At 36.8% G+C, this 62,892-nt stretch overlaps 4 protein-coding genes across 4 annotated transcripts; 3 read left to right on the top strand and 1 right to left on the bottom strand.

The window, feature by feature from the left end:
- The first annotated feature begins 19,359 nt into the window (after nt 1-19,359).
- LOC103328501 (putative serine/threonine-protein kinase SIS8) lies at nt 19,360-34,433 on the top strand. Its single transcript, XM_008230898.3, is given in 18 exon segments — nt 19,360-19,681; nt 21,707-22,084; nt 22,481-22,684; nt 22,961-23,149; nt 23,303-23,562; nt 23,695-23,814; nt 24,017-24,106; nt 26,322-26,347; nt 26,350-26,416; nt 27,180-27,272; nt 29,447-29,543; nt 30,877-31,105; nt 31,553-31,676; nt 31,832-31,851; nt 31,969-32,125; nt 33,528-33,816; nt 33,945-34,017; nt 34,141-34,433. Coding segments are annotated over 17 exon segments (2,370 nt in total). The 5' UTR covers nt 19,360-19,681; nt 21,707-21,835; the 3' UTR covers nt 34,224-34,433.
- MAX2 (RNI-like superfamily protein) lies at nt 34,216-37,077 on the bottom strand. Its single transcript, XM_016793561.2, has 2 exons — nt 34,579-37,077; nt 34,216-34,474 (listed from the first exon to the last, which is right to left on the bottom strand). Exon 1 carries the CDS (start codon nt 37,007-37,009, stop codon nt 34,625-34,627), a length of 2,385 nt encoding a protein of 794 aa, XP_016649047.2. The 5' UTR covers nt 37,010-37,077; the 3' UTR covers nt 34,216-34,474; nt 34,579-34,624.
- Nucleotides 37,078-47,285: 10,208 nt separating this feature from the next.
- LOC103328500 (cAMP-regulated phosphoprotein 19-related protein) lies at nt 47,286-50,198 on the top strand. The gene is made up of 7 exons (XM_008230897.3): nt 47,286-47,451; nt 48,291-48,387; nt 48,570-48,632; nt 48,730-48,777; nt 48,878-48,931; nt 49,692-49,749; nt 49,890-50,198. The coding sequence occupies exons 2-7, from the start codon at nt 48,331-48,333 to the stop codon at nt 49,931-49,933; spliced, it is 324 nt and encodes a 107-aa protein (XP_008229119.1). The 5' UTR covers nt 47,286-47,451; nt 48,291-48,330; the 3' UTR covers nt 49,934-50,198.
- A 2,224-nt stretch (nt 50,199-52,422) lies between these two features.
- LOC103328498 (uncharacterized) lies at nt 52,423-53,839 on the top strand. The gene is made up of 4 exons (XM_008230894.2): nt 52,423-52,663; nt 52,756-52,800; nt 53,009-53,466; nt 53,552-53,839. The coding sequence occupies exons 1-3, from the start codon at nt 52,538-52,540 to the stop codon at nt 53,456-53,458; spliced, it is 621 nt and encodes a 206-aa protein (XP_008229116.2). The 5' UTR covers nt 52,423-52,537; the 3' UTR covers nt 53,459-53,466; nt 53,552-53,839.
- The last annotated feature ends 9,053 nt before the right edge of the window (nt 53,840-62,892 follow it).

Here is a 62,892-nt window from a genome sequence, read left to right as displayed (position 1 = left end):
ACTCTCAAATAAGAGAGATTTTTTGTTATGAGAGTTGTTTCATTCAAACTTGTAAAAGAGGTTGGTTTGACCCTATGAGGTGAGAAGGGTGTCTTCCACCTTATGTGTTAGAGTGGTGTGCTCTAGCTGTGAAGGAGTGGTGTGCTCTAGCTGTGTAAAGGTTTCAACTCCACCTGCAAGGACTTTTTCCAAAATAATGCATCGAACTCTCAAGTGATGTGCTTGAGGACTTGATGTAGGTCAGTGGACTGAACCAATATAAATCTTGGATTTTGAATCTCTCTTTCCCTATCTCTTTATTATTGTGCTTGTAAATTTAGTTATCCACATTTAAATTTAAGTTTGCAATTAACCTTATTCACCCCCTCTCTAAGGTTGATTCCGTAGGCAACAGATTCAGTTTCAAGTGGAAAATGCCACTGCCATTTCCCTAACAGTGCCTTGTTTATGACCAAGAGATTACCACTACCCAACCCTCCCTTCTCATTTGGCTTAGAAACCAAATCTCAACTAATGTGATGGTCATTCTTACCTTCACCCTATACTCACCCACATGAGCATTATTTTATCTATTTTTATAGTCACTCCCTAACGCATTTTGAAAAGAGATAGGTAGTAAGTGGGTAAGCTTCCCAGAGCATATTGAAACAAAATTAATCTGCCCCCTCTTGGAAGGAATGTTGATTTATAGTTTTACAATATTTTCTTAACACTTTTCACAAGGGTAATGATTTCCCCACTCCAATTTTATCCACTTACACTCTTTTTTTAGCTATAAAATGAGTGTAAGTTGATAAAATTGGAGTGGGGAAATCACCACTCTTTTGCAATTGGGTCCTAGAAAGTTGCAGCCCTTTGATTTCTTCCTAAAGGAAGACGCAAATTGACAAGACCCGCCCCAAATTTCCTCGGAATCTGAGATGAATCCCATATTATTTCTGACATCTTACCGATGCCGGATCCGCTTACTAAGAACCAAGACTTTCTACCGAAATTTCGGGAAAGTCTCCCCTATAAATTTGACTTTTCCCAAAATTTCAACCTGTTAAAATCACAGTTTATATCCCAACTGGCAGCATGCATTCAAAACAATTCAATAGTTTACAACAAAGGCCCCTGCCGGTCAATAAATTTCAAACAGAACCACATTCAACACTCACTTAGTCCAACGGGAAAATAAATATTCGTTCAATCAAGCCTCGTGCTAGATGGAGGCAGGCATGTACATATAAGGCATATCACCCCTTCTCCGTTGGTCGATGTGAGATGTTACACAAATATTTAGATGACTATGTACTGATTCTGCAACCCCCACGACTTAGCGAGTCGTGCTAACTTATCTTCCCCCATGTTGATGTCCATCAAAGAACATTTGCTCCTCTTTAGTTTGAGACATGATAAAACACAAAAGCAATCCATCATCGATAACAAGTTGTCCCACCAAATTTCATTGTCATATAAAAAGAAAATTGTGTCATCTGCAACTTTCAATACTAAAATAAAACACTTCAATAAGCCCAACATCCTTGGCCCTTTCCAGAAAACAGCTAAGAATGTCCACTTTGATATTGAACAAAAAAGGGGAGAGTGGATATCACCTTGTCGAACTCTTCATGATGATCTAACTTTACATCCTGGCCGTCCATTTATTAAGATTAAGAAGTTGGTTGACTTTAAACAACCCATGATCCACTACCTCCACTCAACCCCAAAACCTTTCTTTTCCAAGATCTGAACTAGAAAGTCTCATTCGATGAGATCGTAAGCTTTTTCAAAGTCAATTTTAAACACTAACCTTTCCTCCTTCTTCACTCTTGTTTCTTCAACTACCTTATTGGCCATAAGAACTGTATCTTGAATCTATCTTTGTGTCACAAAAACTCCTTGAGATTGAGAAATGGTGCCTCCAATTACTTCATTTAGTCTTCAACCCAGAGTCTTCACATTATCTTGTACAAGCTGGTTGTTAGGCTATTATGCCTATAATCCCTAATCTATTCCGAATTTGCTTTCTTTAGAAACAAACAAATATAGGTTTCATTGGTGATTGCATTAATAACCCATATCTTGTGAAACTCTTCAAAAACCCTCCCAAAGTCATTTTTAACAACATCTTAATGACGTTGAAAAACAACAACCAAAAACCATAAGGACATAATGATTTCTCAATACTACAATAAAAAATAGCATTTCTTATTTAGTCCTCTTCGAAAGGCCTCTCTAACCACCTTGTTGCTCCTTCATAGATAGAATACCAATTATTTCCTTCTAGTTTTCAGCTTACCTCCCTGTAAGTGTCATATTTGTAAATTGGCATTCTCTACCCTCAGCTTCTTTTCTGTGCAAGCACTAGGATGTTTTTGGATTGAGTCCTGAGTGAGGTTATGAAGTTGGTAAAGTAAGAGTGATGCGAATAAAAGATTGAAGATGCCCATAGCCGAGCATTCATCATCAAACAAGGCTTCATATGAATTTAGGAGAGGTAAGTTAGACTTAGATACCATGCATCCATTTCTAGGTGGTTAGTAATTTGGAGTAAGCTTAAAATGTTTTAAATTGAATTCATGCATTCACAAATCTTTTGGCTTTGGAAAAATTAGGATGCAAGCTCGAGGGGAAATATGATATTTCAGTTTTTCAGTTTTGATTTTCATGTGTTTTTTTAAAGAATCTTTTCCTAATTATGTTGGGTTTTCTGACATCTTCCTAGTCTTAACTAAACAAGTTTTAAACCCTATTAATACCTTGTTTTAGTAGACGTAAAATTTACAACTCACATAATCTGAAATTGGCCTTTTTATGAACTCTTAAGATTTTCCATCATCTTTTTTAGAGTTCATTAAGCATAACATCATTAGGTTGATTAGATTGTTCCTTGTGAATCTAATCAACCTAGCACCCATATCATATCATTCTTTTCATTGGAGTGTTCGTGCCTTAGTGGTGATTGATGATCGTGGAGGTTCGTGCCACTATCAAGATCAACATTGTGGAATCAATTTAAAGATGTGTCAGAGTAGTAGCTAGAGAGTGGGTTGGCTACCACTAAGAGATAAGTGTTTGAGTCAATTAGTCTCTTTTGTGTTGCTTTTTGTCTTAGTGGATTGGTTTATATTGATTGAAACGACCTGACCCAATTTCTACTTTGGAATCCGGGTCGAACCATTTAAAACGACACTGGTGGATGTGGGTCGTAAATGACCAAAGTGCCTGAAAACAATAAACAAATTGAAAGACTCCAACTCGTGGCTACACCTGATAACTGTCGGCTGCCTACATACCCTTTCGAAGGATCAAGTCACACGTAGTTCTTTCCTCTATTCGATCACATAGTGGCGGGCCTAGGAGATACTGCTTCTATCTGGACCGCAACCTATAACTAACTACCTGCTCATCCCATAATAGGATTTAGATAACTCCAAATCACGGCTCAAGACTCCTATCCTAGGTGTAACACCCTATTTGGAGCCACTTTTGTTCTTGGAGCTACCCCAAAAACTGGCCGGAAGTGGCTGGAATCTCAACTCGAAATCCTGGCTAAACTTTGGATCCAAGATCAAGTATATTTCTGAAATCCTATCCAACCAGCAGCTAGGGCTTGAGAAATAGATGAGTTTCCATACCTGGATCACTGGAAATGGTGGCGGGTGATGGAGAACGAGCGGCAGTTTAGGAAAAACTATCCAACTACGGCGGTGGATTGGGGCCACAAAGAGCTGGGGCTAGAAGAGAGAAGTCAGGTGGTTCATTTGGGATCGGTTTTGCTTGAATCGGTGGTTGAAGCTGAGAAGAATTACCTCTCGAGTCTGCTGCTCCAGCCCCCTCCCTCTGGAAATGCAGAAATCTGGGTTTAAAACTAACGAACTTCGAAATATTTACGGTTATGCCACTGAATTTCTTTTGATAATAACTTATTCGTTACAACTCCGATTTGAGTCCACTCGTGTCTACGAACTCGTCTCGCTGCGCTCTACGCAACGGTATAACTGAAATCCCCAAATTCCTTCCTGGTCAAAAAGTCAACTTTTAAACCACTAAAATTTTCTAAGGGTATAATGGTCTTTTACTGGAATAAATTAATAATTAACTATTAATTAAGGACCGTGTTGTTACATTCTACCCCCTTATAAAAATTTCATCCTCAAAATTTACATACCTTTTACTTGAGAGGGTGAGGGTATTGGGCCCACGACTGCTACTCGGGTTCTCAAGTCTGCTCTTCTAATACTGCACTCACCACTTGTATCTCAATAACTGTATCTATAAGGCAATTAATAAAATCCGAAGGCAACACATTTATATCTAAATACTTGGGGTGGCTTAAGAAAACATAAAACTCTGAAAAGATCTTATAACTAACTGAATTTCTGATAAATTTAAAACTCTGCTGCCATTAATCTGATATTTAGCTAAAATCCTATGAGTGTCCGACACTTGGCTAATGCTGGGCACAAAAGACTAATTTTCCTTTCAACTGAAATTAAATGAAATTCAAGTGTGACTTCTACCAAAAATTCGGCTGAGTCTCTCCTGTAACTGAACATTTCCCAAAACATTCTACCAAAACAAGCATATATGTTTAAATATATATATATATATCTGCTGCCAGCATGTAGCGAATTATATCCAAAAGGAATCAAGCATCGTAACACTCAAGTCTCAGGTTGCAACAAATCAAATAAATCAATTTGCTCATAAGATTCATCTCAACCTTCGGATCAACAATAATACACTGGCAATCTCAAACATTCTAACTCGTGTATTCCTATTTATACATAACTTACCAAACAGTAATTCTACTGAAAAACATTGAGTGTATAACTCATCCTGCCTGTAATCCTTCTTTGGACTCGGAGATATCTAGTCAACTTTGATCGCAATTCAGCTCCCACAGTCAGGATAACTCTAAGACTCGTGGGGCAAAATATGCTAGAAATACTTGAGCTGTTTAATATCATATCCAATAATAAAAAGATAAAGGCTAACAACTTAAATAAAATAAAATAAGATAAATTAAAGCAAACTTGACTAAAATAAGTAAAGTTCATAAGTAAATATATATATATATATATATATATATATATTCCATCTATTACTTGTAAAACATTTGTGATGTTTAAATAAATAATGGTAACTGTATAAAATCCTTAATTTAGTTTAAAAGCATCTCAGAACTTAAATTTTCTCCACCTAGGCGTAACCCCATATCTGATCCGTCAATTCCTAATAACCGTTAATTCACGATGTCAGTCAATTCCCTGGCGGTCTCGGTGACATAAAGTCAACCCGAGCCACCTGGCGAGGACTCGAGGACCGTAGTCGGCTGATCCATTGGCAGTCTCGGAGACAACATCTCAATCAGAGCATAAGCGGCACCACGCGGTTGGCGTCTCAAACTCGTGGGGCATGAACTGTCTCAAGGCAACTAGGGGTACCCCTGTGGTGGGTTTGAAAATCATAATCTGTTATTTACATAAACTTTCAATAAATTGGTTCTCAACTGAACTTAAAATATATATATATATACATAATATGTTTTTCATATGAAAACCTCAGCAAATTTTTCAAACCCTTCGGATGTCATTTACTCACCCACGCCAATGAGGTAAAATAACAAAATAACTGTCTAGCAATTTCTTAAAATAAGAATGCACATGTAATGTTGTGTCTACAGGAAGTTAACCTAATGCTCTGATACCAATTGAAACAACTGACCTAATTTCCACTTTGGAATTGGGTCGAACCACTGTTAACGACACTTGGTGGATGTGGGTCGTAAATGACCGAAGTGCCCTTAAAACAATAAACAAGTGAAAGACTCAACTCGTGGCTGCACCTAATAGCCGGCTACCTCGTACCCTTTACGAGGATCAAGCCACACGTAGTTCTTTCATCTGTTCCTAATCATGGCGGGCCTCGGAATCTGCTTCTATCCGGGCGCAACCTATAACTAACTACTGCTAATCCCATAACAGGGTTTAGATAACTCTAAATCACGGCTTAAGACTCCTACCCTAGGTGTAACACCCTATTTAGAGCCACTTTTGTTCTTGGACCTACCCCAAAAACTAGCCGGAAGTGGCCGGAATCTCAACCCGAAATCCAGCTAAACTTTGGATCCAAGATTAAGTTATCTACGCTAGAAATTTCTGAAATCCTACCTAACCAGTAGCTAGGGCTCGAGAAATAGATGAGTTTCCATACCTGGATCACCGAAAATAGTGGCGGATGACGGAGAGCGAGCGAAAGTTTATGAAAAGCATCCAACACTTTGTTTCTTGGTTTTAACTAGATCGGGCCACAAAGAGTGGGGCTAGAAGTGGGAAGTCAGGTGGTTCATTTGGGATCGGTTTTGCTTGAATCGGTGGTCGAAGCTGGAGGAATCACCTCTCAAAGTAGGTGCTCCAGCCCCAGAAATGCAGAAATCTGGGTTTAAAACTAACTGACTTCGAAATATTTATGATTATGCCACTAAACTTCTTTTGATCATAACTTCTTCATTACAACTCCGATTTGAGTCCACTATGTGTCTACGAACTCGTCATGCGGCGCTCTATGCAACTGTATAACTAAAATCCTCACTTCCTGATCAAAAAGTCAACTTTTAAATCACTAAAATATTCTAAGGGTATAATGATCTTTTACTGGAATAAATTAATAATTAACTATTAATTAAGGACCGGGTTGTTACAGGCACAGTGCCCATGGTTTTTTTAATCCGTGTTAAAATTCGATGCGTACTTTATTTTTCTTGCTTGGTTATTTTATTGATTTGGAACTAAATTTAATTGGATTAATTTTAACTTGGTAATATTAAAATTGTACTTAAAACTGATAAAAGCCTATTCAGCCCTTCTAGGCTATTGAATGGTTGAGCCACACAATTTCAGTCCTTGTTGGTTGTATAAAGATTCTTGTAAAATCTTGACAGTTCTTGTTCAATTGCTTCATTATTGTTAACAAAGCCTCCCTCCTCCAACTCCATTTTGTCAATGAGGTTCTGTTTTCATCTCCCATTTGCATTTTTTTATGAAGGAAACTGGTGTTGCTATCTCCTTCCTTTGCCCACTCAACCTTGACCCTTAACATAAAAAAACCTTTCCTCTAGAATCAATAATTCCTCAAAATTGGCTCACAAGCCATCTTTTTCTAGTTTTAAGTAAAAGGGGAGGGCCTCCCTCACTTATGTATAATCTAATTCATGAAGCCTTGCAACCACTTCTTGTTTCTTTTTGTTGACATAGTCAAAAACTTATTTATCCTTAAGTTTCTTGTACTTAGGAGATGACCATATCTCCTCCTAAGTAGAAGAAACTTAAGGATAAAGAATTTTCAGTCAGATCCAAGGCAAAGAGCAATAATACTTCTCACAAGGCATCAACTTTGGCCTCGCGTATTTTGAATGGTGAGTATGCTGAAAAATTGGGAACTTTCCTTTCAAAAATGAATGTATCTAACTTTTCTTTCAAAAATGAATGTATCTATGTTTCCAATTAATTGAAATCTTTTGTTCACTCAAAGGCAAGTACTAAAACTCTGGCAAGATCGATCAAAAGGCAAGGCTTGCAAAAAATTTATCCTCCGATCACTTCTCCGCCCCCCAATTCGTCGACTATTTGCTCTCAACAAGGTCAAAATGGAATTTGATTATCACACCAGACGCTCTGCCATCACCATTATGATTTGTGCTTCTCTAAACTGCATGGTCAAGAAGTTGGACCTTTCTATATGTCCATATGACGATGAAGTCGATGATCAAGGTAACTTCTAGCTACCTGTGGAAGTATTTACACGTCATCATCTCAAGGTTCTGAAATTGAGTAAAGTGAAAGTCATTGTGCCACCAGATTCTCGCCTATCTTTCAAGGTTGTGCATGTGGACATCTCATATTATTACGAAGAATCCTTGCAAGATTTCTACATAAACTGTCTGAACGAACATCCTGATGAAAAACTAAACTTTGATGTCAATTCGGAAAGTCTGAAGGCTTTATACATTAAGGTGCAATCATCGTTTAATTTTGAGGATGACAACGACAACCTAGATACATATAGTTTTGTAACTAATGCACCAAATTTGGAGAGCCTTGTCATCGATGAAGACATCTTGGGGACTTATGAAATGGAAGAAATGTTTTTCCTATGTTGGACCAATAATTCAAGTTGGGTGGCAATATCTAAATTACCCCAATAATAGAGAATTTATTGATAGAGCTTTTATGATAATGGCTGGTTTGACTCATGTTAGGTGTCTGACCCTGGGCGAGTGTACATTTGGGGTGAGACATTACCTTTTAATTAAATGTTTTAGTGGGCGTTAGTGCACTGATTTTATTTTGGTAAACTTTTTGGTATTTAAGAGGTGTTTTTAATCACTTTCTTGTTATTTTCTTTCTTTTTAGCGAAAGCACTAGGATATGTTGTACACTTGAATTATCTACATGATCATGGTCATGGTGTACTAACTTGGGATAAAGCGGAAGTTTGGATATTCTGTAGGCAGACATTCCATGAGTTCCATCATTTGACCAACTTGAATATGTCAATTGGAAATAGTCATGGTTGGAATCTTTTGTCATACTTACTTAGGTTTTTTTTTCTAGTTTGGAGACGTTCCGTTTGGAAATGGTGAGTATATCAATTTGTTTTTACTTTCTTTGTACAAAAGGAGCGCAACATTTTATAAATCTTTATTTTTCTTTTCTATAATTTATTGGATTGGCAGGTTTATGTACATGATGTGCATTGAAACAATAGATTTACATGGAATTCACCCCAAGTGAAACCAACATGTTTGATGGAGACCACCATTAGTGTTGATGTGACCAAGAGGACAAAAAGGAATGCCATTGATAAACTATCTCCAACAAATTTCTACTGAGATTCAAAAGTTCCAAATCATAATCAAGTGATTTAGTAGCGCAGCTGGTGTATTTCTTATGTTTATTGAATTTTTCTGGAATGTTTAGGGTTCTTGCTCTATGTTTCTTTAATAAGCAAGTGCATTTGACACTTATGATGATACCTTGGGTTATTTTGAAGTTGAATTTGGATTGATAAGTCAAGCATTGTCTTGATAATTGTTAAATGAAATTTGAATTTTGCTGCCAGTTTATTAACAGATTTTGTCACTCCTAATGATTTTCTCCCTTGAGGAAGTATTAAGGACGTGACAACTTCGTTAATACATTAAGAGATCTTAAAGAACAACCATTGTTGTTTTGTCGCTCAACCTAGAAAATGAAGGAGTTTCTTTGAAACTTTCAAAATAAATAAGGATAATTAAGCCTATAAGTTACATCCGTTGATCTATGAGCCATGCAACACATCCCAAATAAAAGGAGATGTGAAAATTCCTTGCTCCAACGTGTTCATAAATTAGAAAAGACCGATGGTCAATCTGAATTCAGAACAACTTGGACTTAGTTCTGAACTCTCTAGAAATATGCCTAATAGGGATGGCAATAATCCGCGTATGGTAAGGTCTTTGGCCCTAACAGGGAGAATTTTCTGGAGGAAAACGGGGGCTGATACAGGGATCCCCATTTTTAAAAATACCCCATAGGATATGGGTCAAGGATGGTATTATTATCCATATCCCCGAATCCGGCCCGATAAGTGTTGTATTTATTTTAATTAATAAATATATATAATATAATAATTAAAAAGTTACCATAATTCCTAAACCCATCTCATGTACAAACGTTCCTTATTCCAACTCCAACACAACCATTCACCTTCTCGCTTCCTAATTCTTATATCTCTCTGACTCTAAGCAATTAAAGTTTGAAACAAAGTTCTAATCTCGTTTTTAATATATGTCATAATCAAGTCCAACCTTCACATCTTTTCCTTAATCTCTATCAGAATCAAGTCCTTCACATCTTTTTCAATCTTGTATTTTCACAGAAACCCCATGATTTGAAACTTCAGAAATTGAGGCAATTTGATATTTGGAGAAGGCTCTTTTAAAGGTGATTCGCATAAGGTGCTTTGCATAGGAACATTTAAGAGTTCAAGTTAGTGGACAATCAACTCAAATATATGCATGCCTTTAAATGTGGTGAAGAATTATCGCACGTAGTCAGTTCTTGAATTTGGTTTACTTTGTTTAAGGTACCATATTTTTTATGATGATGAGCAAACAAAGTGATAAACATTTTCCCGTTCTTAGACAATTGTATAAATAACTAATTAAATAATATTAATTTAAGTTAGATTAGTACGTTAAAGTAGCATGGCTGTTGTACAACCACATATTCTTCTTTTGTCCATTCAATTGTTGATTTTCTATGTTAGATTTATAGATAGTGGACTTAATTCACTTGTATGATCTTTTAATTTTATATTTGACAAAATTAAATAGTAGGATATGAGTTCCATTAATTTTTATCATATTTTTAATAAGTTTAGTTCTTTGTGTATGTACTGATTGAATATTAGGATATAATTTCAATCTAATTTTCTTCTTTTAATCAACTTATGACTACATTTTTTTTTGTTGCATTATTCTTTCTTTTTTTAATAGGCAAATGATAATTTTTTTTTTTGGCTAGATGGGTGACCATAATGAAGAGATTCAAGCTCCTCAAACCCCAAATGAGGATCAAAACAACTCTATGCGGCAAATTGAAATATAAAACAACCCAACACCAACTGAAAATGAAAACAACACTGCAAAATCAGGTTCAACTCAAGTTGGTGTGAATAAAAGGAAACGTAGATCTCCAGCTTGGGAACAAAAGTGGAATTGTCATCACAACGAATGTGTGGATATCGAATAATCAAAAGAGACGATTCATGACTATCACATTACATTTCATTGATGATGCATAGAATCTACAAAGCCATTGTTGAGGCCCAAAAAAGTCACAGGAAGCCTAAAGACATTCAAAACCTAATATAACATATAATGTTGGTCATGCGTTAATTCAAGCTGTATTTTGTGAATTAATTTATTAAATAAATATATAAATAGTGTACATGCCATGCAAATCAATAATATATTTTTCCTATGACAATCACCTACCAAGCTCACATGAACCAAAGTCATGTGGTTTACAGGGCTTGCATGAGGGATTGTGGTGTAGAATGTTACGAAGGTCCACAAGGCCAACGAAGCTCTTGGATAATGGAGACTTTGGGCTAGCTACTTGGGAGCACCAAAGTCCGAGCCCATTACTTAGAGTTCTCCAATGTGGGTGAGCAAATGAGATATTTTTCAAGCACTTCCTTTTACCCATAGGAAATAGTCATTTTCCAAATGTCTAGCTTTACCCGTTGGAAGCAAGCCTTTTCCAGCACTCTCTATTACCGCTGGAAACAAGCCATTTCCAGCGCTTCCTTTTATCCATAGGAAATAATCAGTTTATGGTACCTAACTTCACCTGCTGGAAAATAGCATGCCCTAGTACTCCCTTTTAGCCACTGGAAATAGGCTGGTTCCAGCACCTCCCTTTACCTATTGGAAATAAAGGAAAACCCCCACCTTCTATAAATTGGGAGGCATTTCTCAGCCAAGATCAATCTTGGTTGTTGCAAGCTTCTCAACAACCATGAAATCTCACCTTTCTTCAGTTACTGCAAGCATTCCAGCAACTTCTAATTTTTCTTTGGCCAACACTCCCTTACTCGGCTGCCGCAAGCATCCCAGCAGCCATCAACTCCCATAAATCATCACCTAGCTCCAACCTTTTCCTTCCTTCCAAGCTTTAAACATCATAGCCTTCAAACCTCAAGCTTTTCCTTTCATACTCCTTCTCTTGAAACTCTTAAATCCATAAAGCATCACCTAGCTCCAAGCATTTCCTTCCTTCCAAACTTTAAACACCATAGCCTTCAAATCTCAAGCTTTTCCTTCCATCCTCCTTCTCTTGAAACTCTTAAATCCCTATAGCCATAGCCACAAACAACAAATTATCAACACCAAACTCAAACATATCCAACACCAAGCCAAGCACATGCATTCTCATTTGCTAAACTTGTGGGTCTTTAGCTCCCACACTCCAAGCTCTCATGTCAAGCTCATGTCAACATCAGCAAGTCATCTTCAACTCTTCGTCGAGTTGCAGGAAACATCAATACAAAACACGCAGCTACTGGAAGAAGAACAAAGTACTCCCCTGTGACTTGCTTCTCCCTCGGGATACTTTGGGTCTAGTTCTCACTAACTCAGACAAAGGGGTAACAAAGTCTTCATTCATCACTCTATGGCGATCCAAAAATCAACAAGCCGGATGAGCCTTCGGACGAAAAAGACCCCAACAGCCGTCTAATAAGGTAATTTATTCTATTGTTCTTATTTAAATTCTCATTACTCATTTTTTACAATAATTAGATTGTGACTTATTTGGTTTTCATTATAGGTTCATATATGTTCCATGTCCACACAGAGCGGAGGTACTTGTGGATCCTTTATTAGAATGCATGTTTGGTTGGAATCTTGACCGTAAGTTGTCTACCTTAACTGTTTCTCTACAAGATTTGTTATACTTCACTTATATTAGATAGATGTTTATTCCACATGTGTTGTTGTGCTCATATTTTAAATTTGGTGGTGAGAGATGGCTTAGATGTGATTAAAAAGAGTATTGAGAAAATTAGGTATAGTGTTGCATATTGGCTAGGAACCCAAAAAAGAGAGGATAAATTTATTGAAGCAGCCAAATAATTGATAGTTCCAACCATTAAAATGTTAGAACTTGATTGTAAGACTAGATGGAACTCTACTTATTCCATGCTTAAAATTGCAATGATATACAAAGATGTTTTTCCTCGTTTGAAGTAATGTGAGCCTTTGTATAAAGAAATGTCCAATGAAAGTGATTGGGCAAAGACAAAAGAGTTTGTTGACAAATTGACAATGTTTTATGATGCGACTTTCCTTTTCTAGGAGACCAAGTATCCTACTGCTAATCTTTACTTTAAGAATAATTGTGCTATTATATTTTCAATTTATGCATGGCTTGTTTATGAACAAGAAAAGGTACAAGCAATGACATTACAAATGCAAACAAAAGTGTGAGAAATATTGGGATACGATACACGGTTTGATGGGAGTTGCAAGTATTTTGGATCCAACGTATAAGACGAAACAAATTGAGTTTTTGTGCCCTCTCATATATCTAGAGAATGCAACCCAAGAGATCAAGAAATATAAAGATATTCTTTATGACTTGGTCAAGGAGTTGTTGGAAATACAGTAATCAGCGACTATTTAAAATAATACAAATTTATAAATAAACCCAATCTTAGACATGTATTTATAAAAAAACTCAAACACTATTTAAACATAGAAACACACCCAAAATCAACCACAAAGTCAACTTTTTGGGTGTGTTTATAAATGGGTTTTGAGTGTGTGTAATAATGGGTTTTGGGTGTGTTTATATGTTTAAATAATGCTTGGGTTTTTTTATAATTTCAACATTTTGGGTGTTTTAGTGAAACTCCCTTAAAATAACTATATATTATCAATATGAACAAAATAGATACAAACTGTAATACAGAATACAGTAAACAACAATTAATAAAACTGACTTGGATTCGAGATAAAGGCTTGCAGATTTGATGCAATGTCCTAAAGACAGTAATTTCATCCCTCGGTGCTTGAAGTTTTACAGGTGACTGCCTTCTAGGATTCAACTGTCTGTATTTTAAGCCCTAGCACTCGGACTTAGAAAACTTTGTTTCTTTTCCTCTCAGACAATGTGAAATGCTTGTAGAATGCTTTTTTTGTATCTAACGAATGAGGCCTTGTTCGATTTAAATAAAACTCTGAAACCTTATCAGAATAATCACAATTGTTAGAAAACAGTTAATTAAACTAATCCGAATTAATAAAAAATTATTATTTCGAAACCAAAAAAATTAATTTAAATTTGAACGTGCCCAAGTAGTGCCCCAAGGCTCAAGGCCCATCTTTTTTACCATTAAATATTATAGAATTTTATACAATATTCAAAGCCCAAATAGTTTTTGAAGCCCAATTTGTTTCCACTTGACCCACTTCCATTTACTAAGTGTGAGACTTCCACACTTATAAAGACCTCACTCTTTCTACTTTCTACCAATGTGGGACAAAGGCTCTTGAATTTCATTCAAACTTCCAACATGAGTATCAATCAAAATCTCTAGAAAGTCAGCAAGAGCAACCTGAATCTTCAATTCACACATCTTCGTCAATGGTATCTATACCTAAACTTGATTTGGTAAAGCAATTGGATGTGTTTCTTTCTCATTCCACTATAACCACATATGTGAAATATGAGTTGGATCATTATCTCAAGGAATCTCTTTTACCTAGGAATGATGATGATGATTTTGATATATTGTGTTGGTGGAAATCAAATGCGATCAAATATCCTACTTTGCATGATATTGCTAGATATATTTTGGTCATTTTTGTATCTACGATTTCTTCAGAGTCTTGCTTTAGTACAAGTGGAAGGATTATAAGTCCACACACTACAACTGACTTCATTCAAAAACAATGGAGGCATTGATGTGTGCTTGTGATTGGTTATGAAGTGCAATTAAATGTATTGAAATATTTTTGTGGTTATAATTTTCAATTTAAGTAAATAAAAAATTTATTAGTATTTGCTTTTTTTTTTTTTTTTTGTTATATGGTTAGCTTCAAGCTCTAATGATAATGAAGCTAAAAAATCACTGTTCAAGATGAGGAGGTTGATAACAATGAGGAAGAGGTAACATTCTCATATTAATCGCTCTTTTTTAATGGCTTTCTCTTATTTAATCATTAGCTTCTAATTATCTTTATAAAAAAAAATATCTTTCTCTTACGTTTTCTTTTTTATTAGGAGTCTACTATTGAAACATAGAACATGTCTTTGTTTTTCGATTGAAGCTAAGAATAACAAAGCACATGAGTCTGGGGGATTTCATTTTATGAAAGTGTAGTTTGTTTTTCATATTTATTTGTGATTGGTTTTCTAGTTGTAGACTTGGATGTGTTTGTGCTTACTTTAAACTATGTTGTGGAATCATTTGTTTTTGTGAGATTGGGATGAACTTTTTGTTGTTTCTCTTTTGATGATGAATGAGTTGGATTATAAACTTTGTTGGATGGTGAAGCTTTTGACTTTTTATTATTATATGATTTTATTAGTCTTGTCAAACTGAATTGATATGATTTTGAGTAGTTGAGTGAAATATTATAGTTCAATTGATTTTAATTGTGTTGAATGATAGTTTAAGGTGAAATTGAAGTGTAATATGGACTGTTTAATTTTTTTTATATAAAAAAATTTCGGGTATTTCAGGCCTGGTTTGGGACTTAATCCCCTTATGGGGACGGGGATTCCCGAAAATGAAAAACCAGGATGAGGCCGGGGATGGGGATGGTATTGTTATACCCGGCCCCTAATCGGCTCGTTGCCATCCCTAATGCCTAACCTCTCATTCCCATGAACACCATGCCCAGCTGCATCACTCTCCCCAAGTGATTCACTCTCCCTCAGTGTTTCTCTCTCCATCGCATAATATCCAATGCATAAAAATATAAAATTAAGTAGGACAAAATGTATATCAATATCCAAATTCCCTTCATACCTACTATACTGCCTTCACTTCACACTTTCCCTCTTAGTCATGGGAGTATGTAGCTCAATACCTATGAAACAAAAGTGCGATCTCTAAAGAACAACTCTGGATTTTGATATTTAATTTGCATAACTGCTTAAATTTACTCAAAGAAAAATTCACATGTTGTGACATTGGCTACAACCACACAAACATCTTTTACTATTGTCAACTTAAAATGACCATAAATCAATAATATGTGAAAATTGGAAGATGTCCTCTACTTATTTGTGCTAAATAAGAAAAAGATTGATTAGTTGAGAAGCTTTGGTACCATATCGTGAAGTTAGAGATTATCATTTGGCTCGTAGCTCATGAGACAAAGATGGAGATAGATTTTTTATTTTATTTTAAAATGTTTATAATTTTTAATAATTATTTTTGTATAATTTGATGGCTCATCTACTACTATGTCAATGGTTAACAAACTTCTTGACCAAGAGACTAATGAATGCATGAAATTGTTAGAAAAATCAAACTTCGAGTATAAAGTTGACAAAAAAGCAAAAAAAAATATTTGCGTAGTAAAGGTTGAAACTTGGTAAACTTTTGGATAGTAGAAAACCTTAATATTTTCATTTTCAATTAAAATTACTGTTATCGTATTTAAGTATATAAGGAAAATATTTTTTTAAGCATGAAACTAATAGCCATTTTAAAGTAAACTTTTCCATTTGCTAAACTATAATTAAAAAATAACTGGATAACCAATCTCTTCAATTTCATTCAAGCCACCACTCCCCTCTTTCTCTCTTCCTCTCAAACAAACATACAACACACAATTTGTCTAACTTGTCTTTAAAAGAAAATTAAATAGTTTTCTTGGATTATTATAGAAATCAAACAATTTGAACTATTTATGAACTTGGGTATTCGATTTAAAGTGCTTACAATAAGTACATTCAATATGGGCAAGGACGTATTCACTCTTAGACTAAGTTTTTGGAAACAATTTGGTGGTAATTTTTAGGAAATTCATCTTACCAAGTGAAAATTAGCCTACCTCACCCTTGCAAAATTGGTCCACTACAACTGAACAACTCCTTATACAAGTTATACATAATGAAAGAAAATATAGCCAGTCCTGTATAAATTTCTAACTCCGCCCTTGAATATGAGTTTGTCACAATTGCCCAAATAATGTTAGCTTTCTAACTAAATGAAGTGTTCTTACATTGAAAATTAATGAAGACACTCAAAGGCTTGTTATAAGAGTCGCATCCATACCACTACTAAGGTTTCAAGGTCTGCATAATACCTCCTCCAAGACATTATAGCTTAGTTTTCTCTAAAGTACTCATTATCACAATGTGCGTTTTTTAAGGTGAAAGGAGAAGTAAACAAAGAGAAAATAATGGAATTAAGTACAACTTGAAATTTGGATTGAAGCTATTTATTAAACTTTAGATAGGTTAACCTGAAAGCTCAAAGGGAATTTCCTTGAAAGTTTGAAGTTAGGCTGAGGCTATCAGTTGACATTTACTCAAGCCAAATCTTCTCCATGTACTGTAACATATTCATCCATTCACATGTCAAATCTAATCTTCATTTGGCATATTTCATTATCAATAACCCAATCTATCAAATTTGAGTTATCTCATAATAAAAAATAAACTAATCAGTAATTATGCAAATACCAACTAGTCCACCAATATTTTGATATACTAATTTATGTGCCACATGACATGGCAGTGTACGTCTTTTGCCACATCATTTATTTTTATCTCATTATCAATAGTTCTAAACTATCAAAATTGAATTATCTCACAATAACGAATAAGCCAATTATTATTATTATTATTATTTTTTAAAGGAAGATAAATGCCATTAATATCCCAAGAACAACACAAAGGAAATGGCATGTTAAGAGTACCCTCATTAAAACCTTCTGAGGAAAACCACATAGGAAAACCCTGAGCAAAGAAAGAGCACCACACATGCACTAGACTAACAAAAGAGTCCAGACAAAAGCACAAACACAAAATAATCACCTCCAAAACAACTCTACCATACCAACACACATAAACTAGGAGAAACCCATCGAAAGAGTACACCAACGCCTCCCAGGTTTTGTCAAAGAAGGCATCCTATGTAAACATAGTCCTTTGTACGTCGCGAGATTTGTCCAACATGCAATGGGTCATAACCAATGGAGCACCAAACGAACAAACCACATGAACAAAACACAAATAACAAACTAAAGCTAAGAGAAGCCCATCGAAAGAGCACACCAACGCCTCTCAAGTTCTGTCAAAGAAGGCCTCCTATGTAAATATAGTCTTTTGTATAGCGCGAGAATTGTTCAGCATGAAATGGGCCTAACCAATGAAACACAAAAAACGAGTAAACCACATAAGCAACACAAAGTAAATAAGAGCTATCATGGAACGTCAAAAGCCATCTCCTAGTTTCTTGATCCAGAACCCCAATTGACAAAAAGGAGAGACCAAGACTGGCCCCTTAGCCTGAAGAAATTTCGGATGAAAGATATTCAGAGTAGGAACATTCATTGGTTGCCAAGCCCATGAACGTTGCCAAATCAATTGTTAAACCTCATTTAAATGATAAGAAGACCTTTTAATAAGAAAACAATTCATTAATACCAAAATTGTCACACATTCACACCACAATTAATACAAAATTAACTAATACGAAAATTTGCATATAGGTGAGAGCTAATAAACATGCAAACAATTGTCAACTAACAGTTATTAATGTTCATGAACTCCACAATATAGATTCTCATTATATATATCAACATTTGATATTCACTCAAGCACAACACTACGCTCAAAATTTGTCTACGTACCACATGCATGAATGCTATGTGTAACATTTACTCGTGCACAACGTATCAACAATTGATAGTTGCTTACGCTAAAAATGGTTTGGGTTATTTTATTAGGCAGGTTTTGACAATGGACCTTCCGCAAGTTTTCCTTGTTACGAGTTCTCCTTTCTCTTAATGTTAAAGTTTAGTTGACTTCTCCCAACATCGTAGGCAACGAATCAATCACGTTGCTGCGATCTCTGCATCTATATGCTAATAGTGATGAGAGGTAAAAGTCTTTATATATGTATTGATTAAAATATAAAATATAGTCGGTAAAAGGATTTGGACAATGATGGGTGAACTTAGAGCTAGCTTTGTCACAAGTGGTAGGAGAATAAATATCAAAGTAGAGAGAGTTACAAATTTGCAAGACTAGCAACAGAGACTAAGATAGTTGAATATCATCACCAACTTGACCTAATAAAAAAAAGGCACGTGGGAAAAGACCTAGAAGAGTTTGAAGTTTGAAGTTTGAAGTTTGGCTAAGCAAGCATAGGCTAAAAGCCCCATGGGGCTATTGTATTGACTGATTTGGTCCACCAAAGGTGTACTCTTGGTACTAAAAGACAGGTGGTGGTGTTTGGTTGTGGTTGTTGTTTGTCCATTTACATCTTGTACTACTTTCACACTTACTTTTTTTTATTTATTATTATTATTTCTTTCTCTGCATTAATTAAATAATTAATTGGTTTGAATTCTTATTTTTCAATATTAATTTGTGAAAGATTAGAGATTTAAACGAGAAAAGGGTGTTTCACGCGGATGATGGTGTGTGGATGTTGGTGAGCCACCTTCTCTGCCAGCTGGCTGTCGGGGAGAGGTCCCCAGATCCCCCCTCGCTCTGCACGTGACTTACCACCTCACACACGCACACTCTCTCTCTAAAACCCCATCGCTTTCCTCTCTCTCTCTCTCTCTCTCGCGCTCTCGCTCGCTCTCGTTCATTTCTTCCTCGTTTGCATCACGCACTCGTACTCTCTCTCTCTCTTTCTCTCTCTATATATATATAGCGCGGAGAGGTTTCTCTACCATATTTCATCTCTCTCACATCACTCTCTGTCGTCCTCTCTCTCTATGTGTACGTATTTGTATACGTCTATATAGATACACAAATTTGGTTGTTTCTCTCTGGGAATCTGCGAGGGTTTGACGTAGGGGATGAGGCTTTAGATGAGGAAGAATTGAGATTCAAATGTTATTGCAACAAAAAGGGGATTGGAATTCAAATGCTTGGATCTGCTGGTGGTAAATTTTTGCTTTGTTTTTAATTTTGTTGTAATTTTTCTTGTTTTTATTGATCCTGCATTGGTTTTATGAAAATGGTTAATTTAAGTGTATGTGCGATGTGGAATTGAGTTTTCTTGGATTAGTGGGAGCTTGATTTAGATTTGCATAGAAATGTGGGACTCAAGTGTAACTGTATTGGCGATTTGAAGTGACTAAGGAGGAGCATTGTGTAATTAGCTATTTCTGAAGTGGTCCAATGCGTAAACTTACCTCTTCATGTGATATGAATTTGGAGCAGGTGGTAGACTAAGCTTGAGATTGTAGGTTCTTTATCTTTTCTTTTTGGGGAGGGATCTTGGTTGAAGTTTGTGGATATGGTGGTGATCAGAAAGGTCTTTACTTAATAGTGAGTGGTGCTGACAAAAACAATCTAAGTGTTTGTGTGCTGAGGTTTTGTGGGTTGGGATGTAAGAAGAAAACTGTTTTTGAGGAGGCAGTTATAAGGTTGGCTTTGCGAGCATGACATGGGTTTCTCGTGATATTTTTGTCTCTCAGTATGCACTTGTTTGGTGGCAATGGGCAGGACATGAGGTACAGAAAAAGGAAAAAAGCATCGTTATGCTATGAATGTCTACAACTGAGGGGATTATCTTTTGCTATTGATACATGAATGAGGTTTCAGTTGCACTCTAGTGTATTACTTTCGAGTGGGTGTGACTTAATAAAGTGTTTAGTGATGCATATTGCTTTCAGTTTCATTGATGCTTAACCCTAGAATGTGTGTTTGACCAAAGAAAATAAAAAACCTAGAAGGTATGTTTGGAATGTGCTATTGGTTGGTTATTTTCACTCGTGTATTCCTCAAGAGTCGGGGTCACTTTGGTACTTCCCATATTTGCTAAAATATTAGGTGATAGAATAGTTACTTGAATAGGAAATTATAAAACTGAACTTTCCTGTATGGCTGGTTGTCATATTGGATGTCCATAAATAGTGTAAAGAAGCATGGAAACTTAAAAATAAAATGAAAACCCCATGATACACTGCCTATTTATGGCAAATTTGCCAATTTAAAATGAAAACCCCATTATAGCTCATCAGCTTTCTACTATATTTCCATGTTATCTCATTCCATTAGCTCCCCCAACTGTCAACACTTCTCTCATGTAAACAAGTTTTCCAAATTGTTTTAATCTCTAATGTTTTTGAGGTGTGTGAGCAGCAAGGACATATAAATAAGAGTACATATAGAGGACAGAACAATGTCATTCTAACAGCCATGCATCATTTAAATTGTACTATAACCATCTATAGGAAGGTAAATTACATATCCTTTGAACTTGTTCGAAATAAAATACATTACACATTTCCTTATCAAGTTCCACTGAAAGACAGGATATGAAGCTCAAAAAAAAGAAAACAAGAATGCAAAACAGATAATATTGTAAGAAGAATGTTTTATAACATGTAAAGTCTTATGCCTGACACAAAGGTCCTTTTCTCCTCAAATACATTACTCTTTTCCTTTATTTGTTGTTTTAATTAACAAATGTATAATCATTAATTCATAAAGAAAGCCATAATGTCTTTGGTGATCGATGGAGCAATACAAATATCATGAGACATAATTTAGAGAAAGCTGTCTAGTTGTTTTGTTTCGCATTTTTCTTTTTAAAAGTGATATCAAGCAGTTTAATTTCAAAGAGATGTCTAATATCTTTGTTGATTCACCAACTATATTTATAAGGAGGGCAAGACTGAACAATGGGTTTGAAGATTACTTATCCTTTGTTTTAGCTGTTATGTGTTGTTCCCCTTTACTTTTATTATACCATATTCAGGGCAATATATTTTTCCTTTAAAGTGTTTGCACTTTTACATACTTTTGACAAACTCTTACTTCAACGGGATTTTTGGTTATTCTGCTCTACTTTGGTGTTATTTTCAGAAGACTGTCCTGCCTTTCTATAGTGGTCAATGATAGTCCCCTTCTAAATTGTCTTTTCTTGGATGTCAAATTTTGACCTTTTGTCTATTTTTCAGGTCTTATGGCCTCCAGCCTGAAGAAATCGGTGGAATTATGTTTTGTAAGGAATGCTGTTAGGTTGAAGACATCTTTTATGGGGTAAGAAGTGGGGGAGAAATGGTTTTGAATTTCAGATATTTAAATACATGGAGGAGACACGAGATGATGCAGGGCCAGCAGAGCAAGGGCCTCCAAATGCTTCATGGTGGCCTTCAGATTTCGTGGACAAATTTGGATCTGTTTCTTTGGGTTCCCATGAAGAAACCTTGAGTAATACTGAATCACCTAGAAGTCCGTACCAAGATGTGTTGTCATCTCAGACAGCATCACAAGTTCTATGGCAAACTGGAATGCTTTTAGAACCGATTCCCAATGGTTTCTATTCTGTCATTCCGGTGAGAATTAATTGTTGGTGGTACTTAGTTGTTATTTTCTTAGTGTTGATAATTAATAGCTGTTGTTACTGTTGCTTCCTGTCACATCTTGCCTGATTATGGTTGGAACCTGTGTGTCTAAGAGATGAATGTCGCTGTAAAGAAAATGGGGCACCCTTGTTTTTCTTTCCTTCTTTAAACAATTTTGAGAAAACAGTCTGATTGTTTTTTTTTTTACTATCCTAAAAACGATAAGCACCTAATGTGGATCACTTGCTTGTTCAAAGAATAGATGTACAAATGCAGATAAGTGAAGCATTGTTTAAATTATTATTGTCTTTGCTTATATTTTTTCCTTTTTACCTGTCTATGAGTGATACTTCATCGTGTCAATTGAATAAATCTGACAATATACAGGATAAAAGGCTCAAGGAGATCTTTGATGATATTCCTACTCTTGATGAACTTCATACAATTGAGGCAGAGGGTGTGAAAGCTGATGTCATTCTTGTAGATACTTCAAAAGACAAAAAGTTGTCCATGCTGAAGCAACTGATTGTGGCACTAGTGAAAGGATTGAACTCAAATCCAGCTGCAATGATAAAAAAGATTGCTGGACTGGTGAGAAATTTACTTGTTTTTCTAGATGTACTTTGAAGTTACCTGTGCACTTATTTTCTCTGTTTGCTTCTTTGATGCCTTTGGTCCAGTGTTTTCAACTGTCAAAGACTGCCACTTACAATGTTGTACTATTCATGTTTCTGTGATCATAACCAAGATGAGTCATGAGCATGATGCCATGTAGATCTGTTACCTGATTCTGGTCCGATGCTTTAATACATGTTTAAATTATTGTTATTAAGAGATGATTTAACTTCGACTGCAATGCCTATACAGGTTTCAGATTTTTATAAGCGGCCACCTGTGGAAAGTCCAGCAAAAGCTGCACTAGAAGAAACCTCCCACATGTTTGATAATCGAGGAGTCCAACTTTTGGGGCAAATAAAGCATGGTTCATGCCGTCCTAGAGCAATCCTGTTCAAAGTTTTAGCAGATACCGTAGGTCTTGAAAGTAGGCTAGTGGTGGTAAGCTTTTTGTTTCCATGGACATTGTACGATTTCCAGCAAAAGAATAAGGAAATTGTCAAAGACATGTTATAAGTTATTACTCCTTAATCACATGTAGCACTGAAATTTGAAAGGCTGTCTCTTTTCCTCCTTTTTTTTCTTTTCTATCAGGGTCTTTCTATTGATGGGGCTGTTGAGTGTGTAGATTCATATAAGCATATGTCTGTGATAGTTGTGTTGAACTCTGTTGAACTATTGGTCGACCTAATGCGGATCCCCGGCAAGCTGTTACCCCGATCAACCAAGGCAATCTTTATGACCCATATTTCTGCGGCAGGGGAGAGTGATTCTGCAGAAAATGATTCCTGTGATTCACCACTAGAACCAAACAGTCCCCTATATGGATTTTCAGAGAGAATGGATCCTGACAGGTTAGCTGATGGGGTTTGTAAATCCTACATGTTTATTGAACTTGGAAATTTGGAACCTGTGATGCTTCATGTTCTTGTTGCAAGCATGCATTACAAAGAAAACTGAGTTAATTTAAATTTCTTCTGTTGCAGTGCTGAAAGAGATGAGAGCCTTCAGTTCCGAGGGAGATTTGATGTGCCCTCAAATGTACAAGGTCCTTCATTGCGAAATATGATGTTGCGACCTATCACTTCCATTGAAAGAAAACTGAGGTAATTTATATTTCCTGTCTTGACAAGTTCAACTGTAATTCTTGAATGACTTGTTATGACCTTCCCATTCTGTACGCTTTTTTTATTATTATAATTATTCTTCTCATTAACTTCATCCTATTATTGGGCATTTTCTGGATTTTTTGAAAGTTCGGGAGACTCTTGAGTTATTTGTTATTGAATAACTTTTTGAATCCATCAGTTTATCACATAGTGAACCCAACATTGCAACTTCATTTTGGCGCCGTAGTCGAAGAAAGGCCATTGCTGAACAGCGGACTGCTAGTTCAAGGTTCTTCTTAATCCCAATGTGTTTTGTAATAATGTCTTTCAGATTCAGTTTTGTTTGTTTTGAAGATTCAGAACTCCCTATTGTTCATGATCATAGATCATGTTTTGGTGTGCGTCTAGAATCATAGTACCTCCAGTTTTACTTTTGAATAGACTTTGATTTTTTTTTTTTCCACTGCATGGTTTGGTGACAGTTGGTCTAGTAGGAACTTGATTCTACTGAGTTGTTTTTGTGTGCACATCTAATTTTTTGAGAGCTTGATATCTGAGGAGCTTTGTTCAAAATGTAGTTCTAACTTTTATTTAATTGCTTGAATGCGTATGACTAAGTTTTAAGACCATATGGGTTTATCTATTGATGGTGAATTGAGTGGTTGCTTGTTATACTAACCTATCCTTAGTTTACATTGTGAGGTTATAGGCTTCAAAGATATATGGTATGTGGTGTTAAAGGATCAGTTTCTCTTTCTTTTAATTTTTCTTACTTTTTCAATAGCTTATGTTTCTGCATCTCTCTATGGTGGCTATGGAGACCAAATTTTGTGCCTCTGTTTTATCCTGATTGCTTTTCAATCCCAAGGGAGAGATGGCTTTCTTACGTACTTCAGTTTAGGTTGGATAATAGGATTAAGTTTGTTTTACAGTTTTATTTTCATTTGAAAATGATACTACTGAAGAAGTGTCTTGTGGGAGGAGGGATGGGAAAAAATTGAAATTATATAAGCTAGTTTGACAATAAGCTCAACCTGGTTCTCCGGAATTCTGCTGTAGAGTTTCTTTATGTATTAAATAAAGTGCAGTGATAAACTTTTGTTCCTGCTGCTCGGTTTTCTTTTTCTGAAGATAACAAAGTTTGCAGGTTTAACCTCTATCTATCTATCTCTCCCTCTCAAAAATTTGTCCTGTCGTTAGCAGAAATTATATGGTTTGCACCTCTCAAGAGTATTTCAGGACTTTTTTGGTCTGGTCTCTTCTTTACAGATGGCTTATTGTAAGAACGTGGAATAATGTTCGTAAATTGCTTCTTAATGGTATTAAATTTGTAAAAATGTTCAAGGTAATTTGACCTGGAGCTAGATATTGATTTTTCAAATTACTTATGCCAAATGGAGTGTTGTGTGTGTGCATGTCCGGCATGCTTCTGGGCTTGTTGCTCTGGATAGATGACAATAATACTAACAACCACTAAAAAAGAATGCTGTGTGCCAATTTCTCTATGATATTTTGATCCAAACCATGATATGTTTAGAGGAAAAGGATAGGCAAAATTTGACCCTGATATGCCCTAACATCTGAATTACTTTGATAATTTAGTTTTTCTTGGGTATGGTTGCTGACTTGTATTCTCAACCTGTTTGTATTTTTTTTTAATCATTCATTGTTCAACACTATTAGTTAGTGGACAGGTGAGTAAATGCAGATTCAGTATCTTATTATGGTTATAAATGAATGCTGCAATAGTGAAAGGATATTTTATTTCGGCTGATGGAAAAGCAGTGACCCTAAAATATAGGTGACTGAATTTGGCATAGTGTTGTGGACGTTGTAAGTAGTAATGACGGGTTTGATGAGATAAACTTTTGTGGTTCCTTCAGGTCAGTTCCTTACTAGGGTTTCTTGAACGGTTATCTGTACGATTATCCTTTTTCTTATTTTACACTAATCCACTGTCTTAAAGCATGGGATGAGAGTTAGTCCAGTATAAAAGTAAGTTTTGTTGGTGGTCACACGATGTGTCCAAATTTATTAGTGACCTAGATTATCGAGGCTGTAAAAGTAAAATTTTGTGACTATAAATTTAAGATTCAATCAATACACATATATATGGTGCCATATTTTCTCTTAATCTCCCAATAATGCCAATAAGATACTGAGTTCTTGGTGAAGTACATGGTCTATATCAATGGTGACAGTTTCCAATTTTCCAGGTATATTGATGCTATTCTTGAGAAAAAAGATTTAGCTTATTTTTCTTTTGCCATATAAATAACATGCCCGCTTATAGAAATGCTTGCACTTTTTCCTCAAACTTCAATTTTCTGCTCAGATGTATATTTTTTTTCATTTATCTGGTCTCCATGATTTGCCATGATTTTGTGCTTAATTTGCTGGGTAGGATGTCTAAAGTTGGTCCAGAATTGCTTTTTACTCTTTAAGTCGTGTTGTTGCATATAGTTGTCGTTGTAGTTATTTCTTTTTATCTTTTTTGGTTTCAGTCCAGAGCATCCTTCATTTCGAGCACGTGGCGGTCCATGCTCAGTGGTGATAGGAAATCTTTTAGAGATTATGCTGATGACATGCCTACCTCAAGGTTTTATATCTACTGATCCTATTGTACCCCACTATATGAAAACTGAATCTTTGATGAATGCTTTAGTGAATTATCCACAATTTTCTTGTGTACTGAGGCAATGGATATTAATTCAGGTCTTATTCCTTAACCAATGAACAGTATTGAGGACCTCAATATTTTCATGTTTACAAGATTGGGAATGGAGTTGTATCCTGGAATGACAATGCCCAGGGCAATTTTATGTGGTTTTTACCATGTTCGCTTAACTGACGTGACATAATCACTAAATCAAACCAAGCTTGGGGCCCAAAAACTATCCCTTGTTCATTCAATTAGTCAGAGAAAGACCGGGAGAATGCAAAATTGATCCCTCCGTGACTTGAGGGTTTCAGTTCTATGCAGATGAAAAGTGAAAAACATTGGAATAGACTTCATTCTATCAACATGCATTAGATATATTTTCTGTGTTATCTTGTTAAAATGTTATTATATTCCACTCATTGTCTCTTCTACTCAATACCATTAAACTTTAATCTTCATCAACCGTACTTAGATCATTTGGAGATAACTAATTGATGTAGAAGTATAATGTGCTGAGCTAGTTTCATTCCTAAGAGGTTTGATGTTATGGTCTGATGAAATTTTGTATTTGTGTACTTTTGTGTGTTATTAATTTTGTTTTAGCTTGTATGTGATGTTTCTTTCACAGGTCAATCTACACATCCTTAAAGAAATATATATCTGTGGTCTGAAACTACTTGTCTTCAATTCTTTATTGTAGCTACAGGTCAGATGGTACATCAACATCAGAAGCTCGTAGATTAAGAAGAAGAAGCATTAGTATTACTCCAGAGATTGGTGATGATATCGTAAGGTTGATGTTTGTTTCATTATTTTCAAGAGAAATGTTTGCTTCATTATGAATTGTTAATTTCACAGCATTACTCCATTGTGGTTAAACTGATGTTTTCCTCCATGTACTTTTGCATTCATTCGTTCTTATTGGTTACTTTTTTATATAAAAAATTGTGCTCAATAAACTTTTTCTCTTTGAATTTTTTGTTCTTTGCACCTTCCATTTGATTTTAATTGTTTGGATCAATGTCTTTACAGTGCATGTTCTTATATTAGAGGTAAGTATTTGTTGAAAGTATCTGAAAGTTATATCAGAAAGAGGTCCCAGGATTCAATGAAATTGTAATAGGAGGACAAAAGCCAACGAGAGTGTTCTCAGAGCTGGAAATAAAAAAATAATCTCAGCTTCATTAATTGACCAGTAAAATGGGCATTGATCTCTGATAATCTGAAGTGCTTTGCTATCATAGTTTGCTCATGTGAGGAGCCATGGTGATGCGGACATCGTTAGTTAGTTTCCTAGATTCTCTAGTTTTCCAGATTTCACTTGGATTTTAGTTTCCAGATTCTAGTAGGATTTGATTTAAGTTTCCTAGTTTATTTGAATTAGTTCCTTGGTGGATTAGGATTTCTGTTTTAGTAAGGGATTTTTATCCTATTGTCTCTAGGTTTTAGTTTGCTATAAATACCCTACCCTCCATGTAGTTCTTTAGAGTGGAGTTGTTGAGATATAAAGAAAAGTTTATTTTCCAGAGATTGGAAACTTCTTTGGTGTGAAGCCAAACCCCTTGGTGCGAAGCCAAAACCCTGGAGTGATTCCAGACCTATCCTTGTTCCTTCTATATTCTGTTTTCCATTGTTTTCGCTTCCGCTAAACTACCTAAATCTACAATTCACCTGTGCCCTACATCACATGGGAAATTGCCATGAGGCAAATGATGTGGTTCATTTTTATTCCCTGAAGAAAAATATCTCATTTTATAGTTCATACTTCCTCATCTAGTGTATTATATCACTTAGTGTTAGTGGATTCATCTCTAGGAGCATGTGCAGCCATGGGAATCAATCTGTCAAGAATATATAGTTTTCTAATACAAAAGATTGTGTCACATAGCCTTATAGGCTCAAGGGCTTTTGACCTTTGTGGTGAGGATAGTTATAAGTTTTCTGAGTGGTATCAAATTATATCTTGTCCTGTGATATAAAGACAGACGGGGGCGGGGGGAAGGGGGTGTCTGTAGTACTCTTGACAGAAATGGATTGAATATGGTTAGTAAGAGGGATTGACAATTATCTAACATGGATTAAGTAAAAGAAATTTTGGGATAATGATGCAAAATTTAGAGTACCTAGAGCTAAATGGTAGCAAATCAATTGCAGCACCACAGCAAGCATGCCTACTTTTTCTTCACTATAACTTGTTTTACATGTACTCTTTAGGGTGATCCATCTTCACTGGTCTGGTATTTTGGACTAAGTGGTGCTTGTTTTTCTCTGGTTAGTTAGGTTTTTTCCTTTTTGGTCAAAATCATATTGTTAGTTAGGTTTAGTATGACTTTGCTTGTAGTTTGAACTTCCATTCCCATTTATACATTATTTTTACCTTTCTACAAAATTCTCATTTCCTATCAAAAGAATTTTTTTTTAATCATGAAGGTTATTTACAAAACCTCGAAATCTATCATGAAGATTATTTACAAAACCTTGAAGTGATACGATTCCAAAACTAGTACACTTATGTGCTGCTTAACCAATATGGACTAGTCAGTGGCCAAATTTCATTCTTAAGCCAAGTTCCTTGTAAACCTGATATCTAGCCAATTTGGCCTCTAGTGTATGTGTTCACATGGAGACATTCATAAGCTCTGGATAGAGAATTATGCCAGAATCTGATGGATATTTTCAAACCAGTACAACCCTTGGACCATATTAGTTAGGCTAGTTTGCACTTGTTTGTATTTTCAGTTTTTCACTTGGGTTAATTGTTGAACTAAAAAGAATATTGTTTGAATGGTGAGTTGACTACTTCAGTTTGCTGGGACTGTTGAGGTTTCTGTACACTTGGTATATGATGTGCTAATCTTTTTTTCTTTCTTAAGGCTTATGTTTTCTTGATTCTTTTAAGTTTTATTTTATCATATCTTTGGATATGTTTCTATAATCAGTAACTGCAGATCTATTGAACTATATTAGGGCTGTACGAGCAATGAATGAAACATTGAAGCAAAATCGTCTTTTGAGAGAGCAGGGTGATGATGACAGAAACATTACTTCTGGTCTTCAGAAAAATGTACGTGTTTTTATTGCAGTAGTGGAACCATGCCTGCATGAAATAAATGTTTGTTAATTTGTTTGTTAGTTTTGTTTCTGTAGCATCTTTACTATGCTTTTAGGTAGCTTAAAATTCTGTATATACATAGTCATTGTGAAACACTGTAATTTTGGAATTCTATTCTCATGCGCACGCACACACACACACACCCATATATTTTTCAAGTCTTCATTCATAGATCATCCTTGTAAAAAATTAGCCAAATCGAAAACAATGAAGAGATGATCTTTGAAGGAATACCTATAAAATAGACCGTTCAGATCACTGAATTTCAATGTAGATGTCTGAACGTTATTACCATGTGGACGCCATTGTAAACAAGGAGGAAAGCAAGGAGGAGTTGTAGGAATACCTATAAAATAGACAGTTTAGATCATTGAATTTCAATGCAGACGTCGGATGTTATTACCGTGTGGACGCCATGTATTTTCTACTATTCCCTGCTTTCCTCCCTGTTTACAATGGCGTCCACATAGGAGAAGAATATATACATATTAGAATGACAGCTTGTTTCTCTGTCATTAGATGCTTGGCATTTTTGACTGAGTTTGATCTTGCATCCAACAAATTCAGTTGCAGTGTCTTGCATTGTGATCCCCTCTACTCATACGTAACCTACTTGTGAACTTTTACATTACCTCCACATCCAGTGCACAAATACTCCTGGATGTTTATCTCATTAGTGTATGTAATAACCCCTTTCGTGATTAGTGTTCTAGTCTCGTTTCCCTGTCTACTGTTGGTTATTAAACTAATGAATGTTGCTTAAAGCCTAAAGGGAACAAAATTAATGCATGCCTGATCAATCTTACGGGGAAACATGCTTGCAATTTATAACAGGCGTAACATTAATTCAATGCAAACTTGGTGATGGGATTAGAAAAAAAAATTGATAATGAATATAAACCAGAGAAAATATGAAATGGACTGTTACTGAAAATAAGAAATATCTGACCAACAACTTTGGTTGACTACCCTCCCAACCCTAGGAGAATGTGAGAATTACATACGATAGGCAACAAAAATTAATTAAATTCCATTATTACAAGATAATTCTAATTTTCATTCTAAAATTCCACTATGCAGGTTGGATAGATGATTTTCGCTCATCAGATATTAACAATTTTGTGCTTATTTTATTTTTTTGTTTTTTGTTTTTCAATTGTCCTTGTACTCTTTAAGAGATTTAGGAAGAGTCATTAGAACATTGTTAGTTTTTATTTAAGAAACTTATTATGAAGCTTACAATGTCAGCTTATGATTGAAGACTGCTTTATGTTTGTTTCCCCAGGACCAAATCAGTTCTCAAAAAGCAATATCGTTACCTTCATCACCACATCAATATAGGAGTCAAACGTCTGAGAGAATTGGACCTTCTGAATTCACGAGAAATGATGAATTGGTCTTAACATGGAACAGAATTCTTGAGTCCGCCACGTCTGGTAATAAACCTCTATTGCCTTATCAGGAATGGAATATTGATTTCTCAGAATTGACTGTTGGAACTCGTGTTGGAATTGGTAAGAATCACTTCAATATCGTACATAGAATACTTCACTGTCACTATATTGTTGGCTTGAGAAGTGTGGACCATTTTACTAAAGAGATTTAAGTATTTATTCCTAATGTGGACAATTAGGAGAATAAGTTAGGAGAATACAAGATAGGTCTGACAGAAAGTAATAGTTCTGGTCCTCTTCTAGAGTTTTGTATGCCCCTTTAGACCAATGGTAATTGCCTGAGAACGCCTCTGAAACCTCAGGCTGGTTTTTTACATGCCACATGTCCATTTTATCCTTGAGATGCATAAGGTTTTGTGATCAAAACTCCCACCAGAAAAAAAAAATTTGAATATACAAAGAAGCTCCACTTTTTTTAGGAAAAGAGTAAATTTTCAGTTATAATTTTTTTTTAAAAGAACAGTTTTAACTGATTTTGCTAATTTTGGTTGTTCATTCCATATTTAGGGTTCTTTGGAGAAGTCTTTCGAGGTGTTTGGAATGGAACAGATGTTGCAATAAAGGTTTTCTTAGAGCAAGATCTAACTACTGAAAACATGGAAGACTTCTGCAATGAGATATCCATTCTTAGGTAATTTCTCAAAGATACCTTGATTTTTGTATTGTGTTTATGGCACTTTGCTGCAAGTTTTTTTTTTTTTTTAATTTTTTTTATAAATTTGATTGATGATATAATTTTCTAATGTGCTTTTTTTCTTTCATTTTCTTTTGTATGTGGGTTTCCAGCCGTCTTCGGCATCCAAATGGTACTTTATGTTCTAGTTATTTATGCATTCCATTTTCATTTATCTATGATTGTTGTATAAGATGGTCATATAGTAGATATTAGATCCACACTGATACAAATTGCCCGTTGTCTGCAGTTATTTTATTTCTAGGTGCATGCACAAAGCCTCCACACTTATCAATGGTTACAGAATACATGGAGATGGGATCCTTGTATTATTTGATTCATTTAAGTGGCCAGAAGAAGAAGCTTACCTGGCGAAGGAGACTGAAAATGTTGCGTGACATATGCAGGTCTGTTCACTCTGCCTATGGATATTTATGCAAACCATTTGGCTTCTACTAATATGCATTCTGTTCCAAGAATACTCCTAAAATCCAGTTAATTTCACACCTTTATAGGGCATAAATTTATCTGAGTTATTTTTGGCTGCATGGAAGAATTTATTATGGATCTTTTAAGTTGCAATAGCACGAAGCTTTCAATGTATTGTGATCAACATGTACCAGTCATTTGCAATAAATTCCATATAACTACTATGACACCGTCCATGCTACATTCAAAGTGCTGGTTATGTGAAATGCATGCTTGGAAGTTAGTAGTATCAAATATACCGAAATTGAAAATGAGACAATGACGTAGATGAGCAGTTGAATGGAATTATTATGGTCATGTGCCGTGAAACCCAGCTGTGTTAATGCATGATGGGGGCCTAACTTGGTGCAGTGTCTGTTTGAAAGTGGGATCATGGTGATTACTGGTTGGTTAGGGGAAAATGTAAGAGCTTTAAGTAAATGGTTAGAAGAGATTAGAAATAAGATTTATGTACCTAACCTAAATGGGTAGCTCAAGGGTTCAGGTTGATTTAGTGCTAACCTTTGTCATTTCTTATAGAAAGTGGATCTATCTATGGTCACTCTCAGGCCTGCCTGTTATTTGTTCTTGACTGCTGTGAATTGAATATCTTTTCAACACACTTTTTTTAGAGGTGACTGTTTATAGATCTAATATCTGTGTTTATTCTGGAAAGAGGAAAAACATCATTATTATTATCTGAATCTTGAAATCGTTAAAACATAATAATAATAAAATTATCTGAATCTTGAAAAATAAACTGACGTGTGTTTCCACTTATCTTTGGCTTTCAATACCTAAATTCAGACGTACGAGCTGCTAAAAGATGAACAACGTTAGCTCTATATCTTTCTAAGGCACCTAATTGACAGTTTTTTAGTCATTATCTAACATGTTATCAGTCTGATTAAGGTATCAGATGTTGCATTGGCTAATGCTTGAAATGATTCTTTACTTCTCTTTCAGAGGTCTGGAATTTTTTTCTCCAAACGTTTAACAAAGTGGCACCAAAAAAATTGATCTTTTATCATCTCTATTTGAGTGAAACTTCGTAGAATTTGAAAAAATCAGAAGATCCTGTATAAGATACTGCCATAGGATGAACTCCAATGGCATATTTCAAAGCATGACTGTAATATTTGCCAATGAGAATTTGGCGTTTCGTGAGATTTCCATATAATTTAAACATACATCTGTATATATGATCATTATAATTATCCACATGGCTCTTGTACTTTCAAGTGAAAGCATTTGATAAATTTGCTCAATTTATTATTATATTTTTATTTTATGTGAGTGGTATAGATAAGTAGTGACTGGAATCTTTGTTTGCAACTAAAGGGGGTTGATGTGCATGCACCGGATGAAGATAGTTCACCGCGATTTAAAAAGTGCGAACTGTCTCGTGAATAAACATTGGACTGTCAAGATCTGTGATTTTGGGCTCTCAAGAATAATGAACGAGACAAACATGAAGGACTCCTCCTCTGCTGGAACTCCAGAATGGATGGCACCTGAACTTATTCGAAATGAACCCTTCACCGAAAAATGTGATATTTTCAGCCTTGGGGTGATAATGTGGGAGCTCTGCACTCTAAATAGACCGTGGGAAGGTGTTCCACCGGAGAGGGTATACATCATCTGTTTTTATTTTATATGGAACGTTTCATTCTTGTTCTGAATATGTACCTTGTAGAATCCAACCATCTAGCATTTTAAGAAGGCTGTAACTGAATTCTTAGCTTTTCTTCTGTGCAGGTAGTTTATGCTGTTGCCAATGAGGGTTCCCGATTGGAAATTCCGGATGGTCCACTGGGCAGGCTAATTTCGGGTGAGCAGTTGCTTAAGCTTAATGAAAATGTGAAGAAGTTGATACATTTTTTCATGATTTTTCATGCGTTATCAGGCTTCCCAAGCTTGACACGTTTGCCTTTTGTTTTGGGTTTTATTACAGATTGTTGGACAGAACCGGATGATCGGCCAAGCTGTGAGGAGATACTCTCCCGCTTGTTAGACTGCGAATACTCACTTTGCTGATACAATCTTCGTTTCTTGTGTATAGAAAACATGGTAGAGGTGTTACATTGTATTCTCGGCTTAAGGTTGTATTCTGCTGTCAATTTCTCAATCATTGTAAAATCATAAATTTGGTTTTTTTTCCTTTTTATGTTCTCCGTTTTGCATCTTCCTCCAATGTTGCTGCGACTCAACTTTTTTGTGCAATCAAAAAACAAATTAGTTTGTTGACAGGCTTGGATTTTGGCTTTTATTCTTGTTACTTCTGTTATCTGCAACCATAAACAGCAGGAAAAACGATGACAAAGGAAAGTATTATTTGATGGAAATTTCAAAATGATAAAACAGGGATGAACAAGATGTTCAGAACTCTTACATTCCTCTTGCAACTTTTTTTTTTTTTAATCACATTAGTTTCATCTTCAGTCAAGGATAGGCCGCCTGTTGAGTGCTTCTTCAAAGCGACGGCACGAATCCACCCTCATCTCTGTACTCATTTCGTTTTCTGGTGCCGGATAGTAATCCTCCCTAAGCTGCACATCCCTCAAGTTGCGGTTCAAGTTTGGAATTCTCACCAGGAACATCATGAAATGCTCATGTGCCGTGCCATGGATGAAAAGCTTCCGCAACGTCAGGCATTCTGACAGCAACCCAGCGGCCGGAAGCCAAAGACTCCTCTGGTTTACATCCCGATCCTGCGGGGGCCAGTAATCGAGTTCACTGAGGCTCAAGCTTTCAATCCCACTCAGGAAGAACCTCTCCCAAAGACTCAGGTCCATCTGCCCCGGAGGTGCAGTAAGTGCATAGCCAACTGTATCACCACAATCCAACTTCATCTTGGACAGCAGAGGATAGCCGGCGAGGCAGCTCAACCCAAAATCTCGTTGTGTGGGTCTCTGCCTTCCCCTGCAATCCCCTTCTACCCGGATCCGAATCTCCTCCAGATTGGGACAATCATCGAGACCAGCCGTTGGCAACGGAGTCAGCAGCTCACCAACTCCAATCCAAAGCGAAAGATAATGCAACCTCTCCCAGCTCTCACCACACCAAAACCCATTTCCATTGCCATAGCCATATCCATTGCTTGGTGGCATATAGGAACAGTCCCCATCCAACCCCAACTTGCATTTCTTGCTGCTTCTGTGCTCATACTCAGCCGCCCAATTCAAGTCCATGTAATCACCGTCCTCCCCATTCCGATTCAACACACTGGCTTCACTATTAACATCCTCAGCCTCATCATCATTCACTTGATTGAGATCAAAATTGCGGGCATGCTCATCCTCCTGCTCCCAAACGCAATCAATGTGGAGCCTTTGAATCCGATCACGAATTGGCTCCAAAGCCCGCAAAGAAGTAGCAGCATCCAAGTTTTTGCAACAAGAGATCCCAACATCAACCAGAGTCTTCCTTAACAAGCAAGCCATCGTCCTCAGCCCCTTCACCGTGATTCCCTTACATCCCTGAACCTCAAACTTGGCCAATTTGCAGCACCCTCTAGCGATCTCAATCAACCCCATATCCGTCAAATCAGCCGAGTTCTTGATCGACAACGACTCCAGCCCTGAACACAACGCAATGCCGTCTAGCTCGGACCCAATCGCAGAGCAAATCCCATGAAACTGCCCAAGCTTGAGCGCCCTCAGCCTGGGACACTTCGACCCAAGCACTTCCAACGCCAACCCACTGTCTCTCACGTTCTTGCACACATCCAACGCCAGCTCCTCCAACAGCGGAAGCCCCGAGAAGAAATCAACCAAAGCCGCGCGCCCAATCCGCGCGTCCTCCGACGTAAATCCGTCGTCGTTTGGATCGCCGCGGGCGTTGGCCAACGATGACGTATCGATCAAATGGATGACTTTGAGCTCCGGGCAGTTAGCGGAGATCGACAGCAGAGCCTCCTCGCCGACGAAGCCTATGTATCGGGGATCGAACATACACGCGATGAGGAGATGCTGGAGCTTCGGGCAGGCGGTAACGATGGATTTGATCTCGTTCGCTCTGAACCCCTCTGTAAACGACGTAGTCAGGAGATCCAGCTTGGTGAGAGATCGGGCCACGTTCGGGTGGGCCTCGAGGACCGGGGGGAGGTCCTCCGTCCAGTAGTAGAATTCCGACAGGTCGAGCTCGGAGAGCGAGTGGCATTGGTCGAAGAGAGGATCGAAGTCGGCGCCAGGGGGCGATTGTGGCCGTTGATGCCATCGGACAAGCTTGACGCGGCGCAATCCGGGCCACAGATGGGAGACGATCTGGACGGTGGAGGGAGATCGGGAGTAGACGATGAGGGAGTCCACGAATGGGAAGGCGGCACGTAGGCGTTGGGCCAGGAGGAGGGGGTCGGTGTCGTTGGCGGCGGCGGAGGGGGAGAGCAGAGAGTGGCCCCACGGAGAGAGGAGGGAGAGGTCGAGGTGGGTGACGGCGGCGAAGCAGAGCGGGAGGTAGGGGAGGTCGCGCGCGTTTCCCCGGAGTGTGAGGGAGGTGCGCGTGGCCCTCTCCGTGCTCCGGAATTTGCGGCACGCGAGGGAGAGGGAGTTCCGTGTTCGGGTGTCGGATACTATCCCGATTATGGTCGAGAGTATGGCGTCCGGCAAGTCGTTGATTGTGGTGGCCGTGGTCATGGTGGGTTTATGACAAGTCGTTTGATTGTTTAGTGTTGCTCTGTGTGTTAGAGAGAGAGAGAGAGAGAGAGAGAGAGAGGAGTGAGATTTTTGGACTGTGGATGGAAGATGGGGGAGGGAGGAGGAGTTAATGGCTGCTGGTAAGGGAAAGCGTCGTCGTTTAGTGGGGGAGACCCACGTGAATACCATGTATGTTTATGGGTATGATGCGAGTATACTAGGCGCTGTGGTGAGCGCGTGGGAAGAAGAGTGACTTCCGTGTCCCGTGGGCCATTTTGGGTGTTCTGGATATGGGTGAATGGATGGATGGATGCATGAATGGATAGGGAACATCTATGTATCTTACATAATAAAAATCTACACTTATTTTGATCTGGAGTTTGAGCCTTCATTAAGCTCTCACGTAGCATTAAGTTTGGATAAGGACATATTCACACCTTTAAATCTTCAAAAAATAAAATGAAAAAAGAAGGCACTTTAGCGTAATAGCATTTCTCATCAGTTGGTATCAATAAGTTGATATATTAGTTGATGCCCGTAGCATTATTGAGAAGAGAAAATAATTTCTTAACTTCTTTTTTTTTCTTTTCCTTTTTCTTGTAATGGTAGATTTCTAAACCCAAAACCAAATGCACAATTATTGCACTAATGGTAATTTTATTCTTTTTGAGTTGGAATATAACATGTTGTACACACGTCTCTCTTTGTATCTTTCTTATCAAATGACTAATCATACGATAGGTAAAAAAAAATTAATTCATTGGAGTGACAAAATTTCGATGAGATAAAGACACTAAGTCCCACATACTCTAATATGATTTCTCAAACCGTTAACGAAGACCAACACTTTTGGGCATTAACATAAAATTATATTTGTCTTGGAGGTGAACCCAAGTAGGGTTAAATCATGATAAAATAGATAATGTTAGTTGATGCCTAAATTTGGTTCAACAGCAAGACGACCTCTTTGAGATTAAGGTCGGACAATTCGTCCAGAGCAAGCCAGCGTGACCAACCAAGGCCTCCTAGAGAACCTACAAAATAGAAGACCTAATGATGGGTGACACCAGTGTGGTGCTGATTAAGGACCCTTGATGCTTAAGTCAATCGAGTGTTTGGGAGCAAAGTGCATAATATATTTTGGTGCTTAGAATTGCATACCTTTGAAGAAGGGTCTCTTCAGCTTTTTATATCATCTTAGACGACCTAGTCCTTCTCATAGTAGAATTCTAGAATAACCTAGTCCTCCTCGAACTAGGACTCCAAAACAACCTAGTCCTCGTCGAACTAGGACTCCATTTAGATAGGCGTCTTGGTGAACTTGAAGTGTCCCAGTTTCTCTAGGACTATAAGTCCTCTTGGAATGGTATTTATACTTTAGCCAATTTGGCAATAGTTTGTATGGGAAGTTGCATTTTGAATAGTTTTTCCAATTTGGCAATATTAAATTATTAAATAAATTTGTTTTTTTTGTAAGTCTTAGTTCGGCACCATGAGTCCCCAAGTCTCCATAAAAAAAAGTTTGACGAAAGGACTTGGACTGTGTCATGGCTATGTCACCTCTTTTTTTTCTTTTTCTTTTTCTTTTTTTTTTTTGTTGAATCACATATTCACGATTAGGCTATGTCATGGCTCTTAATTATTTGAAATTGGGGGCGTCCCTTTTTTTGCTTTTCTAATTTTGGTTTAGACGAGAGACGTGACGTTACTCAAGTCGTCGCATGTCTTTTACTCCTTTTGGTCTTTTGTGTTTATGCGGCCTTTTGTAGTTGTGCATAGATTTTCCCTAATGGCCAAAAACAAAAGAGAAAAGCTTATCCATTGTTTTGGTACAAAAAGTTTAACTCGTGAATTATACATGTGAAGTTTAGGGCAACACAGAAAAATAAAGTTGTTATGGCTTTGGCCATTATAGCCCTTGGCTCAATTGGTTTATTTATTTATTTTAATTTTAAAATTAAGAATAAGAAAATGAGTCTAGTCGTGTCCTATAAAAATAGAACATATTTTCTATTTTCATTTTTATTTTTTTTTAATATATTATTCTTATTTAATGAATAGTTTCATTTGTTAATATTTTCATTAACTAAGGACATTTTGTGGTAATTTGAATGTTTCACAATGTTTTACATTTTCCTTTATATATACAGATAGATAAGTCATACCGTAACCAAAAATAATAATTTAAAAGTCATACTAACAAGAAAAATAATTTAAAAATCGTAAAACGTAAGAGAAATTGTCTAAACTTGTTTTCAATCCAAACTCTTAAGTCACATCGCTTAACAATATTAAACTTGTTTAATCTCAAGGAAGAGATCCTTGGATTCTTAGGCTTTTGGTGCAACACATAAAACGCCAGATCTAAAGGTAATTAAATTTCACATTTAGGAAAAGTGGTTGTCTTTTCTAAAGGTATTGAAATTCAAGGATATGACACGGGTTGGGTGGCATGTTATCTACAACTTCTTTGTACGCTTTGAAGTTGAAATCAATTTGCATCACTCATTTTGACTTATGAACTAAATTCCAAAAATAAGGTAACAGATAATTCAAACAAATATATAAAATCCTTTGCAAGGTGAAAAGGCTCACGAGTCACGCGTGCTTGCTGTTTTCTTTCTTCTTTAATTTAATTTCTATAAACAAACCCAAAAAAAAAATTCAAAAAATGATAGCTGACCTTATTGAAATTAAATTTGATTATTAAATTACTTTAATACCTGATTGAGTGTTTTGGGTTTTTTCATGAAGTTTTGGAGTTGAGTTTGTTTTAAGAAATCAATAGTAGTTTTGTAATTTAAAAGAAGTTAAAAAAAATTTTGTTATGTTGTAAATGAGTTTTACGTGTGTTTCTAAAGTCCATTTCATATAAGAATTTTTTTTTATAATTTGGACTCTTATATTGGATATAATAATAGTGAATCTCCCGTGAGAATCTATTAGACCACTAAAGATCTGCAAGGATAGCAATTGTAAGTGTGAAGATTGAAAGCACACCCAACAAAAGTTGACCTTAATACAATTCAATAGATTTGCTCAATAAAAGAAGGAAAGAAGAAAGAAGGCAATCTAATGTAATGGACGGCAGTGGTATGACGTGTCTGATGTACTTAGAAGAAAAATCTATGGAAAAAGAGAGCGAGGCGTGGCAGATGGCACAGGCACAAATACAACGAATGTATGGGTCCTCAGAGGCTGCTGGAAACACAGCTTTCTCACCATACATCTGCCACCAATACATAAAGAGTTGGTGAGTGGCATCAGAGGAAAGCAAATGCTATTAAATTAAGCATGCATTGAATTCTCATAGTTATATATTTTCTTTATTTGAGTTTTATTTATTTATTATTTTTATGTTAAAGATGTTCTTATTTTAAGAAAACGACAGTCCAATAATTGAAGCTTTTATTATATTTCAAGAGTGAATTATGCAAGAAGTATTTAGATAGGAACGGATTTGAGAAGAAATTACTTCCTATGTCATTTCTCAATAGTTCATTTCTCATGTTTAGTAATGCTGGGAAAGTAACTAGGAGATATCACTTTATTTCATCTCTCATGTTTGTTTTGAATAAGAATGAAAAACAAAGTTTGTATAATTTTCTAATTATATTCATATTAAATCAAATTAAAAAAAATGCATTAAATGATATATATTGTAATTCTAAATTGTTAATGGGGACAAAATAGTCATGAAAAATATGCGCTCATTTTCCCAAACTTTCTCATGAGAAGGGAAAACAAAACCTAAAGAGGAAAAAGGGTTTCACTTTCTCTCATACTTTCCTATGTGACAAGCATCCATTTCCCATGCAGCCATGCTTGGACTTATCAAATATGAGAAATCAATTGATTTCTCATTTCCCCAAGCATCCTTTCTCATGAACCAAACAGTACCTTAAAGCATGAAAGGAAGGAGATACACTAGAACCAGACACGTGTACATCTCTTACATACTTTTATACAATTGAGATATCGAGAAAAAAAAAAGACAAAGAAAATATTATTTTTGTTAAATTGATAATTAGGAAAGCTTCTAACCTTATCTCAAAGAAGGTAAGATTCTCTATGGATTAGGTTTTTGGTAATGTTTGGGGCCCAGGAAGACTTCCCATTTTGGATTTTGAAAAATGGATAAAATGTGAATGAAACTTTGGAGCAAACAGAGACATTCAGATAATGACAAGTTGGCAATTAGATAGAATCTGATGTGTTTGCATCAGCTGGTGCCTAGGCATCTATGTATTTGCACACCATTCTTTTATTTTATTTTAATTATTATTATTTTAATAGATCAATCACCATTGGTATTTTACATCTTGTGTTCAACTGAAAATTTCTAGGGCTACTTCAAAGTGTATATGTTCTTGGGCTTCGAATTAATATAAATATTGGTTGAGCCTGGGCCTGAAAATTTCAAGATTTATATAAGTCAGAGCATGAAATCCAATGGGATATATGTTTGTGGGAGGTAGGTTCTTTTATTTTTATTTTTGGATAGTGTGAGAAGATTTTGAGATTTCGTAACAAGACAAGGAAAAAGTGGATCGGCCTTGATGTTAACGTGAATATCTTGTATCATAAGAAATCTTGACTTCTAAGCAAGCCATTGTGCTCCAAGTGGGGATTGGTATGAATTGGTTCTTTTCTATGCTTTGCTTGATTAAGGACTTAAATATCTCACTTGTGCGATGTAGAACTTGAATAAACATAACAATAAAGAGGAAGCATATTGAAAAGATAACTTGTATTATTCATAAAATTGTGTTTGAATGGGCATTACACGCTGAAGAAAGAAAAATGAGTCCGATTCGACTGAAAGACAACATAAGAAAAAGAAATCAAACTGCGTGAAATTGAAAATCTTACCATCGAAGGATGGATGAAGGCATAGCAAATAAAAAGAGATTTCTCATGAGTTTTCAATTGGAAATCAGAACATGAAAGCAAAAATGCTATTGAGAAACTTGAGACCAAGTTAAAACTTGTTTGAGAGATTGAGTATTTGTTGTTTTCAGCCTCATTTTTCTGATAATATAGTTCCACTTGATGGCATAGTGACAACAAGAGTATAGCTTGGCTATTAGGGAGTAGCTACCTATCAATCCTTGCTCAAATTAAGAAAAGCCAGCTTGAATAAGGAATTATGGAAGTTAGTAGAAACCAACAGTTTGTGTGGGATTTGGTTGGGTTTTAGACATAAGCTCTTGGACCATCTTCAACCAAGTTTTTAGTTTTGAGCCTAAAATTCTTCTTCAACCCATATATTTTAGGGGGGTTGAAAATTTGAGAAAGGGAAATTTGGGGTGGAATTCCAATCCAAGTTTTGCCTAGGCTGGTAATTTGTGTGGAGCCCAAAGCTCTGTTTTGCAGCCCATATGAAGAGGAAAAGGAGGTGGGCCTCGCGTGACAACAAAGTTGTCTGGCCAGCAGCTCTTTTGCGCAACACGTGGCAGCTTCAGGAGAGAAAAACGTTGGAATCCAACGGCTGAAAAAAGCTAGGTGGTTTTATTTATTTATTGCAAAAGCTGGGTTACTTGTTTTTATTTTAAGTGAAACTCTATTATGCTTTGGAATTTTAATTTTTTTAGGTTAAAATGTTCACAAAATTAAATAACGAAGGTTGAAACAAAAATAATATCAAGAAAAATTAACAAAAAATAAAAATATGAGTTAATCATTCTTAAACAATTTAATAAAGTTATAGATTCAAATTATGAGTCTGCAAGGTTGGAGGAAAAAAAATTTGAATTCTGAAAATACGTGAATAGTTGTATTGCTTAACGTGTACTTTCAAGCAAACCCACGTGAAAAATGGAAGCAAAACCCCCTTCTAATTTGGACCCATTCCCACGTGTCCTAATTCCTATGTTTTGGAGAACAAATCCTCAGGCCCAGTTCACTACTTATTTCTTTTAAAGCCATGAACTTGGCCCATAGTAATCCAACCCAAACTATACGCTAGGCATCATTTTACATTTACTTAATCGCACGTCATAATTTTGAAAGCATGCATTGTGTGCTAGTAAGGTTCTTAATTGTAGAAATAGTTACCTTCTTCGTTTGATGAAGGTTAACTTTTTATACAGTTCGTTGGGTGACTAGTTTCTAAGGCCTAGGGCAAATTTTCTCAAGTGTGCCCTTTTATACAAATTAAATATTAAAAATAAAAATAAAAATTATAAACTAATTAATTTTATTAAAATTATAAGAATTTACAAAAGATAAAGAAGAACACTTTGGGGCCTCATTAAAACTTTATTTGGGAATGGGACAAAACCCCAAGACGAAGGAAAAAGAGTATCCCGCATTGTAAATATTCCATTCACAAACAAAAACCAGCTTTGGTTTGTTTAACAAAATATTTATTCAAAGATCCTCTTAAACTTTGAACAATTTCTTCTTCTTTGTTTCGTTTTGTCTCTTGAGATTTCCAAAAGTTGTTTCTTATGAACCATTTTTTAATTTTTATAATAAACACAACACAATAAAATAAAATAACATTTTAATTAACAAAGACCAATAAAACATGGATTTTGAGCATATTTTCAACTTGAAACTTCCAATTATAAAGAACAAGAATAACATCCAAGTTTTACGTTGAATCAAATAATAAAGAAAAAAAAAGTTAATTAATAAAGATATGCATTACAATTTACAAAATTTATACATCTATATCTATCTATAAAAATAAAAAATAAAAAATTAACCTTCGAAGAAAGGCAATGGTCTAGCTTGTAGATGATTTGTTTTCCAACTCTTTGTTGGAGAAGACGAGAATCACAACAACAACAAAAAACAACAAAAATGCTTGCTTGACCTTATGGAACGTCGTAAAAAAGTGATTGATTTGGTTTCCTCTTTGGTATAGGTATGGCTCCTTCTAGGCGGTTTGGCTTCTCTCTTTTATTTTTTAAATTATATATATATATATACACACATATATATATATATATATATATATCAGTGAATAACAAAACAATAATATCTCCATTTCATGTAAGTGTTTCTCGCACTCTATCCACTATGCTGAGCCTATACAACTAGTTACACTGAGCTTGGTGCTTTATTACTTTTTAAAATACATAACATTATTTTATTGTTTTCTCCAAATTGACAAAATTCCTTGTATATAGTTGACAAATTATTGTGAGGAAGGGTATAGTGCACATGTTTAAGCCTAACACAATAGGATAGAGACGGGTGAAAAATGGAAGTTTGAAAAAATCCACTTGTTTTCTTTGACATCATGACATCATAATGTGCCAAATTCTGACTCTCCGATTTTTTGGCTTTGCAAAAAAAAAAATTCTGAATTTTTTTAAAAAAAAAAAAAAAATTATGTATTTTTTCCCTATAAATACATAACCATTTTATTTTTTCCCTCACATTTTTCTACTACTTTCCATTTGTATTATAAAAAAAAAATAATAAATGGCATAAAAAATTACAAAAAAATTCAATTTAAAAAAACAAAAACAAAAAAATTCTGGATTTTTTCCCTATAAATACCTAACAATTTTATTCACTTTCCACACCAAATCTTCATACAAACTCATCTCCTTCCAATATTTTTCACTTTCCACACCAAATTTTCTATTACAAAATTTCATTTGTGCAAAAATACAAATGTCATCTTCCATCGAAGCCGGAGGGTCGTGGACAAATGTTCGAAGAGGTCAAAATTTTATAATAAATATGGACATGTGGCAACCGAAAATTTTATTCTGAAAATTTTATCTGAAAATCTTATCCGAAAAATGTTATCTTAAATTTTAAGTGAAAATTTTATAATAAATAGTGACACGTGACAACCGAAAATATAATCTAAAAACCTTATCAAAATTAATGGTTTAAAGTATAAAAAATAGGAAATAAAGTACAATGAATAGTAATTGCCTTAGACTTGCCCTAGACTTTGCCCTCATGGGTGGAACCACAAATGCAAAGGTGACACTATTCACGTGAATAGTGGCACTTGCTTCTTGTCTTAGACTTAGCCCTTGTAGGTGGAAGTACTCTTAATAGTGAGAAACATTACAAATTGAGAAAACTCATTTCCAATGCAGCCCAATACCAACACATATAGCAGGCCCAAGGATAGAAAACCAAATAAACAACAAAAGCCCACAAAATATTAAACATAGAAACCCTAGATCTAGAACACAAGAGCAACCACCCATAGCATGCCAACAACACCACCAGAAACAGATCTACCACCACCAAGGAGGAGTAATCGACACCAGGGGGTATCAAAGAGGCCAACGTGAGCAGGCCACCCTTGCGGAAGCGCTTCTCCTAATCCAAGTGTGAAGTGCAGGATGCACTTTAATCGCAGCCACGGACTACCACACACCACCGAGGAAGAACAACGGGAGCGGTGGTCGAGGAAACGAGGAGCAAATAGTGGTAGTTGAGAACAAACGCCCAGATGAAGTTGCTGGGCATGAATGGACAACATCACTATATAGAAGAGATGAGGAGAGTGTAGATGTAAGAAGTGGAGGGTGAAAAGTGAAGGTGGTTGGGGAAGAAAGGAGATGGAGAGATGGGAGATAAAGGGTCTCACAAAGTAGGCTTAACTTGAGGAAAAACAAAAAAAAAAAACTAAAGGAAACCGAAGTGAAGGCAAGAAGCCCCAGATCTGAGACAAAGCTCAGGGGAAAACACCCTATTTTGGGTGGGGACCAATTTTTATTTTTATTTTTAAATAAACCCGCATCAAACCTAGCTTGACTAATTTGATTAATCGAGTTTATTAATTTGGGTTGGAAATGCCCAACCCTTAGACAACGTTGATGTGCGGAATGAAAATTGATGATTACATTTATTTTTTATTTATTTCTTGAATATAAGCGATAATTTAAATTATAAGGGGACGAAGTTTTCAGACTTTAAGTTATGGCTCTTTTTGGTTGAATTATAAATGCAATCCCAGAATTTCTCAACCAAAAAAAAAAAGATCCCTATTGGCGATGATTACATTGATTAATTTGCAATGTGGAGTACCAAAATAATAATCAAAACTAGGGTGGGCATCGAGACAGGAAAACAGGAACATTAAGTCGTACCGGATGGAAAAAATTGTGTTGACTAAGAAGTCAACAAACCATCATCGAACTGACCGAATTGGGTCAAATCGTTCGATGCCGATTTTGTTAAGATTTATCTTAATTATGTTTTCTGCAGAATAATTATTAGTTCCTATTTTATAGGAGTCAGTTGTTTTCCTTCATGGTCTTTAGGAATCCCTCTAGTGGATGGAGTTTGTTAGACGTGTATTTAGTTGTTCCTATTTATTTGCTAAATAGTTGTTTTTACGCTCCTTTATAAGAAAAGCATGTTTCAGTCAATGAATAACAAGTTCAATTCCGCAATTCTATTGTCTTCATATTTTCAAAGCTATCTTTTAGTTCTCACAGATTTCACACCTTACAAAACTGGAGACCAGACCGATTGTGTATTTTTTTAATATATTTAATTTTTTTTTTAAGTACAATGTTAAATTTCTAATCTCATAATTAATATTTCCCTAAGCCTAACTTCAAACCAGCTCTATTTTCTATGGTCAATTATCTCTCTTTGCATGAAATTGGGTCATTAGTGAATTTTTAAGCAAAAAAAAAAAAAAAAAAAGTTGGAATTTAAAAAATATAATAAAAAAACATAAAAATCGAAAGTCGCACAGAAACTAAGGCGGACATGGTCCAATTCGGTCCGATTCTCATCTCAAACCAAAGCTGGAAATCGGTATTATTTAATCGGTTCGGTTCAAGCAAGTTTTGTTTAAAGAATTGTCCGGTTTGATTTGACCAATTCCGGTCCGATTTTGACCGATTCTATTTTGAACCAAATTATTAATTTATTTTTTAAAAATAAAAATTATCATAAATAAGTTTTTTTTTGTTTTGTTTGAAAATTAACAAATGATCCAATTCATGTAATGAGAAATTTTTTGAAGTTGAATTTGAAAAAATATTAATTATAAAATTAAAAATATAGCATTGGATTTTAGAAATTTGTAAAAAAAAACAATTGGTTCGATTTGGTGTGGTGTGAAATCGAAACCAAAATCGATTGGAATTGGTTCAGTTCGATTTTGGTATGGTTTGTTGACCTTTTTGGTCAACTAGTTTTTTTTCTTCAAAATTTTTTTTTCTTTTTGTTGATCTGATTTGGTGTTCCGATTTTCCAATCCAAAATGCCCACAGCAGCCAGAAACAGTTTAAATCGGACCAATCAAAAAATTGGACTAAACCTCACCGATTGAATAGTATCGATTCTAGTTTAAGATAAAAACTTAACCGAACCGAACTGAACCGCACCCACCCCTAATCAAAACCCCTGTTAATAAACTCTGTATCGTTTTTGTTAGCCCATGATTTAACCAAAGAAAACGCGTTAAGTTAGTTACCAGAAAATGACAGACTAAAATAAATCCAGGATAATCAAGTTCAGCACTACCACCAAATTGTAGAAACAGTCCTCGCACCACGTGACGAGATCTCCTCCTTCTTCCCCAACCCCACACCATTTTAAACCCTATTCCTCCTATCTCTCTCTCTCTCCGTCTCTCTCGAGCTAAGATTCGCTTTCTCTCTCTAGATTTTGATCTAGATCGTTTTCAGGTACGAATCCTTGACGCCCTTTTTTTATTTTATTTATTTATTTATTTTTGTAAATTTAAATTGCATTTCCAAAGATTTCTTTTGCTTCTCATTCTCCAAAATTTGATGATGGATTTGTATCAAACCACAGCTCGATCAGATCTAGATATTGAAATAAATGTGTAATTTTTTTTTAATCAAAAAATAAATGTGTAATTGAATATAATCATTAGCTCACTTTTAATATTAATTTTTTGTTGTTGTAGAATTTTCACCAAAATTTTCGTTTTTATATTGTTCAATGTTTTATCAACATGGATGAAATTTGTTCAGAATATTAATTTTTGGGTTTTGTTTTCTCTTGTAGACAATAAAGGTAACTGTTATTGTCATTATTTTTCTATAATTTTCAAGGAAATTGAGGTGAATGTTAAGTTAATTGAGATCTATACACATGATTTTAGTTTGCACTTGCTGGTTTTAGCTGATTGTACTGTCTTTGAAGGAACTGTGGACCTACTTGAGAAATAGAATGAATAAGATCACATGTAAATTCTTAGAGCATTGCCTGGAATAAGTTTGGAGGGTTTAGACCATGCAGGTTTCATGCCAAGGAGATTGTCTAAAATCTTTCTGGTTGACAGTGTCTCTTTTTTAATGACTAAATTGCCAATATACTTATGAGAGTACTAATGTTAGTATTGAATTGTTTTTCTTCTGAAATTATGTGTCTAATTCATTGCGTCCATTTTCTCTTATTTTAATGTGCTTGCAAAATGGGGGTTTATATTTGATGCATTGTGAATTAACTTCACGGGGTACTTGTTGATGACATATAAATAACTATTATGGTGTTGCAGCTGGTATTTGCTAGGGTGGGGTGAGGACTTTATTCTGGGAATGGAGGATGGCAAAGAGCAGCGAGTGGATGAGTCTGAAAAATCATCGCCACAGGAGGTTGTGTTCAAACTCTGGTTATGCACGATGCATAATGCTTGTTTTTGTTTTGTTTTGTTTTGTTTTTTTTTTTTTGGTTCTAAAAAGCTTTTTTACTGCTGAGGAAATTTTTATTGAAAATTATTTGTACAGAAATGGTTGTATTGATATAGAGGTTTGACCCAAGTTTATTCTTTTCTTAGGAGGAAGCTATAAAGAAAAAATATGGTGGCATTATTCCCAAAAAACCACCACTAATTTCCAAGGTGATTTTTGAATTGGATATGGCTCTCATTTTACGTCTGTGGTTCCGGTTATAAAGTTTATTCTAGATTTTATCTGAGACTTTGAATTTGATCTCAGGACCATGAACGTGCTTACTTCGATTCTGCTGATTGGGCTCTTGGAAAGGTACTTTTCCCAGCACTGTAGATGAACTTTTTAATTACAATGGGAAATCTCTACTCTGTGATTTACTTCATATCATTTGATTCTTTTTGGATGATAACAGCAAGGTGTTGACAAGCCAAAAGGACCACTTGAAGCCCTTCGGCCAAAATTACAGGTATCGTTCCCATTTTCAATTGAGGTTGTCTCCACTTTTGACTTTCTGATTTGGCTGTCCTCTACACATTTTCAGTACTTATTACTTTTGTCTTAGATGATGGTTTGTGGGCTTCTTGAACCAAGTTTTGTGGCATGTTGGGAACTCCATATTTAAAAATATACGTTCTGTCGTGTCAACTAGTTGACTGCTATGAACTGATTACCTGTGATAAAAAGTAGATGAAATTACTATACTTTATTATTGGTGGTTTGGTTGAATGTTAGTGTTGTTCCAATGTTTTCATTAGGCCATAACTAGGGCCAATGTGATTATATCAGGCTTTCGGATGAGATGGCAAACTTTTATTGGGCCTGATGACATTTTATAATGATTTCCTTAAAATATTATATTAACGTCCACCAAAGTATATTGGTTTAAGTTTAATGCAACAGATGATGGTATTCTCTTTCAGAATTATTGCATACATTATAACACATGCCAAATAGTGGCATTTTAAGCACGCTGAAAGAAATTGCTAGAGTTGGAACACTTCCTGTATGGAGAAAGGAAAAAAAAAATCAAGTAGATAAATTCTGCTAAAGAATCCTTCTTTCCTTTTTTCGATACATGATTATTTCAATTGATGTCAAACTGATATCCCCCTTCCCCTACCCTTCTTATGCGTTACCAGTTATACAGAAGAACGAGATAATTTACACATTGCGTTGTTCTCCTTAGTTATTTTAGGGCCTCTTTAATGCTCTTTTTCATGCTTCAGCCCACACAGCAGCAAACACGATACAGAAAGTCTCCATGTGCTCCATCAGATGGTGAAGGTATGCTAATCATTAGAACTCTGTAAATCTGTTTCAGCTAGGTACTTAAATCTTTCCATATTCTTTTTCCCAACCGGAAGAAAAGTAAAAAAAAAGAAAGAAAAGAAAAGCCATTTACCTTTTTGTTCTAATTTATGTAGATGGAGGAAGTGCTCCTTCTGAGGATTCAGCTGCCAATGAATGAGAGCGCTTTCGGTCTTTTAATCCTCTGAGACCTATCGACTGTTATTATGGTACCTATATTGGTGATGGATGATATTCTGTTGTTCCTGAAAACAAACTTGGTGAAGATGATGTGAACTTAAGCTATAATGAAAAAAGAGAAATGCATTACACCAACATTACTACAGTTGAAACTAATCCATAACTTCTGGTGTTCCAAGTTTTGTTGTGGGACATTATTGCTTTCGTTATTAATGATGGAAGAGCTATTTGCAAAATTTTAAAAATTTATTGAGTTTTCAGCTCCGTATTTAGGGCTTAGCTTAAGACTGGATTCTTCTGTCTCATAAAAAAAATCCAGTTAACGTGTATTGTATTCTGATAAACGCATTTTAGTAGTTTCATAACAAATCTTACAGTTTAAAATTTTAATTTTACATAAAAGTTAAAGCAGTCTTATATATGTTGACGTGGTTGTAATTTGGGGTGTATTTGTTATCGAATCAGAAAGAGTAATGCCAAGGAAATTACATTATTGTACTACATTGTGTTTCATCTCTCTGGTTTAAGTAGGGTTCATGAATACAAAGTATTTTGGAATCGGAAAATCATTTTTGGTTTTTGGAAACCCGACATCCAATTTAATATTAAAAAAAGGGTGTTTACTGTCTAGCAGCCCAAAAATAGTATTTTCAGGAAAAGATCAAACATTGTTTTCCACGTTTTTTCTTCAAATCATCGCAACATTGCATGGACGATTCAGGAAGGACGATAGTGTTTCTTCCGTCACTTCTTGAGAAGGAGTCGCCCCTAATGGTCTCGCATTTAGATAAAACTTTCCTTAAAATTGGTCATGTGTCTTAGATGTGATCAACTTGAAAATGGTTTTTACAGGAAAAAAAAGAAGAAGCTCATTTTAGTTATGAAACTCATATTTTTTTCTCAACAAGGTCATCTCTTCTCTACTTGTTAGCGTATATAAGCTCAGTTTAATGGGCTGGACTAGACTGGTTAGGATTAGACTTGAAGTATTGGACTAGACTGGGCTATACTTCAGTCCTATTGAGTTGTTTGGTAGAACACTAGACTGGACTGAACTTAAGTCCAATCCATTGTTTGATACAAGGCCACATTGGACAACATTGGACTTCATTTTTTTATAAAAATTTTCAAAAAGAATTTACTGTTTATTTGATTATTTAATATCATAAATAAATAATTAAAAATGTATCAAATTACAGAACCAATATTTACATTAAAAAAAATTATTATAGAACCATTACATTCAAAGAGATTGGGACTTCAATAAAAATAACAAATAAAAAAAATATATATAATATATATATAAAGAGATTGAGCCTGTCTTAAAAATAGAAAAGAAAAAAAGATTGGAACCTACAATTGAACATGCAACAAAATCCAACAAAATTAAATCAACATATCTAACTTACTCAGAACAATTGAGATCAATTCGATCAACCCACTAACCACTATTAACAACAATAGTAAAAAAATAAAAAATATTGCAGCCAAAATGAGATGGAGAAAATCCTGGGATTCCCCTATTACAGCCAATGGTCTTTGCATCTTGGTCCAGAAACAAACATAAGCAGAAAAAAAAAGAAAAAAAGAAAAGAAATATGAGATAGCATTGAAGAGATTGAAGTGAGAAGATTTGCATCAATGGCCTTTGCATCAAACCCACCCTATTACAGCCAATGGTCTTTGTATCAAGCCCACCCTTTTCCTTCCATTTTTCTTGTTCCTATTTCCAAGAGAGAGATTGAAGTGAGAAGATTGCTTGAAATATGAGATAGCATCAGAGAAGAAGATCAATAGAAGAACAGAAGAAGAAAGGGGCTCTAGAAAAAAGAAAAGAAAAAAAAGAGTGAGGAGAAAATCACAAAGATAGAAAGAGACGAAGAGAGAAGAGAAGGGGAGAGAAGAATAGATGAAACTGATGAGAGGAGGCGTGCTCGCCAAGAGAAGAGAGAAGAGGCGTGTTCCTGGAAAAGGCTCGGATTCTAAACCCACATTTGTGCTTGGGTTCTGGAGCCATAGTTATTTGGGACATGGATCCTCATGCCCATATTCAATCCAAGACTAATTTAAGCTAACCAAACAGTGGCTAGGATCCATGTCCATTTTAATTGAAAATATTCAGTTCAGTCTAGCTCACCAAACGGGGCCATAGGTTCCATCAAATAGAGCCAATAGCACTGTTGAGCAAAAGACGTAAGCTTTGCTTTGTGTTAAGGTTGGATAGGTTGTGTTTTGACAAAACTCACATTTAAAGTTAGTCATGTAACCAATTTTAACGAATATTTTGACGTAATGCAAGAAGGATCTCTTTTGCATACTCGTGACTCAACCTAATTGAACTGCAGTTTCTCGGTTTAAAATTCCAGCCCTACTTTTTATTTTGGCAATCGCAACAAATATTTCTCATGTGCATGGTTTGGGCACCTTTATAATAAAAGAACAAAAGAAAAGAAAAGGAAGGTACTAATCGATAATTAGGCAGGAAATGCAAAATTGGATGCATATATTAACAGAACAGTAGTAGTAGTAGGTTATAAAAAAGCTCAGAAAAAAAAGAAGAAAAAAAAAGGCAGAGCTAGCGAAGATGGAGACCGTGAGAGCGAGCAAAGCGAAGACGAAAGGCCTCAACGACAAGCTGTCTCTCGAAGATTACCTTCTCCTCATTCAATCTCACTCCCACCTCCATCTCACCGTACTTCATCTCAATCAGGTTCTTCTTCTTCTTCTTCATCTTATTTAGTTGCATTTTCCTTTTTATTTCTGAACTAATTTCTTCTTCTTTTCGGAATTTTGGTTTTTCAGATCATCAGCATGCACGGTTACAAGAAACTCCACAAAGTTCCCAAGGTAAAATTTCATTCCTTCTTAGCATATGTTTGGTTCCAGAGAAAATTTTACGAATTAGTACTGTAATTTCCTTTCTCGTTTAATTCTTTGTTTTTCAGTTGAAATTTGCTTGAGATCTTCCCCGATTTTCTCACACTTTCTCGGAAACCAAACGAATCCTAACCAATCACATTTCCCTCTGTTTTTCCCCAATTTTTCTACTCTCAAGAAACTTCTAAACGACGCCGTGAGCACACTGACCCTGGTCGAGCCGAGCCGCTCTACGCTCAGAAAGTACATCTCTCCCTTGGTCATCACTACGCTCGAGGACGTGGTCGCCGACCTCGACCACCTCAACTGGAAAGAGTGCTGCATCACCTCCATCGAAACTCTGAGCTCATGGCAAAACTCCCACTCTTCCCTTCCTCTGACGAGCCCTCAACAGGACGTCGTCCGCTACAGCAAGCATCAACCATCGGCGCTCCTGGCCCTGGATTCGACACCTTACGGCGCCGTTTCTGCTCCTGACGGCGCTTCGCTGCGCTCTAGAGCTTCTGAGACCGCTTGTCATCCAGCGAAGAAATTGGCGCTGAAGAGGAAGAGGAAGACGTCGCCGAGAGGCGGCTTTGGCGGTGGCGCTCATGCTGCTTTGGATTCTGTTTCGTACGGATCGTGCTGACGTCATAGGTAACGAATCGTCACGTTTTGTTTGTGATTTATTTATTTATTTATTTGTTTTGTCTTTTTTTATATTTTAATTTCTTTTTCACAGCACCCAGAGCAATTTTCAGTCCTTCGCGTTGTCGCGGCGGGGGTTTGCTACAGGATTGGTGCTCCCTCAGTGGGTTAGTTAAGGAGTGTGAATTTCGTGAAAGGGAAAGGGTATTTCTGTGCATTCCTTTCAGACAGTGGTAAACTTGTGTTTTACAGGTAGTATTAAGGGTATTTCAGTCTATTAGTATCACAAATTGCATTCGGATTTCATCCCTAATTGGTGTTAAAGTATTTTGATTAGTATCTTAAATTGAGAAAAATGGGACTTACCACTTTGTTGCGTTCATTGTGTGCTATTTCTTCTACCATTCAATTTTTTTTTAAATTTATTTATTTTTATGCCTTCAAAGGGGTTCAAGAAAAACTGCAAACAGTCGCCATATTAATGTGAACATCATACATAACTTCATACCTAATAGTTTGGGCAGGGGCTTAAGCGTAATTAGATATAAATATTAATTTTCTGACATTAAAAATGAAGTATCATGAGGAGATTAGGTGAGGAAGCAATCCCAAACCCAAGAACATAACAATCGAAAAATAAGAAACAATTTTCACAAAGAGGCAAAATTATCTGAAACCCATCCTTAGAAACTTGGAGTTGGAGCTGGTGACTTGGATGGTATCAAGCTCCCGAATTGCGTTTCTTTTCCGAGAATTTGATGCAGAGACAGAGGAAGAGAACGAAAGAGTTGCAGTTGGTAGAGGAGCCACCAAGAGGTTGGTTATATCTGCAAGAGGCTCCCTCCTCAACCCTATGTTACTACATCTCTGGGAAGATGACCCGTTTTCACGAACCGGGTCTGTCAGGTTTGCCCTTGGGAAGAATGGAGGGATCGTGTTCTCTTTGTTGCTGTGGTCAGGGCAAGCAACGGCCTCCATTTATGATAACTTTGAGAGTCCGGGACACTTTTTTTCTTCTTTTGATACAAATACAAGCGATATTGGAGGATGGGGAATTGAACCTAGTAACTCGGGTGCAAGTGTAAATACTCTCAATTACTTGAGCTACAAACCTCTTCCAGGACAAACTTTTTGAATCGATGGCTGGTGAGTTGGAGATAGACTTGGGCATCAGAGCAGGGAGGGAGTGAGCTGCTATTTGTAATGTTTGTTTGTGGGATGGCTATTTTGGAGGGATGTTTGAATCTTTCTTGTTTTCTTCAGCTCAAAATTTCATTTTGGGTGTTTGGATTTTGTTTTCGAAGGTTGAAATTTTTGTGATTGCGGTACTGTGGCAATTAGGACGAAATTTTGACGTAGCAACTGGTAAATGCCGGAAGGTGAGTAAGCGTTGAAAAAAGTTCATGAATTCCTTCCCGGGTCATTTGTAAAAGTAGAAAGGCGGGGAGGGGAAGGAGAGCCAAATCCCAAACCCAAATGTCACTCAAATCAAGATTTGGCTTCTTTTATGTTTTTTCAATTGGCGCCATTTAGAGACGGGAATTTTTGGAGGCAATTTTTATTTTTTTTTTTTTCCATTGGGGAGCTCTACCTAGGATTGCTAAATTCAGGGCACTCAAATTTTTTAATGTACTAATTTGAGTATTTGCAATTTCTTTTTTTTGTTAACTTTTCTTAAAGCTAATTTTATTTTATATTAACTCAATTTTTCTTAATTAACATGTCAACCTAAAAAAATTCAAATTCCGACAAGAAAAAAATGAGAGAAAATCAAAGAAAATGATGGAAAGTGTAGATGTTGCAAAAACGTTATCAAAATAGTTGAATATAAGTATAGTAAATTGAAATTTTTGTGTGAGATGGGTGAATCTTAAAAACATAGCAAAAAATAGTCATTAATATTGATTGAATAATTGTCTTTGGATAAATATGAATCCACCAATATAAATTAGGGAGATTCACTATTATAACCAATATAGGGGCCCAAATTATAAAAATACCCCATTTGAAATGGACTTTAGAAACACATTCAAACCTCATTTACAACATAACAAAGAGGCTTTTAACTTCTTATAAATTACAAAACTGCCATCAATTTCTTAAAACAAGCCCAACCCCAGAATCTCATAAAAATACCCAAAACCCTCAATAGGGCATCAAAGTAATTTAATAATCAATATTAAATTTAATAAGGTCAGCTGTCATTTTTTGGATTTTTTTTGGGTTTGTTTATAGAAATTCAATGGTGTAGTGTTTATTTATAATATTAATGCTAAGAATAGACATACCACTAAATACCTCCATAAGGTAATTAATGGGTGCTAGTGAGGTATAGATCAGTTGGTTGTGTTCTTTCACCTCCACTCATGTGGATAGAGGTTCGAAATCCCCAGACACCCAATGAATATTTGTGTAAACTCCCCCTTCCCTAATCTTGTGTACTTAAAAAAAAAAAACTAATTAGTAGGTTACCCGATTTTTTATAAAACCATTGGACAAATTAAAATATATGTCTTCATCTTTGATAATTATCCAATAAAATTTTGATTGAATTCAAAATTCTTTTTATTAAAGAAATAAATAATTTACATGATTTTTTTAATTTTTTTTGGCTTATTTACTGTAGTACCTCATGAAACTTTGATTAAATCTCACTTTATCCCTGGAAAATTAAAGTGACCCACTTAACCCCCTTGACCATGGTTTTGTGTTCCATTTTACCCCATATCGTTAAATCCATCCAAAAGCGTGTTAAAATTGCTAACATGACAGGGATATTTTAGTCATTTTCAACACGTGGGTTATTTACCCACCAATCTGATAAGGCAAAATGGATCCCACATCTAGCATGCACAAAAAAAAAAAATATATATTTACTTTTAAAAAATTAAAAAAATCAATTACATATCATAATTACATAAAAAACTTACAAAATCAATTTCCCAACCTCCCTCGGCAGCACTAACCCAAACCTAGCCGCTTTCCCATCCACAACTCTCCCCCACCAACCCGACACCATCCCTTCCTTTCTCTTCCCCTCATTTTTCTCCCTTTCCAGTAGACGAAGCACATTCATTCAAGAAAGACTGCACCGAGCTCAAATCCAAGACAGAGAAGCTTGCCCTCCTCGTCCAAGTGGCCCTCACAACACAACCCAAAGCCACCCTCACCACCACCACTCCAAACCCATCGGAAAATCACCCACCTCCACCACAACCCACTGCACCCACTTCAACCCCACAGAGCATTGAGCACAACTTGGTTGTTGTAACAGGGGTGAAAAACGCCTTTAATTTTTCAACCCTTGTCCGGCACTTAGACTCCTCCTAAGTCAGCCTTCTCTTTACCTCCAAACCGTGAGGCTTCAGAGATCACGCAACGGGATACCAACACAAGTGACAACCAACGCACACAAGTGAGACTTGCCTCACGCAGGAAACTCTCGCACACACATATATGGGAAAGTTCCCAACCTTCTATTCACAATAGCAAAGGATTACAAGTTTTCACTTTCAGGTGGGTACCACATCACTTGGTTATCTCAACCTACACCTTCACAAGGTATTTATAAGCCTACCCTATGTAGATGACACCCCCATCTGCTTAGGAAACCTTGGCAACCGTTAGATTAGCCACCTGCCACGTTTTTCTCACTCAAAAACCTGTCTAGCAACCACAAGACGCCACCTTGCAATCCACTCACGTCATGGGCAGATTTTCCTCCTTAAAAATCTCCCTACTCCTTGGAACATGCTGCCACTATCAAGTAACCGCCCACTAATGCTCCAAGATAAGCCCACAATCCGAATTTTAAGCATGTAGCAACTCCTAGCCACGTCCAACCACCCATGGACTGCTCAAAACCGTTTTGCCCACGTCTTAGACCCACTCCAGCATGTATATAGCCAAACGCCATGTTCAGCCATGTCCAAAGACAATCTGCTGCATCCGTTGCACATCATGCAAGCCAGCACAATCTGCCAACACCATGCGCACAACCTCGCTGCACGAATCGCTAGCATTATGCGCACAATCGCCAAAATTGCCACGCACCAGCCCACGAATCGCCCATGCAACAGCCACAAAAGTGCTCACGATCTGTCGACATGCGCATAGGCCGCTTTCCTTGCACGCTGCGTGCATGCTGCCATGTCTTGGCTGCCAAACTCCAACCCAAGACACATGTCTTCCGACCTTGTCTTGCTTCACAAGTGCGCCTCTTACGCATTCTTGGCTTGCCTTGGCATGGTGCAAAACATCAAAACCATGCCATGGCCTATGCCAACTTGTAAGGGTCTTACAAACCACCCCCACCACAAGAGCCCGATGCTCTTATCGGCTCAACTCCTTGGCGGTCTTTGTTCCTCTGAACTTGACTTGGGCTTGCTTGAACCACTTCAGCATTGCTCTCTCCCATGGACTCGTCATCACTTGACTCAACTAGGATCACCTCTACCTCGGACTCTTCCATAGGCTCATCCTCATCGTCACTTGAGATTACAATGATAGTGGCCATGGACTCCACCCAAGGCTCACTTTCCTCTATTAGCTCCTCCTTAGCCTCAGAGATTTCATTTCTTTTTTCAAACATAGCATTTCTCAAAATGCTATCAATGGCTAAGCTCTCCCATGGCTCCTCTTCCAACTCACTTTCTGAAGGGTGAATCAGAATAATCAGATTGGGCTCCATCTATCATCAACTCATCCACCTGCCCCACGAAGTCTCTATGCCTTGTGGTCATGTACACTAACTCGAAGTCAAACTCATCAAGCACACTAAAGTAAATGCCAAACTCGTCTCGAATGTTACCTGTACAATACATATGATTGTGCAACACACAAGTTCTCGCCATAAACTTCCTATCCAGCAGATAGATCCTCCAAGTATCTAGACAATGTGCCAACGCCGCAAGCTGCATCTCTTCCAACCCACAATCCATATCCCAATTTGGAACCATGTCTTCAATTGCCTCTATCAGCATACCTCCATGCAACAGAGAAGCATCTATGAAAACTTTTGAGGGTTCCATGGCAAACACATCCACGAACACCTCAATCACTTCCAACACCGGTTGCACAATGTTATCCTCTCCCAAAGGATCTTCTGGTGGGATAACTCGCAGTGAATTCAACAAAACCATTGGACTCACTTGGAGAGTGCTGCCCTCTTCAACACTTCCATTTCCCTTCGCAACGATTGCATTTAAGTTCTGCTTTCTCGGACAGTCTTTCACACGGTGAGGCCCATGGCAAAGAAAGCAACCTGAGAATGTCTTCTTGTCCTTGCTTTCCCCACTTTTGGCACCATCTTGAACAACCTTGGCCTCATTTCCCTTGTCAGCCCCCTTGGTGTACAAATGTCTCTTCCCACCTTGCTTTTTCTTCCCATTGGAAGTGACTGCTGCTCTGTAGTCTATCAGTTTTTCTGCTACAACAATGGCGGAGTTGAGGCTCCTGACATCCTGTCTCCTCAATTCTGACTGTGCCCAGGGTTGCAAATTCGTGAGGAAGTTGAACAACTTGTCTTCCGTAGAAATGTTAGACACATCGAGCATCAAAGAACAAAAAGCCTTCATGTAGTCCTTCACCGAACCTACTTGCTTCAAATTCTTCAAAGCTTCCCTTGCAAGCCATGCAACATTGCATGGAAGGAACTAGGCTCTCAATTCCTTCTTCAGCACAACCCACTCTTCAATGGCAGGTCTGCCTCCACTTAACACTTCTTGTGCACGAGTTCTCCACCATAACTTAGCATCACACGCCAAGTACATGCTCGTGACAGACACCCTCTCAGCATCCGGAATCTTGGCAGCTTTGAAATACTGCTCCATATCTCCCAAGAAATTCTACAACTCTTTGGAGCTTCGTTTGCAAACATAAGCTTTTGGTCTAGGCACCTTTATCTTGGTCGTCATTGAACCCTCATGACTCGAAGCACTGCCACTCACAGCAAGCTTCACCGCGCTCAATTCTGACTCCACCTCCTTGAGCTTTCCATCGACGGCCTCCGCTAAGCCATCCATATCACCTAGACAATCGGTGACTTTCTTCTTCATCGAAGCTTTCAATTCTCCGAGGATTTTCTCGATCTATGCTGTCTTGGCATTGAGATCTTCCATATGGGCAACCATACTCTCGGCTTCATCTCCAGACACGGTACCAAGGAAATTCTCTATCCTTGATACTCTCTCCTTCAAGGAATCACTACCTCCAGCCATTCCTTCGCAACTTCAAGACTGTTCCTTGCTCGAAACTTGCCACACACGGATCCTATGGGACAATCTGCAATTCTAACTCCACTCGAACACTATTCGAACTCCACTCGAATACACCAGAAACGTGTCTAAGCACGCTCTGATACCAAGCTATAGGTGATAAACGCCTTTAATTTTTGACCCTTGTCCGCACTTAGACTCCTCCTAAGTCAGCCTTCTCTTCACCTCCAAACCTTGAGGCTTCAGAGATCACGCAGCTGGATACCAACACTAGTGACAACCAATGCACACAAGTAAGACTTGCCTCACGCAGGAAACTATCGCACACACATATACGGGAAAGTTCCCAACCTTCTATTCAAAATAGCAAAGGATACAAGTTTTCACTTTCAGTTGGATACCACATCACTTGGTTATCTCAACCCACACCTTCTCAAGGTATTTATAAGCCTACCCTATGTAGATGACACCCTCATCTACTTAGGAAACGTTGCCAACTATTAGATTCGCCACCTAGCAACGTTTTTCTCACTCAAAAACCTGTCTAGCAACCACAAGACGCCACCTTGCAGTCCACTCAAGTCATGGGCAGATTTTCCTCCTTAAAAATCTCCCCACTCCTTGGAACATGCTGCCACTATCAAGTAACCGCCCACTAATTCTCCAAGATAAGCCCACAATTTGAATTTTAAGCATGTAGCAACTCCTAGCCACGTCCAACCACTCATGGACTGCTCAAAACCATTTTGCCCATGTCCTAGACCCACTCCAGCACGTCTCTAGCCAAACTGCCATGTTCAGCCATGTCCATAATCGGCTGCGTCGTTGCACATCATGCAAGCCAATCGCTTGCACAATCTGCCAGCACCATGCGCACAACTGCTCAATGAACGCCAGCACTATGCGCATAACTGTCACCAAAACGCCACACACCGGTCCACACAACTGCCACGCAACAGCCCACAAAGTGCCCACGATCGCTGACATGCGCTGCCTTGCGGCGCTGCGCATGTCCTCATGCACACCTGTGCTGCCTTCCTTGCGCTGCGCTACCATATCTTCCGTGCGTGTTGCGCATGTCTCCCTTGCACGTTGCGCAGCGCATGCTGCCATGTCTTGGCTGCCAAACTCCAGCCCAAGACACATGTCTTTCGACCTTGTCTTGCTTCACAAGTGCGCCTCCTACGCACTCTTGGCTTGCCTTGGCATGGTGCAAAACACCAAAACCATGCCATGGCCTATGCCAACTTGTAAGGGTCTTACAATTGTCCACTATGACCATCTCTCCCTCGAATAACCCAAAGGCCGATACCGAGACGATGTCTGATATATCAGAGTCGCTCCACCCATTGCGTCACAAAGCAAATCCGATTTGATCAATGTATTGGTTGGCTCATTTTGGAATTTCGGACCTCGATGGCATATCGAAGAACCGCTTAGGCGATGAGGACTCTGATGTGGATGAGTTCGAGTTCTTCCGGTGACGATCCATGACAGTGTAGCTCCAGAACTCGACCCATCTCGATGTTTTGCCTCCGGACTTGAAACCTGTATTCAAACTCCTTTGTGAGAAATTCGTCTATGACCCGACTGATTTTTCACTCATTGAACTTTTCTTCTTGAGAATATGAGGGTCGAAGTGCGATTTCAGAAACAAAGACTTGAGATTTCCTTTCTTTGCCTTCTTCTAGTTCAGTTCTTAATAACTAGAGATGAGAATGCCAACCCCAACCTTGGAGGTAGACGATCAAGCCCATTCATCAACCCCAGTGAATATTTAGTAGGCACTTTGGGTTGCCCATCAACCCTTCCAAGAGGTCAAGATCGAAGTTTTAAATGGCAAATTTTTGGGGTCATGGGGTCAAGTGACCCATTTGTCCTAGTGTGCACCTATCTCTGGTGGTTGTGGTATGATGGTGAAGTTAAGGGAAAGGGAGCGAACAAGAGAGATGAAGAAGAAGAGATTTTTTTTTTTAAAATTTTAATTTTTCTATATATATATATATATATATTTTTAATTATACAAATAATTACATGATTTAATTATATTATTTTAATTTTTATTCCACTTAAGGAAAAAAAGTGGGTTATGTATATGACACATCATCATTTGTTATAAAAAGATGGAAATAGCCTTGTCACGTCATCAAAATTAACGGAGTTAGAGCACTTCCACCCATTTGCCATGGCAAAATGCAAGGAGAGGCAAAGGCAGTTACTGTTCATGTGAATAGTGACTGCCTTAGCAAACTTTTTGATGCATTCTCACCTATTGTCATGGCAACCTAAGAGAAACCACTATTCACATGAGATATGAGGAGAGAAATCTGTATGAAGTTTTGGTGTGGAAAGTGAAGAATATAGCTAGGTATTATAGAAAACAATTTCTGAAATTTTTGGGTTTTGGTTTTTTTTGGTATTTAAATTGGTTGCTGATGTCACAATGACGTTAGCGTGACATCAGCTTGCCCAGGTTGGTGGAGCCCAACGCTTGCCCTGCAAGCCTTGGCGGCTGGAAAAGAGATTGGGGGCCTAGGGGGCTTCTTGCCTAGGCTAGCCCCCCCGCTAGAAGTGCTCTTATGAATAGAGATAACCACAGTGAGCAAAGTGGAATACAAAACCATGGTCAAGGAGGTGAAGTTGGAGGGTAAAGTGAGATTTGACCAAAATTTTAGGGGGCACTATAGTAAATGAGTCCTTTTTTTTCTTTTTTTTTCCCTCTTCCAAATACATGATTCTTTATTTCAACCAACACGTCTTGGGACAGACTTAAATATGAAAGGTATATCGGTCATTCCGTGGATAGAAAATGTCAAATTGATGTGGAGTTTAAAGTGAGGAGACTATTTGAGGAGGTCAATCCCACCATCAAAAATTTAAAATGTTTAAGTTCCATGATTTCTTTACATTTGTTGATGGTGGGATTGGCCTTCTCAAATGGTATCCACACATTAAACTCCTCATTGTAACATCTCCCGAATATGTTGATTGAACCTACATGGCCGTCAAAGAGTATAGCCCATACGCAATTATGGAATTTACCTTCGTTTCTTTTAGCAATAAATATATCAAATTAATGAGCGTCACCTTTCCACTAAAAGTTGCAGAAAAATTGTGTAGTTCCCAGTATATTAGGTTTAAAATTGACAAGAAATCCAACAATGCAACACACAGATCGTAGGCCCACCCCACAACAAATTAAAGCCCAAATCCAAGCATA

The sequence above is a fragment of the Prunus mume genome, linkage group LG4 (assembly GCF_029339155.1).
Source record: "Prunus mume cultivar Tortuosa linkage group LG4, ASM2933915v1, whole genome shotgun sequence".
In the NCBI taxonomy this organism is placed as follows: domain Eukaryota; kingdom Viridiplantae; phylum Streptophyta; class Magnoliopsida; order Rosales; family Rosaceae; genus Prunus; species Prunus mume.
This window is presented reverse-complemented; position numbering and strand designations above follow the sequence as displayed.

Excerpts from the sequence above, each read along its gene's own strand:
- MAX2 (XM_016793561.2), bottom strand. The coding sequence starts at position 37,009 with ATGGTATTCACGTGGGTCTCCCCCACTAAACGACGACGCTTTCCCTTA.
- LOC103328498 (XM_008230894.2), top strand. The coding sequence starts at position 52,538 with ATGGAGACCGTGAGAGCGAGCAAAGCGAAGACGAAAGGCCTCAACGAC. Across the intron at positions 52,664-52,755 it reads CCGTACTTCATCTCAATCAG|ATCATCAGCATGCACGGTTA; the intron begins GTTCTTCTTCTT and ends TTGGTTTTTCAG. Across the intron at positions 52,801-53,008 it reads AACTCCACAAAGTTCCCAAG|AAACTTCTAAACGACGCCGT; the intron begins GTAAAATTTCAT and ends TCTACTCTCAAG.
- LOC103328500 (XM_008230897.3), top strand. The coding sequence starts at position 48,331 with ATGGAGGATGGCAAAGAGCAGCGAGTGGATGAGTCTGAAAAATCATCG. Across the intron at positions 48,388-48,569 it reads AAAAATCATCGCCACAGGAG|GAGGAAGCTATAAAGAAAAA; the intron begins GTTGTGTTCAAA and ends TTCTTTTCTTAG. Across the intron at positions 48,778-48,877 it reads CTGATTGGGCTCTTGGAAAG|CAAGGTGTTGACAAGCCAAA; the intron begins GTACTTTTCCCA and ends GGATGATAACAG.